We start from the raw sequence: 67,123 nt of genomic DNA, 5'->3' as shown, positions 1-67,123 counted from the left end.
AGATTCTATTTATTCTTAACAAAGGGGATCCGCTTTTCGAAGCATTTTTGTTTCAGAAGCTGTGTGAGGGAGCAATCTCTGGCCTTTTTAGTTCCAAATGGTATCTTAGCAGCTAAATAAGGAAGAAGTTAGAATCCCCTTTCTATAGGATATATCATAGCAATACTACTATTCATTTAGATCACTAGGCTATACATCAAAAGGCGGTACCCTTTCTTTCACCAACATCTGGAATCCGCTTGGCTTGGTCGGGTAACTTGGGCTCGAAGGCCTTTAAGTCGTTCGCTTTGGAACCTTCTTTCCCTTTCCGTTTAGGCGCAAGAAGAATTTAGAATTCAGAAATAGGGACTTGACCGAGTTAGACTCGGCATTTGGCTCATCTGCATTACTTTCAGCAGTTTACACTGGTTCAACTCAAGCTATTTAGGGCAAACCAGCCAGTCCATGCTTGCTTGATCGCTTTGCTCTGGGGTCATCCCTCTACCCTTCCTCCCGGTGCTGGTGATCCCGTTCTTGTCCTTGCTTGAGTGGTACTACTCTTTGTTGGCTCGATTGCATACTTTCTTATTTATTTCAGGAGAGAGTACGTGGTTGATCGATCTCGGGATCGAGGAACTAACAACTAACCCTCGGAGAGAGGGAATAGAGAAAGCGAAACTATCGGCCGGTGACAACAAAGGGAAAGGGTTGGAGATGTAATTGAGCTTTTTCCACTAAGCGCGAGAAGCGTAAGACTTGCTCTTTACTATTGCCATGACTCATATATATGGCTTTATAAGGAACTGGCTAAAGCTCACAAGATTGCTTACTCTAGAGCTAGAGCGCGAAAGCAAGGCGGAGGGACGACCCACAGAGACGGAACAACCTAGTCATTCTAGGACTTGCCCGTTAACCCACTCCTTAAAAAAACCAATGAAAGAATCAGTCGAAAGAGATGGAACGAGAACAGGGTGGATGGAACCTCCCGTTAGACGGTTGGATGCCAGGTAGACGAAAGCTAAGAGGGTTGACCGAAGGGATAGAAAGAGATTATGGGTCGGATCCAAATCCATAACCCGCTTACTTAATTAAAAAGATCGAGGGATTCACCCGCAATCGCCTCTAGTTCTTAAATTGTTCTTAAACGCACCCAGGAGCGCGGACGAAGCAAACAACCCATTCAACGGGCGGTACAACCTACCCACCCACCGGAAGGGGGCAAATGCAACGAATCAATCAAGGTACTTTATAAACAATTACGCCCCTCAAAAGGAGATAAACCGGGATCAAGCAAGCAAGCCATCCAGAGTCGGAGGTTAGAAAGAACTTGGAGGTTTCCCTGTGACTAACTTAGCACACTAAAAGTGGTAGCCATTGGGCTAAGTCTCCATAAAGAGCCACTCACATATTTATTTTATAGTTCGGTGTGAGATTAGCTAAATTAAGCTACGCTCATATAATCCTCAATTAGAGCACTAACTACTTCCTTCAAAGGCCAAAGACGCTTTTTTTAATCGCTCCGCTGGAACGATCTGGTCGAGAGGTTGTCCAGTCATCTCGGTGAGGAATTTCGCTATGCTACCCGCTGACCTTACACTGTGAGTACTGCTGTAGCAAAGCCAATGGGAAGATCAGTCCCAGGGCTCAATCTAGGCTGCCAGCCAAGAGGAAGATGGATTGAAGGGCTTGTCAGGGAGCTAAGCCTATTCCCCAATGCCAGCCCGCTTCTTTATATGGGTTGGCTCCGGGGCAGCCTCCCGCTTACTCTTCTTATAACCGAAGCCAAGATTCTCAATTGACATCTGCCCTTACTTTTCTTTTTCTTTCAATTGAAGGAAAGAACCTTTCGCTTATGACTCTGTCTGGTAGAACGGACAAAGCTCCAACCTCGAGGGAAGGATAGTCAATACCTGCATTCCCTCCCGCCTCTGACTTAGTGAGCTCAATCATGTATCTCCCGGCAACAGACTTTGAAGCTGAAATAGATTTTCAAGAAGTTGATGCCAACTTTTTTATTTTGGTATGGATTTCCCATTCCCAGCTCGAAACTTTATATAAGATAGGATAGACCCGAAAATGCACGTTTAAGCCTAAGAATTGTGTGAAAACACACGACCTCAGACTCTCGAAAGAAGGAAGCTTTCTAGCAGCCCTTATACAATGGATTGGTTATCAATAGAATAGCTTGAAACTAAAGACTCGCCAACATTCTAATTTGTTTCAGGTCCCCTTTTCCGACAATGAGGAGAATTTATGGCGTTGAGGACAACCCGATAGATAAAAATCCAGATCAACTGTAATCCAATTACAGATGCTTTCACACCATATGCAACAAGTTTACAACTCCCAAGAAAAAAAAATGGATTAGCTTAACACGAAAAGATAACGTGCAAAAAGAACACATCTTGTCTATTCGAGAGAAAGCCCAGTGATATCCGAGGCTGACCCTACTTTGAAGATAGAAAGAAAGTAAGAACTCTTTATATTCGCCAGCCAAACTCTTTCCCTATACCATCTAGGCGGATTTATCCCCACTACTCTTCTCAAGTTCCTGGCTAAGTTTACTGAGTCGTAAACTCTAACTGCCAGCGGAACTGGCCGGAGCTAAATCATTTTCAGTAAAGTGGTTTTGTAAAATTTCCAATCTATCTCGACGCTTAGGAGTGGCTGGACTCACCTCACCGCGTTGAACTGCCCGGTTCTGGGCCTCCTGTGGCACCAACTGGTAAACGAAGGAGAGAATCATCCGATGAAGCAAGAGTCCTTTACTTTATTGTATTGAGTTGAGTGAAAAGCCTATTTATTGAACTTTTTTGAAAGCTTTCAAGATTAGTAACCTTCCCAATCCTCTACCGGAACCTCTTTTAGGGAAGGCTTATCGAGTCTGTCAAGCCCGGTTTGAGCATACCCCTTCTATGAGACTTTGAGTTGTGGGTCCTGTGTAGTCAAAATGACCGCCCAGCTATGGGGATTCTTTGCCAGCATTGATTCATAATCAAACCTTTTGTCATCACTCTTTCTGACTAAACTAAAAAGGGAGAAGGGCGTTAATTCATTGACTCAAAGTGCTTATCCAGTGAAGGTTCTCTTAAAAAATTATCTTTGAGGATTTGAAATAGATAGAAATGAGCCCAATCTACGCAAGCATTCCCAACGTAGTCACAAGGTAAACCGAAGCCAAGGAAACCCAAAGCACAGAAAGAGCTAGCAAATGAATTTCCTCAAGAGAGTTCTTTGCTTTGAGCCGGGGCAAGCGAGTTGACAATAGGGGAAATTGAAACCAATAGGGCTTTTTTCAATGAAATGTTCCTGGGCCACTTCTTCCAAGAATTGTGAGTGAATCAAGGGCATCCCTTTGACAAACTATTTCAGGCTTTCAGCGATTCTATTATGGCATGGCTATGCTGTTATTAGGATTACCCGATGCCCATTAACCAATGCCCAAAGGTTCATCACGATCGGGCAATCAGGCAATTCAAAACATTAACATAGAATGACGTATTTATTATTAATGGCTGACAAACTACTTACTTGTGTTTGGTTACTACATTAAGATTGAAATCTCGCCTGCAGGCAAGGCATATCTCATCTCGTGGATCTGGAAAGAAAGTCCTACTTCTCCTCTTACGCTTATGCGTCTATTTCAGCGTATTCAGTCTATGTTTATTCTTCTGCCTTTGACTTCTTTTGATGCTTCATAGGATGATGACTCCTCCTTCGGACCTTTACTTCTCTTAAGGGGAGAAAGCGGCCGTTGCACTGATAGGAGTGTAATAGTTTCTCCCTTTCCTGTCCTTTCCTTGCGGATTAGCTATTCCTGTCCTGTCTTTAAGCCGACCTTGCCTGCTGGAGTTCCGAGTAGTTCGCCTTCGAGTTCTTTTTTTACGTAGGCTTGCCACAAGTCATTCTTTCCCTCAAAAATAGCTGCATTCCGGGTGTCAAACTTAGATTCGAGCTATGCCCTGAGGAAAACCGTTAGCAAGGCTAGGCACCTTCCTTAGAGACCAAGGCAGGACCTAGACGAATCAAGGTACTTAGCCGATCCGATGCCATAAATTGATAAGAATAGGTTATTACAGAATAAGTTGTGCTCGAATCGGTTGTTACAGAATCTGCTTCAACTGTCTCAAATAGGAGAATAGATGACACCCGCTGATTATGTTGTGATGGCAACCGATTCTCCCCAGGTGGTGCGTGCGGTTGGGGAAGAGAACCCGTCTTAGGCAGCTCCTGTAGTTCATTTGATTTGTCCAGAAATATCTTTCTATTTAAAGTAAGGAGATGTAGCAGGTTTACTAAAAAGAAGATCCGGGAGTCCCGCGTGGAAGGGCTCCGCTCTCGCTCAAGGATCTAAGACTAATGTACTGGACTGATAGCGCACTGCTTGGTACCCTAATAGTTGACTAAAAGGATTCCCTACTCTCTGTCCTGTTGGTCTAATCCGACGGATATGTGCTACCATTCATAAAAGGCTATTCGATAGCTGCTGATTCGAGAACAAGGATTCATTGTGCAGCTGAGTCAATAGGAGCCGTGCCGGTTGGGGGAAGCGAGGATGGTATTTGTAATCCCCGAACCTGGGCAAAGGCCCTTTCTTTTTCTACGCAAATACAAGTGTCAACTTGTTCCGAAGGGCTCTGAAGTAAAGATGAATATGCACGAGCTAGCACTCGGATTAGGAAAACTGGAAACCTAAACCTTCTTTTATGTCCGGTCATAACCCGTGAACTTTGGGATGGGTAAGAGCTCCCCGAAGCGCTACCTGCAGGGGCGCTAGTCAACAGCTAACTGACCAAACATACCCACCACTAACGCAATTGTTGCTTCGGAGTTAGCATTCATAGCAGATTCTCCCCTCACAATTGATGAAATTCCTAAAGGCAGTCTCACATCTTTCTTAAGATATTCTCGATTTCTTTTTGTTCTTTGTACAAACCCTCGGTAGGGAGGTTTATTATATTATATATAATCAATCTCGGGTGCTCTTCGACTTACCGGATCTGGAAAGTGCTGGTTCGAGCCCTGCTCGTGCCCTAAGCAAGACATTCTGGTCATAGAGTGAATATCGATGAACTCGTCTATATGCTTAACACTGGCAATTCATCTGCGCCTCCTCCTGTTGACAGTAGTAGTGCAGACCCAGCTTAGACATGCGAGGCTGGTCCACGGCATTCGATTAAATAAAGTAAAATCTATATAGATTATTGTAATAAAAGAAGAACTGCTAGCTACCTACGGAGAAGAAGTGAGAGGTGCCGAAACAACTGCCGCATACCAAAAGACTGAACAACAACCCTGGAAGAGGAGATTTAACCTGAAACTCTGTCTCTCTTCCACTCCTTATGGGCAATAGCGACCCCGTATAGAATAGACGTGCCAACGAACGGGCGATTCTTCTTCAACTATAAATCGAATATGAAAAGGGCGAACTTACTGAAGAATCGGTGACTAAAGCGCTTTTCTGGTAACATATTCCTCCTCATTAAGTGGCTGCACACACCGACTGGTGCCCCATTTACCCAGAGTAATGAGACTATGTATAGCGGTCACTTGACCGCCTATGAATGAGATAGCTTCAAATCCAAGACTTACCTGTCTCCCCTATCCCTCTGAGATTCATCTTGATTGGATTTGTCTTTCTCGGAACCTTCCCTGACCTTTTCTTCTCTAAAAATATTTCGTATTAATTAGTGCAAGGGGGGCCTTCTTTCTTGAAGTTGTAATGGCACAAGAGGACGATTCTAGGATTCAGAGAAGCAAACCAGTGCTCCCTTTTTCCAGTTGTAGCAACTCAAGTCCGTAAGCGGGTTCAATTGAAAATCCAAGGTTTTCTCGAATCAATAAAAATAGAATAATAAGGTCAAATCTTGCTATTCCACCTTTCGCTGCTAGTTAGTGGTCTTGCTGGTGGTAATGAAATTCGAAATTCGTCTTGGTTAATCCTCCCACCGAACCTCTTCTTATATCCTTGCCCAAGCAAGGGCTATGCTATAAGAACAGAAGGAAAGGCTTGGTTTAGCTGAGGACAGGACAGCATACGGCTCAAGAGGAGTGGGAATAACATGTTCTGTGGAGTTGAAAGGGGGTGGCCCGCTTGCAAAATCATCTTCCCGGCTTCGAGGAAAGAAACCTTGAAAGCCTGTCAAAAAGCACTCAAAAGCTAGGGATATTCGATATCGTCAAAGTCAACGAAGCTAGGGATTCGGGTTTTCTTTTCGAAGACTTTTTGGGCAAATATTCGATCAGGCACGCCCGTTGAGATGTGTTTGAAGGAAGAAAACGAGCATAGCCAAACCGCACCAAATGTCCAGATACGGAGTGGGCTTTTAGTCATGAAGATTTGAGGAATGAGTAGTGGTTCTGTAGTCCTTTAAGAGGTCAGATGCGGAGCAGGCCAGAGATGAAGATACCGGAGATGAGGAAAGAGACTTAAACTGAGGCAAGGTGCGTTCTGAAATAACTGAGTTAGGTACCGATCAAAAGAAGCATTATCCATAAGCAGCTGCTGGGAAGAGATTTATATGAGCACCGATTGAAACGAAAATATCAACGATCGCCTCAAAACGAACGAATGGTAGAACCACCAAAAGAAAGGCCTGAATATGCGTTTTACTTGCGAAAGGCATCGGCTACTACAATGACAGGGCCAAGTAATCGGGCCGGAATAGCAGCTCTTTCGAAGGAAGACGTTTCAGTGACAAGATCATGATTAGACTCTTGCGGAGGTGATCGAGTGGAGGAAGGTTCAAACAACAGATCGGAAACTCTACTCGCAAGAGAAAGGCCATTAACGAAACACTCACCCAATCTTACTTAAAAAAAAGGAGATAAACAACGACACCTGTGAACTCAGATAGCCTTGTGGCTTTCATCCGCTACTTTCTTCTCTTATGATATTGAAACTGCTTTTGTTTCGAACCCGGCTACTCTTACTAGCCTGAAAGCTCGCCCCCAGAATTTCGTCAAGATATCTGCCAAGATTATCCTTTATCCTTTGCCGATGAGAGCACGACAAGGATAGGATAGAGTTAGCAACTTCATCGGATTAAGGTAAGATAGACTATCTACTAATAAACTACCTGCAAAGACCGAATACTGACCCAGGATTCCTTCCATCCGACCCTGGGAGTCAAGTTCCTTTGCTGTTTGGATACTGAACGCTTTCCTGCAACGGAATCTAGTTCTTCCTCCCCGATTTTAAATTAAACTCTTGCTTTCGAACCGGCAACGATCAACAGCAGTCCTTACAGTCACTTAGTACTGACTGTCCTTGCCAAACCCCATCTTTTCATTCTTCCTGAATATGTATATAGAGAAGAGACCCTGTCTTCTTTCCTTCGTAACCAGAGTCTAGTAACTTTCTTTTCTTCTCTTAACAGATAAATAGAAAAGAAAGAGGAAAACTAGAATCGATAGAGAAAGCAGCTAGTACGGTACGCTAAAGAAGACAAATAGACACTTCCGGTAACCTTGATCTTCCTGGATAAAGAGAATGACTTTCTGTTCTTTATCCGCTAAAACTAAAACCCTTCGATCGAATTAAAAGACGACAAGAATCGCTTTGCGGGAAATCCTATCAATGGTATCCCGGATTGTTAGACGCTAACTTCCTTCCGAGAAAGTGAATCCGGAATTGAGTACTCCCCCTTGGAAAGGGAAATACTAATCTGACGTAATAGATTTTTCCAAGAACCTAGATAGAGTACGAAATATGGTTAGTGCTCTTAGTGCCCCTGTAGCCAGTTGCTTTCGAACTGCTTACTACCCATAAAGCTAGCCCTAGATACTAAAAATTCTTCATAGTCCTTTGCTTTACTTCGAATTCTACCCAGCATCGGCCTACCTATCTAAAAGCACAAGACAAGTAAGGCATTCAATTCAGAAAGAAGTGCCACCCTGTTCTAACAGTGATATCCATAGGTTCGAATCCTGTATCCCTGGATGTGGCGAGGGTTCAACTAAGAATAAGAAGTAGAACGGTCACTCTAATTCTCGATAGGCTAGGCTTAGCTCGAGATGCCCTTGTCAGGTAGCGCCCTCAACAAAGGAAGGTAAGAAAAGAATGTAAGGTACGAAATATGCTAACTTCACGTGCACAAGAGAAAGTTGAGCTAGTGAAAAGTAGACCAGTCACAAAGCCCTGAAGAAGTTATTGGGCAGAACCGGGGCAGTGCCATACAAGGTATCTTGAAATGAAATTTTTAGGATGGATGGGGAGAAAGATTCACCAGAGGTAGGTTGTAGGCGAAATTCCACTTCTTACTTACAAAAAAGAAAACCACAAAGGAAAGGCTGAGTTGCTAGACTCTTGAAAGCTTGCTTGCTGTAGCCCTCTTTTAGTAGACTAGGCTGGGTAAGCATAAGCTATTGTTGTAGGTTCAAGAAGGGTTTGTACATAAGGAAAGGTGAGTGAGGCCAAGGGGAAGCGAATGTGACATCCCTAGTGGGATTAGGTTTTTCTTCTTTTGCCAGGGATTTGGTTAAGGATTCCTCAATTTATTTCCGATGGAATATGAGTCAAATTGTTCACTAAATCTCTAGATGTCTAAATCCCAATTTCTTGTGATTCATTCCTAGGAAATGCTTTCGGCTCTTTGTCACAGCCAAGGATGAAGTTAGAGTTCCAGGAAAGGAATATGAGGAAGATTTGAAATTCCCCTCGAAGATCAAGGGAGTTTTTGACGAGGTTGTTGGTAGATGAGGGGAATTGAACGGGGATGGGAATTGCTAGGGCAAGGCCGAACAGCACAACCGCAAGCCAACACAAGCAAAACGCTTCTTCGCCACAGAGCGAGATCAGAAGGAGAAAGCAACGCCATCCGGAGCCTCGTTACACTCCCTAGCTCCTTCTCCTGTTAAGAATGCATAGCTCTTTTGGTTCCGAGAAACCTTGAATGGACAGGATTCCCCGGGCGCACTCATCCATCGTAAAGCGAGGGTTCCTAATCCTAGGAAGAGCCCATAGCCCATAAGTTTTCTCCTCTACTAGAAGCTCCAGGGAAGCTAGTTCACCCTATCCACAAGTCAAATCAAAGGGCACAGTTGCTAGAAGAGAGCGTTCAATATCAGAAGTTGTAAGGGTTTCTAATTGAATTCTACCTGCCCTATCCCTATTGAAACCAGATTCGAATTCGGAATGAAAGAAGAGCTCGAGCGCTTGAGAAAAGGAAGACGCCTTGCCCGTCATGTAAGAAAGCCAACCAATTCATCAATGGGACCTTCAGGCTTCAGTCAAAGAGACTTGGGAACAGCCGCACCCTTTTATCCTTCTTATGCATCGCATCAAAAAGTTAAAGTAATGAAAAGGGGTCGGATTCTTTAGTTGATATTTATACTGATTTTCTTTTTCTTCCCAGGGATGATATATGCTTACTCTCAGGGAACTCTCCCTACTTTACCTTTCCTTGTTTGCTACCCTTCCAGTCTCTTTCCGGAAGTACCACATCTCTTTAATGACTGGTAGGAACTAGGGAACTAAGACTGTGCCCTTTTTCTACGTTAGACTTTCCAACATTCCGGAGCAATAGAAAATCGGATTCTTTTTGATCTTCATTTGAATTGACCAGAAGAAAAGTCCCCGGTCTTGGTATCATGGATAGAATGGATGGAAATTCACGAATCCACAGGCAGGGTAGGTGCCATTCCTTGGTGTGCAGACTAAGTCGGACGATGGAAGCAACTTGCCAGAAGCCCTCTCCCCTCTGGATCAATTCAGAAAGGTGAACGGTTCATTCTAAATGGTTTGGCACTCTCTGGTCAAGGCAACCATAGCCAAAGAAAGAAATAAAAATAAAAAAACAGCCGACCTTGAGGTCTATTCTCGTCTTTCCCCTTATGTACCGCCAAGCGGGATACAAGGAAGCTCCTTACTTTGAACATAAATAATATCTATCACTCTGAACCTTCCGACCGATCGATGGTCATGAACCTTTTTCTATTTTTACGCTTGTCTATCGAATACTCTCGCGGAGAAGCGCTGGCGCTATTCAGGTTCGTTCGCATAGGATAGGCTGGCTACACAAACTAGGAGGTGGAGATAGCTCTTTCGTAGGGAAAGATTATTTGATGAATCACTTTCTACGCTATTACACTTTGACACCAGTCGCCCTCCTCGCTTTTGACGTCGGCCTCGCCAAAGAGATAATTTCTTAAGTCTATTCGAACCAATAACACTGGCCAACTCATAGCCCGGTACCAACGACTATAACGGCGATACTAGCCACTGCTCGGCTCTCGCCTCATACTATTCTGAGCAGGTTACTCCTGCTTCCGAACTATTCAACATGCGAATGCCATTTTCATATTCCTATATCCCGGCTGCAAGGGGACTTACAAGAGAATATTAGACTTTCCTCTCTTCTACGATAATAGTTCACTTGTACAATACAACGACATTCCCAGAACTATACTCCAAAGTCCATAAGGAGTAGAGAAATACAGAATATGGCGGGAAGTAGAGCAAGCGATGCGAAGCTCGAGGAGTAAAGAAAGGACTAAACTTACACTAAATATCTTTTAAACTCTATTGGCTGGACCGACATCAAAGGAAACTGGCTAAAGGAAGGGGAGGATAGCCCCACTGTTTCTTTATGCCCTTGCCCTAAACTTCTTCGTGTGGAGGTCCTGTTCCACTCTTAGGGAACTCCATTTTGGTATCTATATACGTATAATACAATTTTGTTCCAGGGATCGGTCGATTGCCCCTTCCTTTTCAGGTTCTGGTTTGACTATCTGTGTCCTAGGTCCCCCGCTTCAATTGCTTAAGGTCCTTGCTGAATGGAGAGTCATAGCAGAGGAGAGACCAGATCCTATCAGGGCTTCTCTATTCACTCTGGGACATAGCTAGGTTCACTTGAACTACTTACTTACCTTACATTAGAGCTTGTTGTAATGTAATATGAAAATTTCGTATTATGTAAACAAATGAGATAGGGAAACAGAAAACAAATATCTTTCAGATATCTGTTTATCTGTTAGGTAGATTGAAACTAATATTGGTATCTTACATTTCCTTAGTTTAGAAGTGTCTTTTTGGTAAGAAGTAACTGGTGTTAACAACTCTCCCTTGCTCTATTCTCTTCACGTAAGGAATCGGCTCTCCATTACATGAAAGGAATAGAATTGAGAGACTATCTTTCGAAGGCAATATTATAGCGGGTTCAAGGAAAGGAGTAAGTCCGAGAGAACGTCTCTGAAAAGAACGTGATCTAACCCATTTAATTTAGGGAAAATCGCCTGTAAAGAGGAAAGCGTGGGCATTTTGGAAAAGAGCTCTGTCCTTTCGTAAGAGGTAGGTAGTAGATGTTCCTTTCCTGCTTGCTCCGCGTTGTTTGAGTGATTTTCTGGCTTCAGTTGTCTGATTTTCCGCTCATCGGGGTAGTACCTCGAGGGTGTGTATATTTCAACCGAAGTATGCACCTTAGTCATCATCTTACGCCATATCGAGAATAACTGGTACCTAGAGACTGAACTAATTAAATCCTAGTTGGATATTCCTAATTTTACACTCTTTTTCTACTTTATGATTGTAGCCAGATGGGTTGTACGCAGCCTTGTGTCCATTCATATCGAAGAGAGCTTGTATAATCTCCACATTTTCTATGGTCCTCTCCCGAAAGTTTTCTGAACCGACAATCCCAATCAGGTCTGATCTGACCCACTGCCCTTGTTGCTTCAAGTGAGCTTGAGCAGTTTCCTTCCTCTAGCCTCCTTGGTAGGTTCCCTTCGTTTTTCCCATCTGGAGTCTGCTAACCCGACCTAAGACCAGATTTCTTTGCTTGGCTCCTACGCTTGCTCACTACCCTAACAGGTCACGAGCGCGGGACTGAAATTCTTCTTCTTCCCTGACCCTTACTTATTCTTCTTCTGCTGAAACTTAGAATCTCCCTTCCCTTATCGCGTAGGCAGGATACAAGACAGGGTATACTCTGGATTATAGGGTTCTCCCACAGCGCTGGATACAAGAACCTTACTTACTCAAAACTGTCTTCAACTTCAAGGCCGAGCCGAAACTTACTTAAAAGATTCTGCTGATTCTGATCCTGCTTTCCCATACTTCCTAAAAAGAGCTCGGGCACCTTTTTCTGAGTCTTCCCTTACGCTCTATCACCTTATTCTATCCCTGGGGAATCATTCTTCTTCTTCTTTCGAACCTGATTCCCCCCTGGTGACTGTGACTTACTAGCTTACGGGTTAGCTCTTTTGCCTTATACAAGGTAGGCCCGACACAAGGGATTGGCGGGTTTAACTTAAGATCCCCTTCCCGCTGACTCTAATTCCTTCTTTCCTTCTCTTCTATCACCAACACCCTTTGAAAGTCGCCTTACAATCCTTCCTCTAGCAAAATATCACCTGTGGGTTTGACTCTCTAACTTTCTTCACCAGAGAGTAAGAAACTGAATTAGGCTATCCCCTTGCTTTATGCCTATCCTGATGTCCTTTACCCTACTGATGTAAAGTAAAAGCTTTAAAAAGAATTTGCTTAATCTGGAAATATTCCTGCTTCTCCCCTAGAGTATTTTGACCTTTAAACTACCCAATCAACGGCAACTGTCCACTCTAGATAACTGAGAGCTTAATGGAACTACATCGGTTTACCCCCTTCCCTCAGGACTGCAACTGGAAGAGAAGAACTGGATAAGCTTACCCTGAGGCAGGCCTTAGCGATCTGTATGGTATTCCCTAGCAAGCCTTTCAGTACTCTGGCACGTCTTGGCTTGGTGGGATTGGGTATCGATACACATTGGTTCGAATCCAATAGTAGGTAAACCCGGCCGAAACCCCTGCTTTTGCCAGCATGACAGCAAGCACGGACTGGCAGCAAGGAGTCAACTGAATGACCAAAGCATCGGTTGACCTGCCAGGGATAGATAACAAAAGAACTCTCCATGGTGTGTTCATCATATTAGCAAATAAACGTATTTTTCCTTTTAATTTTAAATAGGGTCGACCTCAAACAAAGATCTTTTTCCAAAGGCAATCTGCTCTTCTACGGGGGAAGGGGAAGAAGCGATGGTGGACCTATTTCCTTACTTGCCCCAAGACAATTTACGAATTCGTAGCGTATTCTGTCTTTAACTAGTACCTCCTACTGACTGTACTGGCCTACTCAGTAGTGGACATTAGAGCTGGAACAGTAAGAGGAAATTCAATAGCAGTTCTTGCATAAACCACATTAGCTACAGGAAGAGGAAATAAAAAAGCACCACTTCTCTTATCCTTATCTTAGCAACGCCAAAGACCTTACCAAATCTTAATCTTACGCGGTCGCCCACTCTATTAAAAATTAGTCAGGAAAAGGAAGAAAGTCTCTTTCTGATCTTGAAGAGAATAGAATAGCCGTAGTCGTAGTCAAGTACCCTTGCAGGGGAATCCACTTGAGAATCCCGGGTTGAATGAATAAGTAAGCGCAGCTATTAGACTTCTTTGTGGTATGGTATGGCAGCAAAGGAAGAAGCTGCTCACAAGGAGGCAGTTATAGCCGGATAAGCTTAACAATGCTTTTTTCTCTCAGTGCTCGAGAAACTTGACTTTAGAGAGGCGAGAAGGAGAGGAATTGATAAGTGGATAATATAGAGTTCCAATCATAAGTAGAGCTAGTACTGCCTGGCTGGCTTCTAGACCAGTAGACTTGTACGGTTCTTTGTCTTTTCCAAAAGCAAATACCGGACTATCTGTGATTGAGACTGGCTATTGAATCAGCTGCTACCGTTGTCGTATCCCCTTTTCTCTTCCCCGGTCTTGGTCAACGGGCAAGCCACTCAGTTCTTTAAACCGTCCAGAGCACTTAGACAAGGGGATCCCCTTTCGCCCTCTCTGTTCATTCTCTGTACTGAGGCCCTTTCTCGACAACTGGAAGCGGAAACTGAGGTGGCTAAGGTCTTGGGAATCAAAGCGGATTCCAGAATCGAAACCTTCCTCAAGCAATTGCCTCTTTATCTTTCTTTCCCCACGCCTTCTGCCTTTGCTCTTCTTGTCTCTCAAAAAGGGGAGTCCACTTCCCGATTCGACCAATTCCTCTAAGTTGGATCAGGCGCTGCAGACCTTTCAGACTCGAATCCAAAGTCAGCTGGATGCCTACCTTCCTAGACTTCGAACCCCTGTCTTCTTTTTCAAGAATAGCTTCAATGGCCAGTTTCTTTACTGAAACCCTCGATTTGCACCCGGGCATCCGGGGATTTCAAAGCTCAAAACCCGCCCAGGAACAACCTCATCCCAATAGATCTTAGGAACCTTCATCCCTATCATGATGAAAGGAGTAGATGCCTGTGCTTTCGTTCTGCCACTCTTTATAGCTATTTTAGTAGCCGGTTTGAAACCTCATCAAGAAATTTTTATTCAGCCTCATACCTTAATGGCACTTGTAGCTCTCTAAGGCAGGCAGCTTGCCCTTCCCTCCATTCCAAAGTAATGGGAAAGAGTCCAGCCTTTCCTTTCTAATCGCGAGTTTCCTGTATGGTTCTAAAAGCTAGGACAGCTACTAAGATAGCTAGGTTTAGGATGTTTAAGAATTCCTCTATTAGCTAGTAGGAAGCTATGCAGCTGATAAGATGAGATAAGACTGTGCGCATTAGATAGAAGCCGCAGCTCTTGGTTCTTGGCAGTAGGAAGCTGGAGCTGTCTTCTCTTTGGCAGTCGGATAGCACCCCGGGCAAGTGATTCAATGTATTTCCCGCTCTTAGGTCTTGGTAGCTCGTGGGAATACCTGAGGCATGTAGCTCCTTTCCAGTAGGGTTTAGAACACAACATACTGATTTCGAACGAATTAGATCGAGCTAGTGGCATGTGGCTTTTGGGGTTCCCCCCAGGGAGCAAGCAAGGAGAAGATAGCTGTCTTTGCAGCCTTACTAAACTAAATAGTAGCTTGCGCGTCCCACTAACAGAAAGAGAACTAGACGACTCAAACTCACTAGCTCACTAACGCAATCTCTGAACAGGAATTTTGTAAGAAATCTTATTCGCTCTGCTGAACGAAGGGAACGAGCCTAAGTGGCCAAACGAAAGGAGAGCGGACGGCTAAGCAAACCCTAGTTAGTGCGTAGAGAATGGGTGTGGTCTTGAAGTTGTTGAAAGCAAAATGAAATAGATAAGAGTGGGGCGAGAGGGAAAGAACGTTACTAGAGCAGTTGTGCAGTTCAAGCAGTTTTTCCTGATGTGTCTTGCAAAGGTGCTGGCACTCATGCAGGAGCCTCTACAACAGGTGGCATACAATAACTACAACAAGTGGCAAACTTCTATAACTGGCTGCATTTTGTAAGCAGATGTCAATGTTTGTAAGCCTATTTAAGGGCAACCTCAGGCCATACAGTCAGGCATGAGACCTTGGGCAAGTGTACTTGTAATTGCTAAGTATACGTACAGCAATTCAATTTTGGCTTCCGCCCTTTTTTCCCATCTCTTGCATTCAATCCTCTGATCATCGCTCGCACCCTTGCAACCTCCTCTGCTAATTCGAAAAAATACCCGGACACGCCCGAGCCAAACCAAAGAAAAAGCCAATGAGGCGACTAATTCCATGATTGCCCAAATCCAAACTCAAGGAGGGGAACTGTCTTCAAGTGGCAGGCAGCAGGGGAACTCATGAATACAGAAATCGCTGTGAAAGAGATCCCCCCAGAGATTGGCTTTGAAGTGAAAGCCTGGGCGAGAGATTGGCATCCAGAGATTTATTTGACTTCTAAAGGAGAGAAAGTTGACAAAGAGAAGGAAAAGAAAAAGACGGATTCCAGGCTGCAAGGAAAGAGTGACTGACTAATGCTTCTATTCTCTTCCTTGGGAAAGGTTGGCATTTGAGTTTACTTACTGACTTCCGGGAAGAAAGAGAACAAGCCTGAGCTGCCTTATAGTGGTGCCTTGCACGCAGGAAGACTGAACTAATCAAGGGTTCAATGGTTTTGAGTGCTGAGTCTGAGACTCCATTCAGTTTTAACATGCTGACGTCTCTGGCCAAGATCCAGAATCCTTGCACTCTTAAAGACCTAACTATGGCTCTTCTCTTGAAGATGTCGCGTGGTCAAGTGACTTTTCAAAATCAAAAGCCAGGCTGAAGCAACCTAAGAATTTTTTGTGGATAGAAGACAAAGAGACTTATCAAGATTCCAACTCTCTTCTCGTCAGTAATGACTCAGAAACCGATGAAGATGAAACTACCAGTAAGAGAAGAGCTCCGGTTCGCACCCCTTTGCCTCCAATATCTGGAGATGTGGAAAGAAGAGCCAAAGACAGAAGATTCGACCAAGCCTGTGTTGTGCTTCGCCTAGGGAAGGCAGGTAGGGTGTAAATCAGGGGCTTAAGTAAACTCCACGCAAGAGCCTGCTTCCCATTCATTCAAACTCAAAGCCCTATTCCGATATATCCACGCCATAGGTTATAACCTATGGGAGAAAGAAAATATTCCTTCGCCCTAATTTCATCCCTTGGACTATCACTGAAAAAAGCGCTCCTATCAAAGACCTAGAAAAGATCTATCCCTAACTTTCTATAGGGTATGGAAGTGGAATTGAAACCGGCCAAGGAGGTGCCTCCGGCTTGCTCACAGGCTCTCGCTCTAACCGCTAGTAAACACTTTTTTTATAGTACTCCCTTATCCTTAACAAAGCCATTAACAACAAAAAAGATTTATTGCCTTCCTTACCTGAGTAACTGGAATGAAGATCTCCTTCGTTTGATAGAGAAGGCATAAAGACTAGATGCGCTTACCACTCAAACGTCAATTGGATGATTGGGAACTGCTACTCTCGAACTAGCTGCGCTTACTGATGGCTGGAACTTAAAATGTATTCAATATGCCACTCGTACAGCTGAAAAGGCTTAAGAATGGCTCGTCGCAGGGAACTACTTCAAGACTGGATAATTCTTAGTAAAGTCCACCTTCCACTAGATCTCAGACTGCCCGGAATAAAATAGGATGAAAGAAAGTAGGATTAAAAATCCTACCCGGAAACTAACACTGGATGTAAAGAAACTAACCTTAAACCTATTCTATATACATCCCTTCTACTTTACTTTCTTAGTTATAATGTTGATAAAAAAACTTTGGTCGTACACCTGATTTTGATAGTGAATAACCCAAGCATTTGCACACTGGCACGAAGTATTGGCCTTGAGCACTCTTCACTCAACTAAGCCTTTCCCTTTTTAAGGTGGTATGGGTAGGATTTTTGGACTTGGCCAACTCAGAATAGGTCAAATGGCTGGTATCTTTACCACGAGGGAGAATTTTTCGTATCAATAAGGGGGGATTGGGGAGAGGGAAACACCATAGATAAGAGCAGATGTCCAACCATTTTCGATAACTAGTGGAATGGTTTCCAACTATAGATCTTCTTGTATTGCCCATTCCAAAAGCAAGGGATGCGAAAGACGGGAATGAAGGGGACACCCCGTCGGGGGTAATAAAAAGCACTGTTGGGGTTCCGGTCAAGCGAGCATACAATACCTAACTTCCTGTTCAAGCCCACTTCATTGACTGATGATAGTTTATCTTCCGAACCGGTTAAAGACCTAGCCACGAGACAAACTCCGATTCCGGGCAGTCGTGAAAGATCAATTCCCAGATGCTCATTCTACGTTACACTTGACTTTTCTTTCTGGCAACCTGCTCGTGCCCCATACGATGTGTCCCAAAAACGGAATCTCTGTCTGAGCGAAGCTGCATTTTTTCCTGCTTCAAATACAATTCATGCTCACGGCACGGAGCTTAGCCAGGACTAATCTTAAAATTTCTTTCCGCATGCTCTGATCTCCGGCCATGTAATCCTCCTGGTGAGCGGGGCCCTGCCTTGTCCACTGAGGCCCCTACGTTTGCTGTCTTTCTATACGAAGAAGGACCTGTCTATTTATTGACGATTCAACTCTGATTAGGATGAAAGTAGGCTCGATGAGCAGACCCATTAGTGAAGGTTCCAGCGGAAAGGAGAGCCGCCCCCCGCCTTTTTCTCAGCCCATGCAGCGACCTCTATCCCCTTTCCTCCCATGACAAGATCTTAGCATTGCCGAAGTCCTATTCAGAGGGCTCACCCCAAAAGAAAGAGATCGGCATCCTTCTTTAATAGAATAGCTTAGTTCCAAGGCTTGTTGAAGGAAGAAGCGCCATGAAATTCAATTCAATAGAGTCCCGGCAAAGGCCGAGAAGAGTGATCAGGAGCACGTCTGGTGGGATCCTATATAAATTAAGTAGTTGATCCCGCCTGCTTTTAGCTTATCTTACTTTATCGTTTGGGGGAGTCTTCTCGAAAGGTAGTTCCACAAGCCCTTTCTCTTTCCGCTTCTTTCTCGGTGAAAGAAAGCGACTTCTGTGGAAGGAATAGGAGCTGAACTACTAAGATCAAATGGAGACCTATCCGCTCTTGGTGGTATGGCATCAGTAGCCAAGGAAGAAGGACTGGGCTAAACTTCCTCACCTGGGATGAAAGAGTCTGGTTGGCCTGGAAGAGAAGGTTGTCTGGCTTACTCTAAGCTAGTAGAGTGTCGTTTTTTCGTTAGAATAGTAAGAGAACATCCAATCCGAATAAGAGCAGAGGTGGATGACGGCATTCTTTCACGAGAAAGTAAGCTCTATTATACATAGAAAAACAAAACCCACGAGTTGGATAGAAATTCTCCACCGATGGAATAATAACTTATTAAATCAGATCCTAGCTACAGCCCTTATATCGGCTAAAGGCTTGCAAATTAACTTGCCTGAATAGCTTTCCCGAGCCCGAGAAGAGAAGCACTTAGTAAAGACTCCAACTTGATAATGGTGTCAAGGGACGGACTAAACTGTATCGTAAGAAAGAGGGACAGAGTCACCTTATAGTAATGGTTCGATCACCAGGGACTGAACCTAATGATCTGTGGCCCTAGAGCCTGAGCCTGCTTGCCCACTAGTATAGGTCTAGTCTATAATCCCAGGGAGAAACCTTTTTACACTCAAGTAATCCAACCTGTTTGACTTTTCCTTATTCGGTGTTAACAAACTAATTATCTTGGCGCCTAAAGTAGGTGCCTACCTAAGACTCTAACTAAGCTGCTTTTTCTTTACCGATCCGAGAAGGCTCAGAGGACAGAGGCATATGCCAATGTAATTTAAAGAGAAAAGTAGGGTTGATGGAAAGGTATGTATCAGATTTCCGGCTCATCCCTTTCCTTTGGTTAAGGGTATGGTTTGGAAATCTCTTTCAGAGCCTTCTGTTCCGCAGGTAAGAAGAAACTATGTGGTCCATCAGCAGTTTACTCATTTCAACATGAGTTGTTGGTTTATCGCGTTATGGAGGAAATGATGGTGCCGCTTATGAGATGATTGGCTCATCTTTAATGTTTTCGCCTAGGATCATGTATCCTGGTGAGTCTTTCACCTCTAAAGAAAAGGTATGAGGCTAACCTTTCCCTTTCCGATTATGATCGGTGGATTCGTAATTTCGTTGCGTAAGTGAGGATGCCAGTCATCATAGTCTGAACTTTCAATCTTTCGTAGGCTCATCTCGTCGATTGGCATTCCGATCCTGGTCATTCATAGATAGTCGGCACTTTTAGTCATAGGCTATCGCCCATTCCTGATAGCCGCTGCTCTGCCCGTTTCCTATTCCATTAAAGAATGAATGGGAATTGATCTGACAACGGCTGGGCAAAATCCATCTCTATTTTCGCGAAACTTGCTTGCTTTCTTGCTTTCATGAAGCCGACCTTAACAGACATCTCTTCCATTTTCGTAGATGGAAGATCCGGTGAATCAATTAAATTAGATGCCGCTTACCTAGATGCGGTGCTTGTCCCTCGAAGCGAAGGTCAAGACCAAGACATTTTTTATTCTGAATCTGACCGCACTTCCCTCAGGTCGAACGGCTATCGATCCTGGCCAGATGAGAAAAGGGTTGAACTCATGCTTGCCTTAACTTAACCTAATCTACTTGGATCCCGGATTCCATTCCATTAAGGCATTCATTCCCTTCATGTATAAGGAAGAGTTCAACAGAAGTCATCTCTCTGACACTGGCTGTTCTTTCTACCTAAACTTGCTTTTTGGCTTATTTCATCAAAGATAGGTGTGAGCTAAAGACTTTTCTCGCTAAACCCGTCTCTGATCTTCTCTACTGTTTTGGCTGCTTTCTTTCATATGGGTGTAAGGTTCCTAATGTTCTAACTCTGAAAGTAGAGTCGTTATCTCTTCCTGACCCTTCGGCTAAGCCGCTTTGTCTGTTCATTGGATTGATGTCTGATAGCTTTTCCCTCTCCCCAACCGCCCCGCTACGCTAGTTCTACTGTGCTGTGCTTTCCTTCCTTGGCCTAAGAAAGAAGGCTAGTCACTTCCCTTATTCATAGGGTCCTTTTCTATCGAGTAGTCACTCTTGGCCTCTTTCTGTCCTGACTCGGAAATGAACCCGATGGTCAATTTTTCCCTGGCTTGAGAGGTTTCAGGTTAAGCAGGGGATCAAGACTCTAATGCTTTCATTCCTCCAGCTTCAGATAGGTGAATCAATGGGCTCATTTCCTTTCTTTCTCTCGTCAACTGGGGAAAGCGGCTCCGTTCCTCTTTGCTTTGATTCGATAGTTTGGAACTCTTTGTCTATTGGTTATGCCTAGGGCAAGACCCTTAGGAGACCATGAGGACAAGTCCCTGTATTCTCTTTTTCTCTTCCTTTTCTTTTTCCTTATAGTGTGGTGCTTTTCCCTCTAAGCTGGAACAAGGGCTTTCAGAGTACATTCCCTCTTGTCGAGTGGGATTCCGCTCCCCTTTCTTCTTTCTTTTCCGTTGTCGGTCCTCTTCCTTACCATCAAGCAAGGGTCAAGCTGATCGTGGGAATTTGATTCATTCAATGACCAAGTTTCTCTAACGAAAAGAGCTTTTGAAACTTCTTTGAATGCCCCATGTAATTTCCAGGATCTCAAGTTCTGAGGCTCTCTAGTAGGGGCTTTCTACTGAGGAAGACCTTTCTGATTATGCAAAATAGCCCCTATCAATACGAAGCTGCGAGGAAGCCTTCTGAAAACTCTGTCTCGGTTGATGCGCCTGCTAATAAGAAAGAAGATTTCCTTTAGACATTCTCTTTTTTTTTATATTTAAAGTCTTATCTCCTCTACCATTGAATGGAATTCGTCTTAAGACAGATTAACTAAATGGTCGTGAAAGATTTGCGTTTATACCTTATATTTTCTTAAAAAAGAAGAAAAAGAGCAGAAAATGATTGCTGTCAGCATCTCTTATTGGATTCTACTTCTTTGCCAGGAGAAAAGTCTTCTTTAGTCATCTGGAAGCTGATTTGAATGAAAAGTCAACATAGGATTAGGTCTCACCTGCGCTAGGGACTTTCATTGAATCAATCTCGGTATGTCAATCGGAAGCTCAAGAAGAGAGAGTATCTTCCTTTCAGTAGCCTCTGGTCTTGCAGTTGGGTTGCCCCGCCCAAAGCCTTCTAATGATTCCGTTAAGGCAAATATCCCATAATAAGATATACGAATAAGACGGATCAGACCGAACTACCAATGCATTTATTCCATCTCCACCGGAATCACCCCTATGCATAGCTCCTTCCCTCTTCTATGAAGTTGAAGTGAAGCAAGCGAGCCTCTCGATTGAGGGAGACCGATCTGAGTCAGTTTATCCAGTATTTTAGGAAATGTTCGGGATATTTTAACGTTTTCCCGGTCTTTTTTAACGTTTTTGCTGTCTTTTTGATATAAATTAGCGCTTTTGTGGGCTACGGGTGGAGGGCTATGAGCTCGTTCACTCAATCCCGGGGAAAACAACTCCCTTAGCCAACGTTGGAAGCTAAACCAAAGTGAAGCTTGTAGGCTCGTATAGAAAGCTATTTTGCAGGTATACCCACAGATCCATGTTCCTGAACAGTCTCGGAGAAGGCCACCAGCACCCGACTTACCAGAATGTCCCGTTGCAGCACCATGCAAGAAAAGGTTCCTCTTGGAAGCACCATCCGTATTGAATTTGAACCAGCCAATGGAAGGTAATTCCCAAGCAATCCACTTGCTTACCTTCATACTTGGCTCAGTTTTCTTCGAATAGAAAGCATAGACAGACATCCATCTTTATTCCTTATTATTACATAGGTCGCGAATTGAAAGCTGAAGTGTGGAAGGAGACCCTGTCATTCAGTGAAAATCTAGTGAGTAAGGTAAGGGGAAGTCCTGTGGCTGAAGTTAAGTAAAAGAAAGAAAGGATGGCTGAGTGGCTTAAGTAAGGCATTGGTTTGCTAAATTGACATACAATATTACATATTCCCTCTTGGTGAGGTAGGCTCTCTCTCTTGATTAAGGGCTGATAGTAGGTTCATTAGGAAATCTTTCTAAAAGACGGATATTTTTCTATCAAGGAGAGATTTATATATTAAATGATTAGAATGATAATTATTCCAGTTACTCACAGCGGTGCTACGATCAGGTCTTGTCTCTCCTCTCGCATCTGTGTCAACTGTCCGTTGCTTGCTTCTGGAGTGCAGGAACTGTTATCAGTAGCGTTTTGAAGGAAAGCTTTACATTGAACCAGAGGAAAGAAGCCTCCTCCGACTCAAGCATTGGATTAGCTTCAGGCATTTCAGGATATTCTCGAGAAGACCAAGTTTAGTAAAGAGAATTTGATTGTAGAACCTGTTTCTGGGTCCCTCCCGTTAGATCGAAAAAATGTATTACAAGCTATGAGAAGGCCCATGGAAAGCGTTTTGATCAATTAATTCCACCAGCACCTTCTCTGCTCTTCAAACAGCCCCTAGGCAAGGTCCTGATTGTGTTCCAATAGGGGAGTAGGGCGGAGTGCTCAACGAGTTCGGATACTCTAGCGGCGAAGTCAGCAGCTAAGGCTAGGTAAGGATCACCAAGATGCGAGACCCTCCCTTTTATAACTCTCTAGTAGCTCAGTTACGAATAAACATCCTCTTATTAATGCTTGCATGAGCGGATAGATCAGATATTGATGTAAGTAGTGAAAGAGGCGCGGGCACCGCCAACAAATAGGCTTGTTTTTGTTTATTTTCCCGCAGAATCCTATGTGAGGAAAATCGAAATCAATCGCTCACGGGATATTCAATGTTCTAGTCGCGGACAGTCTCCGTAGGTTCCGTAAAGCAGTGCAGCGAAGCGGGTAGTTGAGTTCCTACTAAGCGCAGTCAAAGGGGGAAAGTTCTTCTTCTAGGTAGCGGTACGCTTTCTAGTGTAATAAGTAATGAAAGGCAGTCGAAGTGTTCATCGATAGCACTGAAGAAGAAGGAATTGAAGGGGCTGGCCGGAAGAATACGAGGTGGAATTCCTTTTAGAGCATTATGTCCTTCTACGAACGAGGGAACCTATTAATTATATAGCCACCGCTACGAGATCGTCCGGTAAATACATAAAAAAATCACCCACAAATGGTGTCGAAATGGCGATTGAAGCGTCGGAAATAGCCAATGCGCTCATATCTCGAATTGCACCACTACCTTTTCGATAACAAAGCCCTCGACCAAGGGATTAACCCGAAATGAGTGATTCATGTAGCAGGCTGCCCACCTCTTTCGAGTTTCAGGGGTGAATCCTCATATAAAGGATTCCCATCCCCGGGAAAGTCCCCAACAGAAACTGGATCAATCTTTGTTGGCAGTCTTGTAGCGAGGGTAAGAGGTTGCCTACTTTCTATGTCCGGAGACGCTTACTGCACTCCTTCATCTGTCAAGGCAGGCAGGCGGTTATCAGGATGTAGTCAAGGAGGTAGGCTTAGAGCCAGCAATAAAGCTAGCAAAGAAGCTCTACCGCGAGCGAGTAGCTTTTGCCAAAGAAGCGCTAAGAGCTTACTTCTTTCTTGCACAGTCAAAGTTAGGGGAGGATGTCTAATTGGCGACTATTCCTAGTGCTAATCTAATGGTTGAAGGTAAGAAGTGCAATCAGCTAATCGAGCAAGTAATCCACATAGATGCATTCCTGCCTTAGTTATCCCCCGGCATTGGCATTGAAGGCTAAGGAAGAGTGACGGCTAGAGAAGAAGGGAGGAATGGAATCAACATGAAGCCAACTCAATCAGATTCAGGGATGAGTTTTTTAGAACATTCGATGCTTAGTTTCGCGGCTAAGAAAGAGGACCAAGCCACTCTCACGCCATCGGGAGTGGATCGAAAGGAAGCGCTTCAAGCAGCTTGACCGTACCGAGTTTAAGAGCCGAAAGAAGCTTTCAATCGCCAATCGGGGACGGAGTTCCTATCTATTCATAATAGGACCGAAAAAGCACATCATCAAAGGCCAATGGCCCTGAACAGATGGGTTGAATCCATGCAACAGGAATCTCTCTGGGAATCCCAGCCCATAGAAAGGGCTAACCCCCTTGTTAGCCTATGAATACGAGAATCTTAGTTATGTTCAAACACTCTTTCGGGCGAGTGAGTCACGTGCGTTCAAGTCAAAGCAAAAGAAGAAAAAGTAACTCGACCTTAGGCAGAGGTTTTCAAACCATTCCATTGGGAGTCCCATCATTCAGACGGACAAGACAGATGCCGAGGCAAGAAGCCCCGCAAACGCAATTCAAGAGGGAAGTGCGCCTTCCACCTTATTCGAGTTTCAGATCTTGATGTTACCGCCAGTGCCACGAGAGTTGAGTTGAGAAAGGCAATGAAGCGGAAAGGGACCGAACGTGTCCTATTGAGAAATGAAAGAATATGAGCTCAAACCCGCACTAGAACGACAAGGAGAAGTCGGAGCTCCCTAAACCCAAACTCGGTCGGTAGGTATAAGATGAGCTGGTAGACTGAAAATCTTACCCGACATCAGCTATTTTCAGATTTGTTTGTTAAACTCTTGAGGGAAGGTCTGATGCAACGAGTGAACCAGATCGACCTGAGAGGGAGTCCCAGGAAAGGGTAGACGAAAGAAGGTCTCCGATACGGGGATGGAGTGTGAAGACATCGGTTGAAGCGCTTAGTTTCCAGACTCAGTTAGTTAAAATAATCTGGGACTAAGATAAGAAGATCAGTTTCTCTTAATCATATCACGGGGCGCATTCGTCTCGTCTATCGGTCCTTAGTCTTAGATAAATTGGTGGTAGCCACTACGTCAAGAGCAAATAGAATCGAAAGAGAAGATTTTCCTCGATGAGTTGAAGGTTTGTGACTCCTTCGCTTCGACCGTACCTTCTTTCTTTAGTAGCGAGTATAACTTTACAGATATCATTGATTTTAACCATGACCAGCCCTGACTTGACTGGTGGGAGAGAAAGTCTCAGCGCTAACTCACTAGACGGACAATCGACCCTAGGGAGAGACCCGATTCCGCCTGGGAACATCACTTCCTATATCCTATAGTGGCAGGTAATTATGGGTTCTGCCGCACCTGATTCCCCAGAAACGAGAAAGCATCACATCAATGAAGGAATGCAAGTGTAGTTTTCACCAGATCTAATGTCTGATTTCGACCTTGATCTATTTGAAACGAACTGCCCTACGTTCAATAAAAAGAAAGACTGTCCGGCTGTAGCCATGCCGAATGGAGAAGGAGGGGCAAGGGCAGACCGCTGCTGGTAGCCGTAATTGGGTGGCGCGCTATAGATCGGATCCTAAGTAGCTATAGGATGAACCCTGGAAGACGGCCCTACCGGAGGAAGCGGGTAGGGTGAATCTCCGTAACGATTCTAACGACCTAGCTAACCGTTGATTCAATGTCCTCAACATCGGGGCACCGGTTTTTTTTTCTTGTTCTTCTTTTTCGGTCTTGATTACCTTTTCAATGCGTTCGCTCATTTGTTCTTTAGGTATTTCCTTTGGGATCCCCTTTGAAGTTTCCTCAACCTGCTCCTAAGGAAACTGCCCCCAGAATGGGTCTTCTCCTGTTACCATCTGAATGGCATTGCTTTGTTCTGTTGGGGGAGGGTCCGCCAAAACTGACTTAGAGAGAGTGATGTTCCCTTCCTTAAACTTTTTTTCCATCCAAGAAGATGAAGCAATCTTCTATTCTAATATCATACTAAGTTCCGGTTGGTATGGCCCAATACCTTCATTCTCTTTCGTCTTTCGTCTCTCGAAATGACATAGATAAATGAGAGTGGATCGAGGGAATGGAATCTAGACTATAGATTGCACGAGCCTATCAATTCAATCTATCCCTTTCTTCCGTCTTTCTCCCTTGCCTAAACTTAAGGTGACCGTCATATCTGTGATCAGGCCTTAGGACACGGATTCCTCTTTTCTTTTCATTCTCTTTCAATACTGAGCTCGCCTATCATTCTAATACCACTGAAACAATCAGATTCTACCAAACAAAAAGATGGAAGAGAAAGATTTTGACAGAGAGGAAGCAGGATTTGAAGAAGACTTGGCAATGGGGCTGTGGTTGGTTCGATTCTCATTGATGGCACCGCAGGGGAGGTGTTAATTTCATACGTATGCTGTATGCAATTCGATGCATTTTCCAATCAGAGAAAAAAAATAGAAAGTTGTGGCCTGGTCCTTAGACATTTTCTTACGTATGCAGTCATCGAGTACTCTAAGCCGTTGACAGAGAATATTTTTGATCTCAGTCCACCTGTGGCACATAAATGCTAAAGTAGATTAGTCGGTTTCCGGCTGGCTTACGTCCTAGCCGTAGGGCTTCGACTCTCCCATGATCTGAGACAGCCTCTTCTTCGTAATCAAGCCAGGGCAAGGGATATCTATTCTTAGAGGAAGCGATCTTTAGAGGCATGCACCGGCTCCGGAATTGCGTCCGGTGCCTTTCCCCTTTTTATTTTATCGATAGGGGGCTTGAGGGACTCTGAAAATAAAGGTCAGGCAATCGCTTAGATTGTGTTGGCTTCAATTCAATAAGCAAGGCCTCGCTATGAGAACTGACGAGCGTTTAGCCTAGCCCTATCCAAAGATTTTTTTTAATATTACAAGTGCTGCCTTTCCTGCTCTCATTCCCGCTTTCTACTAAGGAAAGAGACAACAACTCGAAAGGCGAATGCCTATGCCTATTAGATTAGGTAGGGCACCAGCCTTTATTCCGCAAAAGCAAAAGAGTAAGACAATGCAGTCCAGACCAGGAGGCAAGTCGAAGTTCAGTTCCGAGCCTTAGGTCAATCCCTTCTTGAGCAACCGATTCAATACCAGCTTATTCGAGAACAGCTTCTTCTATAGATGATAAAACAGCCAAAGACCCTATCTATTGGGCTGGGCATTCTCTGCCTATTCCTATTGATTCACCCTCCTCGGACAGTAAGGCAGTTCAGCTTGCATTCGAAGCCATTTATTCTGTTGGAGGGCAGGAGAGAGAATTGCTTTTGTTGAAGAAGCTTAAATAAAATAAGCTCTTGCTCACGAATCCCTTTCAGGTGCAGATGAATATGCTGTTTAGCTTGGGACTAGGGCTTGTGATCCTTCTCTTAACGGTAGAACAAAAATAACAAAGGAGCTCTCCTAAGCAAGCTGCGGAGTCGTAGACCATTGCTTTAAAGACGGGATGGGATCTTTCCTTCTGATCCTAAGCTGTGAACTCATGGTCAAATGGCTTCCGAGGCCCTTCTCTATGGTAGTATGGTCTTCTCCTAGGCTTTCTCTTGGTGGAGGAAGGGCTACTAGAAGCCTAGAAGGAAAAGTGGGGAACGAAGTGACTTACGGGATTAAATGTTGCGAGGGAAGGAACCCCGGGGAAAGAGAAAAGAAAGGCTCTCTAGCCGGGATATCAAGATTCACGTGCGAAGGGACGAGCGAAAGGCTTCCTAGTAAGCTAGGGTTCCTGGTATATAGAAAGTAGAGCTAGGCAAGGTCTTCTGTGAGGAGATGAGGATCGAGGCAGTTCAGTTCCCCCAGGGTAGGTGCTTTCTTCGCGAGTATGTCTGTTGATGGCGCTGTGTCCTATCTGCTCAAGGAAAGCTGTCCAACTCAATGTGTTACGCATCAGCGGCATTTGCTACATAATCCGCATCTGTTGTCAGAATTGCTACTATAAAGGAGGAGTTCAAGTCTGCTTAGTATTCTCGGACCCGGGGGTGATTCAATTCACTTCTTCAACTGCTAAGAAGAATAGCTTTTCTTCCGGATTCCTATAATAAGAAAATAAGGCTCAGGACAGCGATGAGGATTAGTGGGCAATTGCCTTATTAAAGGAGGAGATGCGAGGCTAATTCATAGAATTAGATCCATTCCACTTCGAACTCCAAGTCTTAAGCAAACTGGCATCTACCTTGCCTTGCTCTGTAGCCGGAATAGATAGATTCAAGGGGCGAAGGAAAGATAGTTCTTTGAGTGACAGAGATTCCGATTCAACTTCTCCCACGGGGAAATCAAGCCTTTATAGTGAAGCTAGCCTATTAGGTAGGCGCTGAGCTCTATGCTATCTATGGAATAGCGGTCAGTGCTGCTTGATTGACTGCTTGAAAGTTTGAACCGATTCGGAAGAGAAGTAGGCGTAGAGGATATTGGGAAAGATCCCACATCTGGTTAACTGCTTGTTAACTGCTTTAGGAGAGAAACTCCAGGCTAGAGAAAAGATAGGCTATTACTGAAGCTGTGAAAAAGAATTGCTAGCGAAAGTTTTCTTTTCTTAGTTTAGTCACCGATAAAGCCTCACGGCCTGGTGTGGTGGTATGAAAGAAATAGATCAACGTGCCTTAGACGACCTAGAAGGAGGATTGCTTCTCTCACCCGTAGGCGCAAGGAGCGTAGCCCAAGATTCTTTTGAGACGAATGAATGCCGAAGAAAGGAAGGCCGTCGTGAGAGCTTACTCCGCTGTTCGTGGTGGAGTAAGGGCTTAGGAGTAGGGGTAAAGGCATGCCTTAAGACAGCTCGTGACCCAGGGTAGGCGCATTAGACTGAATTAGTGTTTGTTTTGGCATTTGTAGCAGGAGAATAGGAAGAATTGAATGACAAAGCGAGATTTTTATATTTTTTTTTAATATAAAAGCGGACTAGGGGCGGAAGGCGAAAGGGAATTTCTTTAGTTAGGAAGGAAAGCAAGTGACATCTGAAAGTCTGATTCGGATTCTGCTCTCGCTGTTCTCAAAGTAGCGAAGTGACCAGAGGGAGAAGCTCTGATTCCTCTTGTTGAATCGACTCTTCACAACGTATCGTATTACTAAAAAGCACTCAAATACGTTGTATGTAAGGGCGAGAGGGTATCAAAGAGACAATCACTGTTTACTAGCAAGCATTGAAAGCAGATGCCAGAATGACTCTTTGAACTGAACGACGTAATAAAGGAACTGGCTGCCATCAAGACTGAACGAGATGAGGCTCCTCATCTCTAAAGAGTCCACCGGCGCTGGCAAGACGTGCACAAAATCTTGCCACAACCATTGCCCATCTTCATCCACATACTCGGCTACCTTGCGAAGAAAATGAACATCAGAGACTACGGCTGTAGCTTTATTGATTGTTGGTCCCTCATTTTCGACCCTGCTATCTAACCAAAATAGAACTGATTCGCCATTACCAATAACCCATGTTAATCCTCTGAGTAGGTTAGACCAAACGCCACAAATGCCTTTCCATAGTGCCGACGAATCCCTCGTAGCTTTCATCTCAGGAATCGGTTCACTGGATTTCAGATATTTGCTTCGCAGCACCGAAGCCTATAAACTATCCTGATTATTCATCAAAGCCCAACCAAGAGGAAAGCGTCATTCATCGCTGGCATTCACCTGTCAACTACTATTCCCTGTCTTCGTCACCTCCCTCCCGGCCCGAAAACGAAAATCTATCCTTTTTTTTTTCTTCCAGTCCTTCCAGCTTCACTTCAGGAGAAGTCCCGAAACTGAACTAGTCAATTGATAGGATCATTGCTACCCCTTTCTTATAGGCTTTTCATCGAGATCGGATAGCGCGTAAGAGGGCATTTTATGAATGAGAAGATTCTCTTTCTCCCCTATTACTGTTACTGATAGGCGACCTGCCTCTTCCTTGCCCGCCTATCGTATAAACTGTAAAGTCAATCTGTTGAAGATTTTCTCTGTCTCAAGGGGCTGTGTTTATGTTTATAAAGATTTAGAAACAACTCTTTGAGTCGAGATCTATCTCCGCTTGATCGTTGACTGACTTCTCTTCATCACGAGACTGATCAGATCTGCTACCCCCGCTGCTCTAACTGCTGCTTTCATTAGTGACTTCATCATCCCAGACTCTGCACTTTGACCGGGGAATACTTTAAAAAAGAAACACAGCTTCTGCCCAAACGAGGTAAGGTACATTCATCCGCTGGCGCACCTCTCCTAACCATCTTTCTAGCTTTTGGTCAATGATCACCCCTTCTGTGTACCACTAGTGCCTGGATTACAGGTAATTTTGGTCGCTGATCCAGCAATGGCTCTAAACTATCTTGCCCTTCTTTATTTAAGAAATTCTTTCAATTCAAAGAGGGCATTCGAGAACAGTAACATCGGTAATCAAGTCAAAAAGTCGACGCAGGATCGGTAAAGCAGTCCCAGAACCTATGATTGCAAACGAAGACTTCCTTCTTATGTCCATTGGCTTTACAAAGGGAAAGAAAGGTAAACTAGGTCCTGCTCTAGATGCTTCGGATTCTGTATAGTAGATGCGAAGAATAGAACTAGTTGAAGTGCGTAGCGCTTTTAATAACACTTCAATCCGGAATTTCACTTTCCCTAAAAGTCTGCTGCTAGCTCCGCCACTGGGGCGACTTAAACGACTGCCATAGGTCTCTCTATCCGGGTCCTCACCTTCCGCCGGAACTCCTGCGGGCTAGAGAGGTAGAACTACTGAAGCTGCTCCCTCTGCTTCTGGAACTGTATGTAAAAGGGTTGGGGGCAATCACTTTTTAGATCATGGCTTGTAATCCCGTGATCTACGACCACCCTTGACAACCGAGCTTGCCTAAGGACGGCGTAGAAGAGAAAAAGTCTAGGATTGAGATCTGAGCAGGAATTTATCCCAGGTGAGTGGCTACGTTTTAGGGTGGTAATTGGTTGCTTGGTCGAGCAGCTGCCCAGAGCGGTTTTCCATAGCATCTGGGGCCGAGGCATCCGCTTTATGGTGCTGGCGGATCGACAACAGGGTATGGGGGTTCCGTATCAATATGTGCAGTGTGGTGCTTTTGGTAAATCTGTTCAACACGCTCTTCGGGATTGCAGGATGGCAAAGCAGGTATGGAAAAGATGTTCTTTTCAGATATCCTTTCCTAGTTGTCCAGAGGTATCTATGCTGGAATGGATTGAGCATATGTTCCAAGTTCTACAGTTGAATGAAAGAGCCTTGGTAGCCATGATCATGTGGCTATTATGGTGTAGAAGGAATTTCTTAGTGCATGAGGGTACAGGTTGGGGTAGTGAGGAGTTGCTTCAGAAGACACATGATTTGGCTAATGAATATTAGCAAGTCATCTCTCACAGCGATGAAACTTGCTACCAGGCAACTGACGAACCTGTTAGATGGAATCCCCCAACAGGTGAATGCATTAAGGTGAATGTAGATGCTGCTGAATTACATAATGTATATGTGGCTGGGTTTGGTCTGATTGCTCGAGATAGTGCAGGTTTTGTATTAGGGGTAAAGTGGATGAGGAGTTTTAGGCAACATGATAGTCCTTCAATGGGCGGTGAGATTTGGAGTTTGATTTGCATTGGAGATGGGATTCCTAGATGTAGGAAAGTGATTCCGCTAATGTGGTAAGAGCTCTGCATAGGAAGGAAGGATCTTTTTTTTTTCTCCGTTTGGCCTTATCTTGTAGGATATTTTGAACCTAACACGCCAGTTCAGGTCATGTTCTTTTAATCATGTGAGACGGGAAGGTAATAGAGCGGCTCATAGTTTAGCTAAGTTTGCTGTAAATGTAGATAATGAATTGGTGTGGGTCGAAGAGTGTCTGTCATGGCTGGAGCCTGCGGTTCTCAACGATGTATGTACTCTTGTCTCATTTTGATTCAAAATAGATGCTACCCCCTATAAAAAAAAAGGAAAGGAGAAGTGTTAGTTGGTCGTTGTTCGTTCCAAAATAGAAAATGGATTCGATACAATTATTTTTACTATTTCTTTAAAAAAGAGTTGTCATATCTCGGTAATGGGGTCTGTTGATTCGGAATCACGCCCTGTAGGATTTGAACCTACGACATCGGGTTTTGGAGACCCACGTTCTACCGAACTGAACTAAGAGCGCTTTCTTATCATAAAAAATAAGACTGTAAAAAAGAGGATTCTTTTATTTTATAACCCCAATACATCGTGCACACCTATACTATCATATATCATATAGTTTATGAGAAAATGATAGATTATGTATGCAACATTTGTTTCAATCTAAAACTAAACCCTCCTTACTGCTCAAAGGAGAAGTAATAGGTAGGGATGACAGGATTTGAACCCGTGACATTTTGTACCCAAAACAAACGCGCTACCAAGCTGCGCTACATCCCTTTCAATTGGCCTACGATGTTATTGTAGAGAATCCCGGTCTTGTTTTCCACACCCTTATTTCATCTATTGATATACAAAAATTCTCTTTCCATTTCCTCTTTTTGGTCTCATATCATATAACAACCATATAATGAATAATAAATGAATCTTTTTGGCGGGAATTCTCAGGGACCTATTTTGCTGTTTTAAGAAAAGGAAAATCTTATCTATCGAATCATTGTACATTTCAATTTGAATTTTGAATTAGGAATTCCGGGTACAAATATACAAATACAAGTGGTCTTTAACCACACATACATGTTCTTATATATGTATTACCATAATGTATGTAATACGATAAAGAAGGAGGATTTGAAATGCGAGATCTAAAAACATATCTTTCCGTAGCACCGGTACTAAGTACTCTCTGGTTCGGTTCTTTAGCGGGTTTATTGATAGAGATCAATCGTTTCTTCCCGGATGCGTTAACATTCCCTTTTTTTTAATTCTAGTTATTGTCGCGGGACGGGGTGAAAAAGATTAGATCGAGATACAATCAAATATCTGTGACTAATCTCTCGCCCCCCTTTTTTTAGTTTTTTTTTAGAATTATATAAGAATTAGATAAAATAAATAAGGAAGGTAGAACGAAAAAAGTGGATTCAACCTCACGGGTTCAAGCTCCAATTAAATTACTAGTAGAGCGAAAAGAGAAATGTGGCTGGAACAACAGTATCCTACAAGATACTTAAAGAAAATACCGTACTGTGATTCTAAATCGAGTTAGAAATCATTGTATTACTTATTCTTATTATTTACTATTACTATAATCTATATTGATTTACTATATTGATTGCAATTGATTGCAACGAAATCTTTCAGGATTTGGTTTTGAGTTAGCAACTTTTATTTATTTATTTATTTTCATTCCTTTCTTCTTCACTTTTGATCGGAAAATAGAAGAGTTGGGTGAATTAAAAACTCAAAGGGGGTTCATGGCCAAGAGTAAAGATGTCCGAGTAACGATTATTTTGGAATGTACCAGTTGTGTTCGAAACGGCGTTAATAAGGAATCAACGGGCATTTCCAGGTATATTACTCAAAAAAATCGACACAATACGCCTAGTCGATTGGAATTGAAGAAATTCTGTTCCTATTGTTACAAACATACAATTCACGGGGAGATAAAGAAATAAATCGAATCAAGTGCTCGTATGTCAACCCTTCCAGAAAATATGAGAAAATAGGACATTAGGTATTTAGGTATATAATCTATTAAGTAACTAATTAGTTAGATATAGAACGCATATTTTATTTATATATTATTCTATATTATGATATTCTTAATATTATTACATCTATTTATTAAACCATTTCTATATATTGAAATAAGAAATAAAGAAAGAATGGAGAAATCCAAGCTCAACAATCCAAGCGATCTTTTCGTAGGCGTTTGCCCCCGGGGAATCGAATTGATTATAGAAAGATGAGTTTAATTAGTCGATTTATTAGTGAACAAGGAAAAATCTTATCTAGGCGAGTAAATAGATTGACTTTAAAACAACAACGATTAATTACTATTGCTATAAAACAAGCTCGTATTTTATCTTCGTTACCCTTTCAACATAATGAGAAAGAATTTGAAAGAAGGGAGTCGACCGCTAGAACTACTGTTCTTAGAACCAGAAAGAAATAGGCTTACCCTTCAACGACAACAGCTAAATCGATGGTAGTTTGGATCTTTGCTAAAGCAAGCATTTACCTTGCGCCTGGTCCTTATTGAGGATGGGACTTGGGATCCTAAATCAATTTCCCCTTCACCGGGTCTTCCTGATTCAAGATTGGCAGAGGAGAGAGAAAAAAAAAGGGTAAGGAAGGACTTACAATCCCAGGAGCGAAGAGTGAAAACATTACGAGAGAAACTAGTTCAGTAGACAGGGGCGACCAACTACATCTGCGTTCAATTCAAGAGTCCTAAGTAAAGAGATCTTTCCTAGGGGTAAGTAAAGGATTCCTTCTGGCCTTCTGCTCTGGTAGCTAAGTCACTCTTCTCTTTCAAATAGTAGGAATAGACAAGTCTCACTCTTGCCCAACATAGGAATCCAAATGCAGAGGTTAGCTTGTTTTAGGTCATAAAGGGAATAGGTTTCTATCTCACTTGAAGACAGGGAATTGATATCTCACTTAATGCCCCTACTAATAATCGAACTAAAAAGGCTAATAGGGCTAACAAAGGATGGATGTCTTCCGTGTTTGAGGAAGCGGGATAGAAAGGGCTTCCCTTTAAAGAAGCTTTGTTGAGAGAATAGGAGTGCGCTGCGAACGAGCCCTAAGAAAGAAAAGTCAAACGGTGGTATCTTTCTGTGGCCAATATTCCGGCCGGCTTTCGATCGATGATGGATAGGAGTTTCAAAGTGCCGGTAGAGGTCTAGGCCTTTAACCACTGTTGTTGAGCCCTGTTGGTGTATTGGGAATCGTACTTTCCGCGTTTATACGCGTCAGCATATCAATTTGATAAAGGGCGTGAACACTCCACTCAAGTATATGGAAGTGGGATATCGCGACGAGATGCATTGTAGCATTTTGAAGTAAAGGCAAAGCGAATCCGAGAATTTGGCGACACGAGATCATGGAAACTCATTAGGCGGGTAGTTCGATATGGCCACGGTGCCTAGCCTTTAGCTTCTTTCTTTGTCAGTGCAGTGCCATATCAGGAAGGGAATAATCCCAGTCAATCAGCAGCTTATTCGATTCCTATTCTTTATATGTCATGTCACTTCCTCGTCCATTAACAAGGCAAGAGCAAGACAGTCATAAAGGCAAGTCTGATCTTAGATTCTCGGACATAGCATCGTATATAAGAGAAAGGCTGCTCTTATAAGAGCTAGTTTCCCACAAGCTAAGCAAGGAGAGCAGCAATCGTCTTCATGCCATCTTCATTCAGTTGAATGCCGCAGATCGTCTTCTGGGATTACTACTAAGAGTCTTCCTTCAAAGAGCCTTTATCCCGCTAAGCATCCGATGTGAACGAATCAAACAATTCCTCTTCTCAACAGCAGTCGTTAGGTCTCCCACCAATAGTTCAGTCGGGAGAGAGCGGCGTAGAGGAGAGATCTTTACTATTGGAATATCAATAAGATTCCGATTTGGCGTATGACTATTACTGTTACTGTATTGCTAAGAGTTGCCGGCGAAGGGGAGAGTGATTTAACTTTGAATGAGCTCCAGACCTAGCTTTGTTTTACCATTATCAAATGATCGATGCCCTGCTCAGCAGGGTCCTCTCCGTACGATGAGATGCGGCTGTCACGTCAATATCACACACAGGCTTTTAGTAAAGCAATGCACCTGGCTCATACAGATAACGAATAGAAAGACTTAAGCAGAATCTCACTTACGGCTATGGCACGGCACGAAAACAAGTCGATAGGCAAGAGCTCGCTTCCCTTTCTTTCCCTAGCTATCCGAGTCAGGCAAGTCAAAGCAGATATTCCCCATTCCTTTCAACACTCTCTTATTTATCAGGCCTGGCTTTCTATGGTTGAGTTTTCACAGGCGGAGGATACGAATACTTTTTCATCTTTTTCCCTGATTAGACCGAACCTTATTTTCTTTTTCAGACTGCCTACATACCCCCGGCTAGTAAAGAGTCGCCCCTTTAAGGGGGTATGGATCCCTCGTCTGGGGGAAATGTCTGGATACTCGCTGCAACAGAGCTCTACACGAAATGGGTGGAAGCGGTACCACTGAAGAAAGCCACTGCCTCGTCTGTTGCAAACTTCATCAAGGAAAATGAAATTTCTCATTTTTGCTTTCTTAAAGTTATATTGTCTGACAATGGAACACCTTTTGGGAATAAACAAGTTAAAGAACTGCGCAGATGATATCTGATCACCCATCACAAATCCTCCCCGTACTACCCTAAGGGTAATGGGCAAGTCCAGGCTACGAATAAGACTCTGATTTTGATCTTCAGTAGAACCTTTCAAGACCATCCGGGCCGAGGAGCTAGCCTTTGCCTTATGGGCCTATAGAACTTCTAAAAGAGGATCCAACCAGTTTTCTCCCTACAGCTTGGTTGATGGGGAGGAAGCATTCTTGCCCGATGAGATAGCTGAACCATCAAAACAAAGTAGAACTCCTTCATCTGTCCCTCTTTTTCTTTTCTCTTCTTTGTCTCGCACTCTATTAGAGTTGGCTTATTTATTGTAGGCAGAGTCGATCGAAGTGGCTCCTGCGAGCCCGTAGCCCGTACAGGGAGAATGAGGGCTCTGTAAACCAGACCGATTGGACAGCTTTCAAAAGCTAGAAAATAGACAGCGGCTAGAATCGCTCGCGCCAGAGATAAATAAGAGGTGGACCAGCTCGAGGGCCAACTATGTATCAAAATGGAAGTGGTCCAAGATTCATTACAAGCAGGGCCTAGCCGGGTGCCGAAAGAGCAACTGCACCACAAGGAAAGGAAGCAATCTACACCGGCCCTTCCTTTACCTTATTTCGAAAGCCAAGCAAGCCAGCATTCGTCAGTTTATTCATGGTTCCGGAAGCAATATAGGAATATTAGCCCGAACCTCCTATTCGTATTAATTCTCGAAAGCCATCTCCCAATCTCCGATTGCCCCCGCTCTCGATCGTATGTATTTGCATTTTTTTCGTAACCAACGAGCGAGCAAACTGAGACTATATCAACCACTCGTACTCTTGAAATTGGCATTACTTTTCTTCACCTTCCCTTTCCCCTCGCCTTGACCAAACAACGGGAACAGGCATATTAGCCACAGCAACCGCCACAACAGGAAAGCTCTTTTCGACCCTCTCCCGTTGACAAAGTAAATCCTTCGTACTATCGTATCGGTCGAGTCAAAGACCCTTCCCTCTGCTCGTTAGCAAGCAAGCCCCACTCGTATAACCGAAACAAAAGGCACAAGGAATAGGAATCGGAGCTGGAGTAGCAGCTGCTGGTGTAGGAGCAGAAATTGCAGTCAAAGGAGAAGGAATAGGCACTCGCAAGCAATCGATATCGAAATCGGAACTTGCACACTAAACTAAAATAGTATTTGTCTTCTCTTCATAAGTCATTCAATGCTTGGCTTCCTTAAAAAAAAAAGACTTCATTGGATGGGTGAACCAATCTTCGACTAGCTAATAAAGGAGAATCCGTTCTAACACTCGATATTACGTAAAATAAGATAGCAGTCTGACTCGCCAAGCGGACTTAGAGGCATAGCTTCACGCTCTACTTTAGACTTTCCTTTCCCATAACGGATCACTTCACCGGCTCCTATACTTCGACTGAGACTGGGACCGGCCTTATACTTCATACTTCATACTTTTTAATTTCCCATCCTCTTCTCTTCCTAAGTCAGTTTTGGCAAGTCCCCAGACAGAGATTCCTTTATGCCAAACTCTGATTCCCCACTTGAATGAATAACTTTTAAAGATTGACTTTACTTTTACTGGATTCCGCCTTGACTGACAAAGATCTCGATTGGCTAAAGACCCTGCCTTGCCCGCTCCGAAGAACCTTTCTTCAGACTGGAATGTCCCATGACTCAGGCATTCGCTTTCAGCGGATTCGGAAAATGTTCGGAAGAAGTTTTGACCTTTCCTTTCTTCTCGCCATCTAGGAATAAAGGATTTCCGGTCTGGGATCGAGCCAGTCTAGTAGCCCTTCTGAAACAAGATTCAATAGCTTCTCCTTCTGTTGACTTCACTCCTTTTGAGCTAACAGCTGCGGATGACATAGCAATAGCAGCTCCCATTTCGATTCTATATACGAGAATATCTCTGTGTGATGAAATCGACTCTCACTTCTCACCCGAGGGTTGCCCCAGACAGACTCTTTTCTTACTAGCCTTCTTCCTTCACGCCCGAAAAAAGCTAAGCCCTTTTCTTAAGAAACCTCTCCCGGTCAAATCCCGTCAAGCAAGTTTTTTAACACCTTCCTGAAAGCAGAAACAAAATAGAAATAAGAAAATGGGATTTCCCGAAATGACAATACTCGAGAGTCGCGTGCTGGTAATAGAATGTTATATAGAGATAGAACGTTATATAGAGTATTATGCCCAAGTGTCAATGCTCTCCTCTGAGCTGTTGTACCTAAGTACCTCAACCTTCTTCGGGCGGTAGGATCTCTTCTATTGCTAGAAGCGGGAGTCCCTCAAATCTTTTAGCCATGCTCTCGGATCAGCAAAGGTGAGACGAGGGATCTCCTCTTTATGTGTGCTCGAGCTTGAAGCTAGTAGTGTGGTCTTTCTTATTATTTCGATCTACCCTTTCTCCTGTCGGGATTCCCCATCACCCGAGAAAACACTATGAAAGAGACCCGCCCCCTTTTCTAATTACTCACTTGAGCCTTCTGATTCACTTTCCTGCTCTCTATTAGCGTTCTCCGGGATTGAAAGTGAAAGGCTGCGACCTCGCGTTTAGAGACCTCGTTCTTATTACTGTCTGATAGGCCTGGCAACAATCAAAAGAAACCGAATACAGACATTCCACACACGAGGAAAAGAGGTCAATAGCACCTAAAAGGTACAACCTGGGCTGATCAACGCAAAACAATAAAGGGTCAGACTCTGCAGTGAAAGAATTCGTTCCAATGGTTGTAACGAGAAGAAAAATCAAAGAAGGGGCGGTAACTACACTCTTTTCCAGGGCAGTCAAAATAGGGCTTGGCTTTTTTCTGGGTTTGGTTTTTTGCTCAATGATCGGTAGCCTGCCATCCTCCCTCCATCTCAAGCTCGGCAATATCCCTCACGGCACCTTTTCGATATCGGCTATCTACTGCACTAGCTGTTCTACCATGTTATTACATAGAATAATAGATGTCTGATAGGGCATGCCGGCTGAGAGAGCAGTTTTGTACCATATTCTTATGACCTACACAGAAAGCGAATGAATGTCAGACTTGGTTACCTAACCCGCCTTCTACTTTCCTTCCCCATCTCTCATTCTTGTGAACCTTATTTGCTTAGCCAGGTCTTCCCGCACTAGAAAACTTCTGCTTCCAGCATCTCCAGGACCCAGCCTTCTTTCTATTCAAATAGAAAAATAGACTGTGTATCACCTCTATACGATAGGGCGGACTTGCCATCCAACTGGTCTCCCGAAGAGGATGGTGATTGGGGAAGAGGTAGTGCTAGACCCCTCTTATCTGTCTGATGTCTATTCGAACCTTGTGGAGTGTGGATTTTCTAGTTGTTATTGGGAACAAGCTTTGGATTATTTAGCTTTACTATATGGTATAGTAGTATAGTTTAAATAAAGTGGATGCGATCGGTCGAGTGGGTGGAAGGATATAGTCTTCACCGCTTTCTTTACTTACTTAACTCTCATAACGGGGGGCCCACGTTAAAGAGATTGGGCTCACAGAATACTTCAGGGCTGGAGTGAAGAGCCACAAAAGCACCTGCGAGGAACTGTATAAAAAGGACCGAGAACCACATAAGGTCTGAGACTCACTTCCTTGAAAAGAGGGAGACAGAGTAATGTAGGCAGCGACCGTTCAAGAAATTTAGCAGTTGACCGACCTTTTAGGGTAAATGAAAGAAGTGAAGCAATGCAGCGAAGGGGATCCCCATACGTGACAGGGGAGGCCCGAGCGGGCTAGCATAGTTTGAAATAGTCTGACCCGCGAGTCAAAGACCCTTTTTCATTGCCTTCCTTCTTCTTCGATAGCATCAATTAAATGGCACTATTGGAAGGTCGAATAATCGGCTTCTTGCAAACCCCGTCAAAGAGGGCATTCGATGCATCAATGCCATTCGTACCAGTTCTTGCAAGCAAGGTGCGAAGCCTTGTTCCGTAACATTGGGGCGTAGCTGCTATTTCACCGGGAGTGAATCTAGCTAGGGCTATTTTCCACTAATAAGAATCTCCTGACCCGATTGTCTAAATGGTAATAAGGAAGTGGCAGCAGTCCTCTCATATCATATAAAAGAGAGAACAAGCAGAACTTCTTTCTCTTATCTATGTTATTTCTTTCTCGTTGCTAGGTAAGAGCTAGAAGCCGAAGGAGAAGAGGTTCGACTCCTACCTGTGAGAAATTGGCTAACCTAGGAGAAAAAATAGGAAAGAATAAGCACGAGAATCCGTCCTGGCAACGAAGTTCCAATTCCTCTTCTCAAAGCGAGCAAGGGCTTGTTGCACGGTAAGAGAGATAGGTTGAGTCAAGCCGAGAAAGAGTCTAAACTAAAGATAGGTTTCGGAAAGTGGATAGCACTTCTCAATGGCAATCATACTGCGGTTACGTTATTTATTGATTGAGTCAGGCATGTTAGATCGAGGATGGCGAGATCACAAGGAAATTCAGTAGGCTCGGGACTCTATTAAGGAAGAGTTCCTTCACTTCAGCTAAAAAACCGACTCGGGATGCGCTAAGGCTGAAGTCCACTTTGGAAAGTCTTCGTTCTGACTTATGAATGCAAAGACCCCGTCTTGAACACCTGGAAAGGGAGTCTTTCGATCGGAGAAAGAGACTGAACGTCACTCACATTCGTTCATGATAGGAAGATCTGCTCGAACCTTGGGGAAGAAGGCATTCCTGAATGATAGTCCTACCTGCCCCTGCACGATAGCTCTAGCAGATTCAGAACTTTGTGAGCAAGGCCATTGAGTCCTACGGTGCGGACTGATCCTCATGGAGTCCCCCGGATCCTGAACTCCCTTTGTCTTCACGTTTTTGGCTGTGCTTCAACCATATCTAGGTCTCAATCCACCACTTCCGGGTCTCAATCAATCACATACATGGAGTCGGACCTTCGCTTCGCTCAAGCCGGGTGTGCTACTGTTGAATCAGTCCGCTCTTCCCTAGAGAGGTTCTTTCGCCTACTCTGCTTCTGCTACCAATCTTTCTTGCCTCACTATTTCCCTTTCACTAGTTACAGGAACTACTAACTTACTACGCTAGAAAGCATACTGCTATCTTACGCTAGAACCCATACCGCTCTTCCTACTTATACTTATGAAACTACTGACTTTCACCGCTTTCTGTTTATCCTTTCGCTTTCACCACTACCTGAAGTTCGCTACTTACGTACTCTATTTACTGGGTCGTGAGCTAATACCTTGCTATTATCAGTTTCTCACTGACTCTTCTTGAGGAGTAGAAATGGAATCCTTGTATTCTTGGCTCACTCTTTTCCTTTCTTGGTGAGCTACTTCTAGTTATAGATAGCACTTCTCAATGGAAACTGTCAATTCATTCTTTCTCTTATACTTTAAATTCTTTCTCTCTATACTTATATATGACATTTCTGGCGTTGTTAGGCTCGGGTAAGAGCCAGGAAGAAATCGAAAGCTAGAACGGAAAGCCTTTCCACGAATAAGATCAAATAAAGCAACTGACATAGACGAAGAACAGGCATGTGTGGATCAATTGCTATTGAATCGGATTTCGATCGATTGCCTTCTTTTGATCTCATTGCCAGTTGAGATTGTGGGAATAGTGCCTCACGTCGACTTGCCTTCTTTCTTTGTGCCCCATGAGCAGACGATTTTGGGCATTCAACTTCATGCCATCAAAAAAAAGGAGGACTCAGAAGCCGATTCGACAACAAGGACTGCTAATCAAGCCGATAATAGATTAGAAGAAGATCTGCGGGATGGGACGGATGACTTTATCTGAGTAGAAGTCAATAAGTGCCTAAATTTCCTCCCCCTGAGCTTGAAAACCCGATGGGGGACTCATAAAAACCTATTTGTGGAGGTCTTCATGAAGAAAGGCCTTTTTGACATCGAGCTGCTGCAGTGGCAGTGGCCAAGATCGGTTAGCTGCAACTGACAGAATGACCCTATGAAGCTTCACTGTTCCCTGGGATTGGCTTTGGTTGGAGAAGATAGTGTTTAAGTTCTGCTTCAGCACTAAACCAGAACTTTCAATTTCGTATGATAAAGAGACACAGATTCATCAATTTCTAAAAAAGAAAATAAAAAGCAAGGTGCCGCTTATTCCTCTCAAGCGCCGAGGGCTGTGAGTCCGTTCTTCTTCATTACTGGCCGGCAAGCTCAGTTCTGTTCTAATCACTTTGATTCCCGTACACGAATACCTTACTTCAATCAATCTCAGTTCCCTCTATCTCTTTACAGACTTTATTCCTCTTTCATTCAAGCGAACGTACTTTGATTTAAGAAGTGAGATTCATTTCGTGTTACATGAACCGGTAGAAACCGAAAGGACATCTCGCTCGGCCGTCTCCTTAGTGCGAATTCCAAACCTACAAAACCCAAAGTATGTGTATGTGCCCGCTTCTCCTATTTCATTAGTTGCTGGAAAGTGTTTTTGAAGTGAGAATTCTTGTTCTCGAATCTGCTTCTTAGCGACCAAGGACTGAGACTTTAGACAAGATAGAAAGCTACATGTTTCGCCCCGGTGGTTCTTAAAACAAGTTACGAAGGTCAGACAAAACACTGCTTATCATCGCCTATTGCCCCTCCAGTCAAGTCCAATCGATGGTGTAAGACTAATACTAATGGTGGCCCTGCATCTCCTTCAAAAGCTTATGGGTGGATCGAAGCTACTATTCAGTTCTCAATTGGCTTATCGCGTACAAGGTTCTTGCTTGGCCGTGGGTGCTACTCTCATCTACGACATAAAAAAAGAAGGGCCAGCGATTTTACTTGGAGATTTTGATATCGACAAAAGCGCTTTCCTCACAGGTTCAGAGTCACTTTCCGGTTCAGCTCTACCCCCATTTCGAGCAAAGAGGAGCGCTAGATTAAGAGCGAGTACCGATCTGAGACGATAGCTCTTTAAACACGGCGTGGAAAGAGTGGCCGCTTAAGCCCCAATACAGGGCTTTGGTCCCAATTTGAGGTGTACCACTAGATTTCAAGAAAAAGGCTTATATCGCTCCAAAAAGACAGGCTAGCAACCCGGGTAAAATGAACACTCGCCCAATCTCGATGAAGAAAGAATATCAAAAAGGAAAAAGGCATACCCTCGAAAACTAAGCCACACACAACAACATTGAAGACACAAGTAGTTTTGTTAGGGACCAGATCCACGTAACTAGAGAAGTGGGCGCTCCCCCGCGCCGCCGCAATTCCCCGCGCGTAACAAAGTCCGTCCTTCGCGCAACTGCTCGCACTCTTGCTTACCTCTCTTCTGCTCTCTCCACGCGCTATAAAACAGCGAATGAAGGAAAAGCGCTATAAAGGGTTTGCTCGGGTAGGGAATGAGTCAATAGAAAAGAAAAGGCCTGCCTAGGAAGCGAAACCTTGTTGATCCGGTAGAACGAAAGCTATTTTAGCTCTAGCTTGTTTAAAAGCTATAAAGCAAAGCACGGTTCTGGAAAGAAGCACAAAGCTAAAGAAGCAAAGGTAAGGGAACAAGCCGTTAAAGATAAAGAGGGCTGAGGCTGTTCCAGGTCTAGAAACCAAGGTCGGTGTGAAAGGCTTTAGTGCCTCTTAGAAGAGTACTCTATTTCATAAGATAAAGAAGGGCATTTGTTACCAACAGATCATCCAGTTATCAAGCAATAGCATACGCAGAAAAATAAATGAGCTTCAGGATTAGCCTCAGCTGAATCTAGGGCTAGAGCTACTTAGACTAGAGCTGAGTTTGAATAGAGGACTTTGGCGGCTCGGAAACAGGGTTTAGTTCTAACGAGGACGTGGAAAAGGAAGTCTCATAATAACATAGATGGAGGAGATGCGCCCGATAGACGAGAAGGCTCGGTTTCCGCTCCGAAACGAAAGAAAGGCATCGGTAAGCCCCCAGACTAGGGTGTGGTCTCAATTCCAAACCCCAATAAGCCAAAGAAAAGAAAGGTACGCAGAAAGACAAAAGTATCAGACGCAACCGGAGAATCTGTTGTATCAGACGCTATTTCAGAAGTAGAATTGGAGCTATTTCATCTCAGAATTGGAGAGGAGTTGGGCCCTGAAGAAGATGATATAAAGAGTCATCCGAAGCGGAATCCGCTGATCCAAGGCTAGGTAACGGAGCTAAGCTCAACTCAATTGTTAAGGGCATTAGAAGCGCTTTGTTTGCGCTCGTCTCAATTGGCTGCTTGCTGTTCGCGGTATCGCCGGATCGATCAGTTCTCCTTCGCGTTGTTCGTGAAATTTCTTTTTTGCTTTCCTTGCTTAGCTTGCTCCTTTGTTCTTGGCTACTGCTTTGATTCGGTTAACTATTGCGAATTTCTTCATAGAATGAAATTGAAATCCTTCTTCCTTCCCGCATCGCATGGAGATCCATTGTAGCCTCCTTTCGTCGGGAAGGACGGTCCGTCCCAGAACCAATAGGATCATAAGGCCAATTTCCATTCAACCGGGCAAGGAAGATTGTTGAAGAAAATCAGTTTGAGCCCGCTAAGGAATCAACAAGTTTCAAGAGAATGCTGAAAGAGGCCGCCCTGAAGCTGGTGAAAATTGGGCCGTAGATCATATGACCATAGCTTTCCTCACAGCACCGAACTCTAAGCGAGTAGTTCTTCACGAAGAATTGTTGGCATGCCTCCAGCGGGACTATAGGACAGTAACAGTCGAAGCAGTTCGATTTCAGAATCCATACCCTTTTACCCTTTAGTGGCTTGTGATTTCCCTTCCACATCTAGGTCGTCTGACCTTGCCCAAATGAACGATCTTGATCCTCAAAAGAGTCTTTTTTTTTCGATCCTCGTAGAAGGAAAAAGGCATGTAGGACAAAAATACCGGTGTTTTATAAAGTTGCACGATGTCAATGTCCTTATATGAAGGATAAAGTCCTTGATGCCCAAAATCACGGTCTTTCCTCAAAAGGAGTGATAGAGAGAAGTCCCCTCCTAGATCGGGTAATCGTTAAATCGTTTATTGTAATAGTTAGCTAATTCCTTCAAAGGGGCTCGTCCTTAAAGGCTTATAGAAGGAGGTTTAAGGATAGCGCTAGGCACCTTGGTCTTATAGCCTTCGTGTCCCTCACACGAGAGTCACTCGCTTAGAAGAATCGCTTCGCACCTTCCTTCTTTACTGCTCTCTTAGATGCAACCATAGGATAAAGGATGCTTTAAGCTCTACTCCTTCTCTTCTGTTTTGCGTGCCATCGACTTCAGCAGATCTTTCTTCTCTTTGTCGCTTAGCTTTCTTAGTTATCAAAAGAATTGGATAAAAAAGCTTTCTCTCCTCTTCACCCGGGATTCCTTCCTCAGAACTCAGAAAGAGTCTCCGATCGCCTCCTGCCTGAACGTAGGCTTGCTACAATCTTTCCCTCACCCTCAGAAATAGCTGCATTCCCTTATCGCCTTCTTGACGATCGTACAAAAAAACTAGAACTATATAGAATGATGACCTAGCTCGGATAATGCCTTGGTTTCCCCTTGCTTGGCTGGCCGGGCTTATTTTTCAACATCCCCTGGTTAAAAGAGCTAGCTTGCCTTAGCGCCTATTATACGTTAATGTCCGAGTTCGTAACTCCTTGATGACTTTTTTACCTGAATTAACAGGTAGCTGTAGTAAGAAGGCTTCTTCAACTCAAAGATCCGCTTCCCTAGGAGCCTGGATAGGTACCTGAAACTCCGGAGTTCTAAGACCGACAAGGTCGAAGATCTTCCATAGTAGTCCAAAACGGACCCAATTAGGATCCTCCCTCGTCACCCTCCTGTTGCGAACAGGGTGAAATACCAATGAACTGAACGAAGTCACTGACTCATCCAATTGCGCTTACACTGAGAGCTAGCTTCAACAATTTTCTTCAAGGAAAAGATTCCGAACCTTTCTTTTCTTTCTCCCAGAGCTGCTGGATCAGACTTCACTCTCCTTCTATCTGACGACAGAGAAAGCTAAACCGGGCTTCAAAACGATCTAGCAGGAGAGGCTCGAGCAGTTCAGGATTCTCAGGATGGAAGGGTTCGGGAACATCGTCCCTACCCAAGTACCGCCTATGGTTCTTGATTCTTTCTCGGTCCTTTGTCTTGTTGACAAACGGTTTATTTTCTAGAGCTATTTCGCTGCTTTGAAAGAGAACCTGGCTAGCATGCTCGTTAGGAAGAAAAAAGCAAGGCATCCCTGCTTTCAAGGCCAAAAGTAGACAGATGAGGAGAAAGTAGATAGCAAGAAGGGGGAGTGATGTAGACAGAGACTCATTCCAAAAACATTCATAGAGGCGTAGACTCTAACCCAGCCTACGAGATATGGACCCGGTCAGGAGCCTACCCACAAGTCCTAAAGGGTAGAGTAATAAGACAAGGTACACGGAGGAGGGGGAAGTTTACTTCTTTGACTGTCTAGGGACCACTTCCTGTTGTCTGCAAGCTGGCTTGCATAGACATCTGGCCTTCGTTCCAGCTATCCTTTCAAAACTACGTTCCTCTCGATCGAAACAGACAGCCTGCCCATTATAAGAGCCAGTGTCTTTTCACGCAGACAGGACATTGAGCCAGACAGGTCTGAGTAACGAGGGTACATTCTCATTCTTTTGCGGTGTTAAGGACCGGACCTTTCAAACAAGAACCTAGGCCTTTAGATACCTAGCTTCTATGTCCAGAGAGCTATACGGAGGTTTCGGAGCATTCAATGAGGAAAACCGATAGAGTATAAGGTTCACAGGAGACAGAACAAGGCAAGGTAGAGGCAAGGGGCAGAAGATGCAAAACAGAATGACCCTTTTCAACAAAAAACTCACGAAAGATGCTTGGTGGCTAGGAATCGAACAAAGAGGAACGAACCCCCTATCCCAAGGCCACCTATCGCAGGGTAGACGAGAAACTCTGCCTTGCATGATGAATGAGGGTGAATAAGAATATATAGTATCTCAAGTAATTAGGCGAGGACAGGATTCGAACCTAATGTGGAATTTCATCCATTCGCTTGTCGGTGAGCCTATTGATTGAGCGCCTACTGGTATGGACCGCTTGCTTAGCGCTCCTTTCTTTGGTCATCAGCAGCTGGATCAGCAAAAGCTCGCATAAATGATCGATCTTAAAGAGAATATAAATAGAATTCCCTTGTTCTCGGAAAGAAAGTATGCATTCATTTGGATCGATGAACAGGCATTGGACGTTTTCAAAGGACACAAGTAAATCAACCATTAGCTGTAGTTCGATAGGTCTCCTTTCAGCCGCCTTAATGTCTAGAGCGAAACGGATGATGGAAAACCCACTTACTTGATTTTTAGATTCCTTTATCTTCAATGAAAAGGAAGACCCGTCCAAAGAGAAGGCCCTCTATCTTCCTTACCAGATTCTTCTGAGTAAAACGTCGAATGAAGAGAGCTCCTTCCCTTGCCTAGTAGTACCGCACCCACGTATGTGGCAAAAAGAAAAGTCCAAGCCTTCTTTTTAGCTGATCGGAGGACAAGAGAGGCTCCTAGCTAAAAATAGAATGTCAAACCCGTGATCCTGAGGAGAATGAGCCCGCGTAGTCTTGGTTAGGTCTCTCCTTTCGCTCAGAGTGAAGTGAAATCCATGGGAAGATGCAACAAAGAAAATCGGCAGAGAAGAACTTCGCCCATTCCGCATAAAGGTTCAGAAAGATGTCTGGGTTGATTCACTGGAATGATCAATAAGAAGTAAGTATCCGATATCTCTTTTTTCGGCCCTCTTCGATCGCTTGGCGAAGACCACTGACTTCATTGGTCTTACGCTCTTTCTCTTGCTCGACCTTAGTGAACGAAAAAGAAGGGACACTGGTGTGTGGTACGGTCAGTTAGCAGGCCTAAACATTTCGTGTCTCATGAATAGAAAGATCTCCAGCGGCAGTTTCTGGTTGGATTGAATTCCTATTACTCTCAGTCTTAGAGGATTCATCTGGTCCGGTTTACGGCATCTCAGTAGCCGAGGGAAACTTCTATAAAAAATCCCTAACTTTTTATTCCCATTTTCAATTCTAAGCTCAAAACTTTCCTTTTGCGTATCCAGCCAAAGATTTTTTCCTGTTGACAAAGAGGTTAGATTTCAAAGTGGGAAAACAAAACCCTCAGTCTCGTCTAGCGCAGGAACGGAAAAAGAAAGAGATCTAAGGCAACAAGCTCTAGCGTAAACCAAAGCTCATAGCTGCTACAAGGAGATAGTTACGACTCGTGCATTCTCGGTCCAATCGCAGACAGGACCTATGTGTATAGGTGAATTAGTCCCTTGTTAGTCCAATGCTCATGCCCTTATCTTTTTTACTTTCTTTTGTATTGTGCTTTCCCAAGACGGAAAAGTGGAGATGATATTGGGTCGGGTGGTTCCTGGGTGTCGTGGCCCCTTTCCGAAGAGATTCTTGCCAACACCATTGATCTCCCTTCAGCGCATGCCATATGAACATATCTGAGGAATGCCTTTTTGGAGGGTGAAGTGGAGCAACAACTAAAAGAAAAGTCGAATTACTTAATGTGCAAGAGCAAACCTCTTCTTCTTATGTGCGCGTGTGGAAAGCTCTTTCCACGTTGAAAGGGAACTCTTCCTTCGCCTTCGAAGGGTAGGAGCATTTCTTTTAATTTCCCTTTACCTGAAAAAAAAATGGAAAACTGTGCTTAGAACTTAGCCAACGAATCGATATTGAATTTCGTGTACCTATACAAAACGGGAATTGATGTAAAGAAAAAGGGTCTCTAAGGCGGGTTCAACCCCCTATCCCCGGCCTATTGGAAAGTTATCCAATCGATTTCGTAGAAAAGGCTTTCTAGGAAAATGAACCACTTCCCGAGCAACAACTACTGAGATTTCTTACTTGGCTGGATCGTGAGCTACGGGCCTTGCTTTCTTCTTCTCTCTGAGATGGCTCCTTTCTCCGCTTCTCAGATGGATGGCTTTGTTGAGCTTGGATTGGATTTAGCATGAAGGGAAGGGGGCTAAGGAGCTACTTCCCGTTCAAGTCAGCTAGCGGCTCAGGGGGTTTGGTACCCTGGGCACAGTTTTGAAGGTGTAGCTCTTTTTCGGTCTTCCTGTATAAATAGTAGGAATAATTCGAATCTCCACAATTCCTTTTATAGATGGCAATTCGCGGGCAAGAACCCTTCCGCTCAGTCGATCAATACCTCAACATTGAGCCAAGAGGTAAACTAACTCGACTACTAATAGAGGACTTCGGTTGTGATCCTTACTATAGCCTATAGCTTTTCTAGCTCCATTTTTCTTACGGTGTTTTGGCAAAAAGACTCTCGATGGTACGATTCAAGATAGTCAGTCGTGAGCTTCAGGCGCCGCAACGTAGCAGATCTCTATCTTTCTCTTTCAAGAGACCAGGGGTTCTTTCTGAATGGTTCGCTTAAGGAGAAGGTTCTTTCTGAGGTATGGACATTTTTACCGAGATCAGACCGCTTGGTCGAGAAAATATGGTTGTAATATTGGCCTAAGCCTAAGATGCGACGGGATGGGTCAGAGAAGAGTTCCATGTTCAACACGGTAATTGAATTGGTACTTTTTTTCTTTTAATAGGAGATGGGGCTTTCCTTGCCCGGGATTCATTTAGTGTAGGTAGCTCAATTCCGTGGGGTCAATGGTTTATGAAGAGAAGGAGCTGCTAAGGCGTACATGGAATATTCGAGGGCAAAGAATTAGAAAAAGTACTTGCTGGCAGTTCTGGAGAATCAGAAGTGGACCGTCTTTGGTCTCAGGGCATCATCGGCATGCTACTCCCTCACTGAGCAATTTCGATATCTCTGGATCAATACATCGAGTCTAGCGGGGGTAAATCAAGAGAGACGTCTCCCCTCTTATCACGGGATTAGTTTCAGTTTAGTGGGCATCCTCTGCTTGAAAGCTTCAGGCAGAAAGCAGACGGGCACTAAAACGTTTTTGGGGTAGAAACCTCCTCTTCTGTCTAGTAATAGGCTTTCACCCCGAAACTGAGAATAGAAGGATTTCTCGTGAGCAAATCAACTCATTGGAGAACTTGTTATAGGCGCAATCCGTGGGCCAGAACCCTGAAGTCGACCAATACCTTACCTTAAAATGCATTTCATAACCTTTCTTCTTGTCCCTCGAGTGATCGGGAGCTTTCAGCAGCAAAACAAAAAGGGGTTCAAGCGGGGCTCCTCTTAGGCGCACTTCTCATATGGATTAGTGGGAAGGTTTCAGCCAGTTAGCTCATCATTCGTTTCGGGCCTAGCCACTCCTGCCCTTGTTCTTTATATTCCACTTCTCCTGTTGCTTCTTTAGATTGATTCGAGTGAACGTTCAGTGTAGCCCTACTCCGAATCACTTTCTTCAGAAAGAGTATTCTTACGCCAAACTGGGCAATAGGAGCTCCTTTGGATGAGTCTAATTACCAGCTTTAGAGTACATCTCCCCTCTAGTGGGACGAGCGATGCGAAGGGCTTCCCCGAGACTTTCTAGTTGAATCAGGAGCTTCCTCGTTCTTCTTTCTCTGGTTTTCTTTGTTCTTTTGACAGGCATCCGGGGACTTCTTCCTCAGATCTCTTTGTTGAGAAAGAATTCTCTATGCGTAGCAGGGAATTGGAACTAGCAGTTCCGATGTCTTCTTTGTCTGGCTTGCTCTTGCTTCAAACGAGTAGAGAAACCTTACTTTCAAGTCAAGAGTCCCCCTCTTTCCGAGACTTCCAAGTCTCAAGCTAAAGCAGCTGATATTATATCTATGCCAAAACACGGGGTTTCATCGACTTCCAATATTGGGCAAGATCGGAAGAGAACTTCTTTAGGCCATGTGAGACCAGTCGCTTATTCGGGATATGCTCTGTCACCACTAGCCCTTGCATTCCCTTAATAAGCTGTCTACGGCAATCTCTCTGTAGCAAGAAGCCCTGTGAAAGCCATCTCATAGGTGATTACGTCCTGGGAAAAACGATAGAAAAAGCCTTTCCCGTAGCTTTTTTGAAAGTCAAATGGAACTCAACTTTAAAAAACTATAGTAAGGTAGCGAAGTTCAGAGCAGCAGGCAGGCAAAGCAAGGGAAGAGATATGGATTGCACCGAAAGCAATGCCCTTCGAATGGATTGGATCCGCTGCCCCTCCAATAGAAGCTGAAGATGCGGGCTTAGAGCTTTCACCCCGCTTTCCCTATAATAAAGTGCAGGCCCCCGTAGATAGATGTCCCATATAGCCCCTCTTCTCATCATATTAAAGGTGCGCGGTAAACGAGTGGCTCTCGCCCTGCCGGTATCGTCATCGGGGACTGCGACATCGATCGAGTCCTCTCCTCTGGGCTCAATGGAATCCCAGCCCCAGTGTGATCAGGCGTAGACTACAGACGCATACCGGAGTAGGCACCTGAATGACAGCGAAGCGAAACGATTGCCTTGACGAGTGGGAGAAGTAGCCACCAACTTAGGAGATCACTATTGGCCCCTTCAAAAGGAAATGCGGAGCAGGGAATAGCGATCCAAAATACAACACAACTCGTGAATATCTATCTTTAAAACGAGAATCATGAATATCCTTCGCAAGTTAGCTTCTGACTTGAGTGCCCATACCCGCCTTCCTTTTCTCGAAGGAGTGAGAGAAAAGCACCGATCCGTTTTATGGCCCGGACCTTGATGGAATTCACAATGAGCGTTAGGGTTATAAAACTTGGTAAGAGGATTTGGTGGTGGTCTGGGTGCTAACAGTGTTATTAATAACCCCCTTTCGACCAACACTTTGAAACCCTGTTTGCAAGGTTATCCCAATGGCGTCAAATTCCTAGGAGGCCTTATAGGTCGCCCAGGTGATGAAACAGCTGGCTGCCGAGTAGCAGGAGGGAGACTTTGTTGGGAAACCACGGGGGTGGGTTTAGTGACAGAAAAGGTCGGGACAGTGGCTGCTACCGCATTGACTTCGGAAGATTTGGATGTGTTAAGGCTAACCTGGACTTCTCCCTTCTCAAGCTTGGCCTTTCGCGAACTTTGAGCCCTAAAGACTGATAAAAAGTTGGGGGACACTGGGTAAGGCCAGGGTTTCAACCCTTGCATATATCCGACGATTTCTTTCGAATCGATCTGGACGATGCCGGCCCTTCTCTAATAGGGTACAGGACTACCCTTCGAATGGGATCAAGTATGTCAGAACGCTTTTGAAGACATCAAGGCTCGAGAGACCTCTAGTCAAAGGACATCCTCTGATCCTTTACACAGCAGCTCGCCCTGGTTCGCTAGGAGCTCTTCTTGCACAACAAAATGATGAAGGAAAGGAAGTTGCTCTTTACTATCTAAGTTGTACCCTGGTGGGCGCAGAGTCAAATTACTAAAACATGGAAAAGATATACCTGGCATTTGTGTTTGCAGTACAAAAGCTCAGACACTATCTCCTGGAACATCCCGTTCGGCTCATATCGAAAGCAGATCCGCTCAAGTATTTGCTCTCGAGCCTTTCTTATTCTTATTCTTAAAGGATAAGTACCAAGAAGTTTTGGATTATCCAAATGGTCCATGATGTTTTCCTAATGTTGTAAGGCAAAGGACAAGCGTTGGCTGATTTCTTGGCAGCTCATCCAGCCTCAGATGACACTCCTTTGTCAGATGATCTACCTGATGAAGAAGTTTTATATTTAAAGTTCAGTTCCCATGGGAGATGTACTTCGATGGTTCATCCAGGAGCGGGGGCAGGGATTGTCTTCATGACCCCAGAAAGGTCAATGGTTCACACTGACTTCAGCAGCTTCAAACAACGCTGCTGAATAGTAAGCCCTAATCATAGGATTGGGTATAGCTTTGGAGATGAAGATTGATCCTCTTCCTCTTACGGTGTATGGTATGGCGATTCTCAACTGATCGTTAATCAACTGAAAGGGATCTACACTATTAAGAAAGAGGTCTCTCGAGCCTTAATGTCTTCAAGGCACGCAGGCTCCTAAGTAAATTCCTCGAAGTAAATGTCGAGCATGTTCCACGGTTACAGAATCATTATGCCGATGCGCTGGCAAGTTTAGCGGCAGCCTTGGCTCTTGGTCTAAACCAATCCATGCAAATAAGAGTAGAAGAATGCAGGTTGTTACCGTCAGTATTCGAAAACGTTACTGCCCTACCTTCACTCTCTGTTTCCGTCTTTTGAAACAAGTAAGGTGTTCTTCCTTCATCTTCCATCCCCATGGCCTTTTCCTCCATAACTTTGGCTGTTCAATAGCCAATTCTCTTTCGTTGGGTATGCTGGGAAGATGAAGAGATGCACTTTGGAATTCAGTTAAAGAAAAATTAAGCAAGAAGCTTTCGGGTGGCGTCATGGGAGAGTAATCTCCCTGGCGGAGCTGGGCACATCCCAACTCGCTCCCTGATCGTCAGATCTGTGAGTCCATTAGGCACTCTTAGTGGTTTCTAAGTTCGTTAAAATGAAAACTTAGTTATATACTAAGAAGAACCTAACCCATATCAGGATTGGTTAATCCTTTTATGGTTCCTCAGAGTAAGGTCCTGAGGTGCTCCCCCTCTCTTCCAACAAGTATGGGAGAGATTCGGTGAGTTCGTAGAATGTCCTCCTGTGATTTTAAAATGAAGTAATCACGGTGTGGTTAATGTGAATTTTGAAAGTGGTCTTGGACATGACTCCAAGAGTATGCGATTGAACCCATCGCGGATCAAAGGCTACTCTATGAGTCCGGATGCGACTGAAAAATGTTAGTGGTGGAATTTATGATAATCCACTCTAACCTGGTTGCCTCTTGTATGCCTGAGATAATAATCGGGGGATAAACAGAAATACATGCGAAGTCTGTTTAACGCCACTTTTAGAATCCCAGTTTTACGATGGCAGAGAATCTGATAAGATTTTCAGGTAAAGAAATCATTCTTGCAAAAGGTGATTTTAGTTACCTCCGATGGTCTAACCAAGGAAAATTGTGTTGCTGCCCATCTGTTTGGTAAACAGGTATGTCAGCTCGGTAAGAAGTCTGGATGGTTATTTGCTGCGCTTTATTTAAAACAATGCGCAAGTAGCCTTCAGAAGGCTTATGGGGGAGATAAAGCCCCTCACGAGTTACTACCTGTTCAGGTTTCTTTAACAAGATCAGGATATCCTCGTATTATCCCGTCTTTTCATCGTAAAATGATGTATAGAAGAGACGCGAAAGCTGATGCTCTTATTCAACTATATCTTTCTTTCTTTTCTTTGGCCAAAATTATAGTATTGGCCAAGAAAGTTAGTAAGAAGACTTTTGAAAGTATCACGACAATATCGAGGTTTGATACCGCTTTATTCTTTATCTCTATCTTCTCATCGAAGATGGTAGAGTTATTGACTAGGTATATTCCTGATATCTCGACGATTCCCCTTAACCAAGGGATGACTTGGGAGCCTACGTGGAAGGCGTTACCTACTTTTGAAGATACAAGGCGTTATTTAGCGCCCCTTTTAGGATGGGAACGAGTTCGGAAACTCCGTTCTTCATTTGTATCTTACCCTTTTGAATTCGCTGGTTTCTATCGATTGAGGTCCTTCTTCTCTGATGGAGGACTTCACCATGAATTAACTGGCGATCTCAATCATCTTGGAGTTCTTTGGCCCACTTGGACCAGATTCGCTTTAGATAGCAATAATCCTGAAATTTCAGAATATTGCCTTATAGAGTCTGATTCATTGATGGATCCTTCCACACCTCTTGCTCCAGAGCGGCCAGACCCGCAAGGGTATGCGCCTGCAACGGGCAGATTAGGCTTTACTTTAGAAGGAGCCGGCAAAAAGGAGAATATTCGCCATAGGGAACTATGTTAATCAAAGACTTCTATATCCTATCCATGAGTGGGCTGCTAAATTATTGAGCCTACTTCCTATGGATGGGACTTTTAATCAAACAAAGCTCCTGGATTACTTAGTTGGTCGAAGCGTGTTCTATTCATTTGACCTCTCATCTGCCACAGATAGGTGGCCAGTGAGTTTAATGGTTGAGATAATTAGGCTACTCTTTGGAGAGGCCCTTGCTCAAGGTGCAATTGCCGATGCACTCGCATCGCCAATCTTTCAGATACCCTTTTGTTCCAAATTACGGAACAGGTATAGAGAGTTGGTGTTTGCCGCGGGGCAACCTCTTGGATATTATGCCTCTTGGCCTTTGTTCGCGCTTTCTCACCATCTTGTTGTATGGTATGCAGCGGAACAGATTTACCCAGGCGAAAAGTTTACATCTTATGCAGTTTTAGGTGATGATGTTGTCATCTCTGATGAGAGGGTAGCTATAATGTATGAGGACTTTATTCATGAATTGGGTGTATCAATATCATACCAAAGAAGCTTTCGGGTTGAAAAGGTGCCCGCCCTATTAGGTTAGGTCAAGCTGGTAAGGTCTTGTTTTTAATGAAATCCACTCTTCCCTGCCTTTATTCCCTCCTTGTTCGGGGTCCCGAAAGGAATGGCTGGTAGGATTGAAGGAATTCGGACGAGATGTCCATGGTCTGGTGTTGGAGTGGAGGGAGAGACAGAATGAATCTCATCGCATGGGAGAAGGCTCTCCTTTGCTTCGATTTTGAGGCTTGGGCTGGAGCTCAAGCTAGTTGGACTAGAAGCTAGTTATTTCGGTCTACTTGTTGGGCAGGCTGGCCTTCCTTCATCCCATTCATCGCGATGACAGTGAGAAATCCAAAAGAAAGGAGTGAGAGGGAAATAATCCACCATCTCAGCCGTCCGCTTCTCCTGCTTTTCAAGTCCGGCAAGATGAAAGTGTGGGTGCCCACAGCACAGTGGCGACTCCACTGGGGATAGAAAAGGTAGACTCCAATGTGTCCATGGCTATTTCCAAACAAAAGGAGTTGCTGGAAAGCTGGAACCGAACCGGACTTCCTTATGTATGTTGCCCATCGTTGACGCGATGGTTGAATTCCCCCTATCTCTGACGGATTGCCCGGGGAAGTCATAAAGGAATGGACACCCGGAACCATGTTACGTGCCCACCAAGTTTGGAGTGGATGCCCGACCTCCTCTACCCCCGAATCCCTTGACCACGCCCCGCTCCGGGGATCACTGAACGAGAGGGACACCCGGCACCACCTATCCCATCGGATCAATCATCCTACCCTGCTGCAGTTACGGAAATGAATGGAAGTGAGGAAAATAGATATATAGTTACTTAAAGTTGAGAGAGGGTTCTCTCCTATCGATATACGCTTTCCATTCCGGGACCGAACCAAGCCACTTTTCTCTTTTGCCTATCCCAGAGATGTTTTACCCGATGACCCACTCGCACCAGAACCGATAGTCAGGAATTCTATCTCACCCCCTTTCTTATTATTAGTAAGACAAGGGAGTATTTGATTCATTGGATTGTTTTTAAGTAAAAAGAAAGATAATAGACTTTCCAGATGTCAATACCCCACCAGGGAAGGAACCATTCCCGATCGGATGCTTTCCTTCTAAAGATATCCGCAGCTTTTGGTCTTCGTAGATAGCACCTGAAAGAGTTTACTCAATTATCACGGATTAAAAAGTTAGCGAGCACAGGAAAGAGTGCTAGGGCGCGAGAAGAGGCCTAAAGATCAGAGAGAATAGTAAGTAAAGTAGGCAGAATGCCCACTTGGGGATCAGTCTTTCACCGGGGAGGACAAAGAGCTATTGTTTCAATAATAAGGAAGCTTCCCGTGCTCATTTCAAAGCTTTGCTCGTCCCCCTTCCGTACCTAACTTTCATTCCTTTCTGTAGAGTCTGGGCTTAGAATAGAGGCTTATGCCTCGCAATCAAATCTTAGTCTTTTTGCCCATCAAAGAACCTCGAGATGCTAATCCACGAAAAAGAGCTCACCCTTTTTCTATTGGTTTGGTGGTAGCTACCAAGACGATGTCTTAGTCTTGCCGGACCAGTTGGTATTGCGGGAGACCCGGGAATAGGGAGAAGGCCGAGAAAGAAAATCAAAAACTTGATCCTGATTTTGAAAGGTGTATTCCGCTCTAGTACAAGACATTTTTTAGTGGAAAGTTGGCGAATAAGAAAGGTCGACTGAAGAGAACGATCGGTCTAGACGAACCGAAGGAGGAGAGAAATCCACTTTCAGAAACTACTGGGAAAGACGAAGAGCGAAAGGCTTTCTTCGTATTGAAGGTTTTTCCCTTTTCAAATGGGAAGCGGCATGGGACTCATTCCTTTTGAGTTTGCCGATAAAGAAAGATATAATTAGATAATAAGGCTTGCTGCTTAATTACCTGCTTTTATTGGATAGTATGATGTCTCCTAGTCATACGATGTTCCAAATCGGTAATCTATTAGATAAATTACCACAGCTTGGGGTAGATTTCAGTTGAACTGAACCCCGGGATTTTGAATGAAAATCTGGATTCGGTGCCCCCTCATCGTCTGATTTTAGTATCGAGGAAGCACCCTTGACGATTTATGCCGCTGCATCTTCTGGTGAAAGAAGGTGTCTGCTATCACGGGATCCGAATGTGTTCTCCCAATCTTCTGCTATCGCTTAATATCCATTACTATCAGAGGTTTCATTTCCCCTTCTTGGCTTATTCTGACTCTTCTTTAGTTCGCCAGTCTGGCTATTCTAGTATAACCCAGGGTAAGCTCGTCAACCCGATCAAGGGAAGCACTTTACGATTAAAGAAGCGGCACCTGTATTGACTTTCCTTCTTTCGAGTAAGAGTGTGTTCCCACGGTTGAAGTTCAATAAAGGGCTCCCTTTTGATCAGAGGAAGACGGTATGGGTCTTTCCTTTAGGACTTTTATCCTTTCTATTTCTATAAGGTGTGCTTCTGCTAGAAGAATGGCTGGACTCACCATTTGAATGAAAGTCGGCCAAGGCAAAAAATGGACTCCATCGGATGTTGCCACGGAATCGGGTTCTGTTTTCGAATCACTTTCTGCTGCTCAGTCAGAAGATGCTTTGGTAACCGATGTAGCTTCATCGGATGATGTTCTAGTAGAGTCTGATACCGGGGAATCCTCTTCCGTTAGAAGATCATTTATTCTGAGTTTCTAACTATCCTCTAGCACCTTGCTTTCTCCGACTCCGACGATCTAGACAAAATCTCGCTTAAACCTCATTAATAGAGTCTTCCTTTTTTATTATTTTTTCTATATTCTATATAATAATAGATCTTAACTTCAGTCGAAGTGCCGCAGAGCTTTGAACATACCTTCAAAACTTCCTTCACTTTCTTAGCAAGACAAGACCAGTAGATCAAAGGCTATCAGCTTATTTCTCTTTATTTCCCAGCGAGGACTTCTTTATTTCGTCTTGAACGATGAAAAGTATCCCCCGCTCGCATAGTTTCTACGGTCATCTACGCAACCCAACTTAGAACATTTTCGGTGTAAGTCGCTACTCTCTTGTCTTTTCAGCTAACCCGTAAAAACGAAACTTCTTCCCCGATCGGATAATCACCCGTTGGTTGCTTTGAAGAGTCTGAGTGAGAAAGCTACTATGGCCACGTCTTTGTTTTGTTCTTGATCGCATTCCCCACTCAAGCCCTTTCTCCAATGCCCGACAACTCATTTGTCGCACACCGTCTGGGTAAATGGATCTTTCACATACTCCCTCTTATGTTTCCCTATTGGTCTCACTACCCCGGTAACTAGATTGCTTATCAAGAGAGTCAATCTAGTGAATCTAGTCCGAGGTGGAAGTCGTATTAACCCGCAGGATCTCTAAAGATGAGTACGCCCAGATCTGATTCACTTGCAGGTATTCTAGAACAAGCCCCTCTAGAGATGAATGTGCAGCTGAGTCAATCACTGTGGATTCTGTGGCATCAATCCCAGTTGCCTTTCTTCGGCCGTATTCTTCCACTCTTCCTAAGACCGGTAATTCCTTTAGGCCACTCACTGGAACCCCAAGAATTTGTCCTAAATCGTATTTGCTTTCCTATTCATTATTCATTGCCTTTCCTTCCCCCGGTTGGTTTCGCTCTCTTGGAACGTTCATTCCTTGTAAGAACAATCCTACATCTAAACCTTGTTCTTGCTACTTAGGGACTATAACTCCTAGAAGTCGAACTCGCGAGCATAAATGAAGATCCCTTATTCGGAAATTTACTGCGCTTTGTATCACAAAGGCCATAATATCTTTCTTTCTATACGACCAAAGCCAGCCTGGTAGACTACGAAATCCATATACCATATTTTTTGAATCGTTCTGGAGAGTTTGTGTGAGCCGAGTGGCACATCACTACGGGAAAAGAAAGGGGCTCCATCGAGCTCTTTGGAGAGCGCCCCGGAATAACAACAACTCTATTATTGTACTGCAATTGGTGCGCTTTGCCACCTTAACGCTCTTGGGGTGCGAAATCCCATTCCTTCTTTTCTCCCCACTTGCATTAGTAGAGGTGAAAAAAGACCATTCTACTGAGCTGGTTCTATCTAGTGCCATGGATAATTATTTCCCTTGGCCTTTATGAATTTAGTCCGCGTCGTGTAAGACATTGGGAAGTGGTCACCATATCAATTTGACTATCTATATAGGGTTTGAGCCGATACTCCACTTGAAAGGGTGGTTTATTCTTCGCATAGTCTGAAAAATGCTAAGGCAATTACAATGACTTGCCTGCAGGCCGGTCTGATTTATTCTTATCTTTATTCCTCAACTGGTACTTGATCGTCATTATGTGAGAATCCCCTTTCTTTTGAAACGGAGTCTAACTCTCCTTCGAGTTCACTTCCATTAAAGAGACCTCTCTACTAAAGTGAAATCCGCCCCTTTTAATTCATAAGGATAAGGATGAGCAGAGCGAAGTCGTGTTGTCAATGGATTTCCTTTCGCTAGAAAAGCAGGATGGGGGGGCTGTAGAATGACTTTTCCCTGGCTGAGGCACTCCTCGATGAGTGAATTGAGTGAGTTGGTTTGCCTGTGCTTCAATCAGATCTGAACCAATGGCAACGGCAAGCGCTAGCCTAAATCAAGATTATGTTTTTCTTTCGGCTCGATCAGGGTTTCAAAGAAAGAAGATTACTACTTAGTTAGATATAGAAGAACCAATCGAATGCTACTCGGTAACTCACTTGTATCCTTTTGTATCAATGAATGAAAAGATTGGAAATGCAATGGAAACTGTAGAATACCTGCATTTATCTCATCAAGCAATTTCTTTCCGCGGAACTAACTGAAGAAGAGCTTCTTGGCGTAAAAGACTTGTTTGTTGGCAGATGCCGTTGACTAAGATCTTGCTGACGAGGCCTTTCTTTCAGAACCTCTCCCAACGGTTGAGCTAGGCTCACTAACTTCGGAAAGGGCAACTATACAAGGGAAACTAAACTGCCTAGGCCTATATATAGTTTACCATTCGGAATACTCCCGCATGCAACTATTCCCTAAGAGATTATGGCATGCTTTTCTCGCGAATAAAGAGAAAGTCTTACGTACAAGGTAGCCAGAGTTCCTACCCTTCCAGGAGCATATATATTATTTAGTAGACGACGAAATGGGCGGTGCAAAAGGAGAAGAGGAGAAGTCTTTCCGACGAACAGCTGCTTTCGCTCGTTGCTTAAAATCATATGTAATGTATCTCACTCAAACCTGTGAATAACCCTGTAACTCAAACTCATCTTGAGGCTCCGACCTAAATGGGAAGAGAGGTTGCTTCTCAACTACTAAAAAAGAGGGACGAAGTGACTCGACCAACGGGAGAGGGACGAAGGGGAAGGGGCCAAGCCAACAGAACAGGTTACTATCCAAGAAATAGCCTTTCTGAAGATCGTATGATACCTCGACATCTTGAAACGGATGTTTTTCGGTAATGAAGCCGTTTTCCCTTCCTAGAGGTGCCTAAAATATATACCTTTCTGGGTCAACTCAACCTACAAGGGCTAGAAATGGAGAGGATGAAGCAAAGCAGCGGCAAGAGCTATAATACATCTATATGCTATTCCCAATCTAATGGTGCTATAAACCAAGATCTCTTCGTCAGGATCGCCTGAAGAAAGCCAAGAGGAAGCCTAAGCAAGTGAAACTCTCGCGAATAGGAGAAGAAGGCTCCTGGCGAGTGTACCCGATTATTAGACGCAGAAGCTGAATCCTAGAATCCGCATGGTATCCGCCAACTTCAAACAAGAAGGAAAGCCAAGGGCAAGGGAGTTCGCTCCGCTCCGTCCCATGGTTCAATACCCAGAACTACCAAATGAAAGAGACAGCCTGGCATGCGCCACTAAAAAGAGAAGCATCTCGGCGGAAAAAGGAGGTGCTTTACGAGTGGAATCTGCGGGAAGAAGCGTAAGAAAAGGTATCTAACCTCCAGGGTTGTTATCAACGGATTTATTCTTCCCCTCGCTAGCCGATCCCAGGACTCCCTTAAATGAGTGTTGACTACTCTCTTCTTTCGCCAACGGGCTACAAGAAGAATTTGATTTGATTGAATGGTTTTCATGGGATTTGATCCGGAATTGGATAAGTCCGACAAAAGCTCATCTATAGAAGTAGGTAGGCCAGAGCGTTCAGTCAAGTAAAGAAGTGAGTTCACTCACTTCTCCCCCGAGTCCGTCGTCAGCTCGTTAAGGCTTCTGACCTACAAAGCAGTGGTAGACTAGATCATAGGGATGAGATACGACTGGAATTCCCATAGGAGAAGAAGTCTAGCAGCTCAAACTGAGAAAGAGGGGTGCCGGTGATCTGTTCGGCGTAAGATCCTCTCTCTCACTTGACGAAGCGCGCAAGCAATTTATCTTCTCTTTCTAGTAGGGGTAGGAGTTACTGAAAACACACCCTGGTCAGTGTGTGGAAATGGCTTAAGGCTTAAGAAAATTCCCTTTAGCTCTACGGATGACTCACAAGGCAGGATAAAAGCAGGTGACTACCGAGCAAGAGCACTGCTCGCCCTGGCATAGCCGTATGATTTCGTCACAGATTGTATTGGCTCGACTGTTTCATCCCGGCTCGTAATGGCGAAGGCTAGATTTCATAGACCAGGTTGCCGTCCGTCGCACTCACGGTCATTAGTCTGGTTAAGCGTGCTCTTCCTTTTAGGCTGAAAAGGATGAAAGCCCGGGTCAGGAAAGCGACCTTAAGGAGTCAATTTCCTTTCCTTAGTCTTTTTTAACGGAAGACCCATTTCATCAGTAAATGATCAATCAATATTGAGTTGATGAGTCGACTCTTTCTACTGATTCGACAGATTCTACTGATGCAACAGTTTCGACTGATGCGACTTAGGGGACTGATCCTGGTCAAATCCCTAATCGTTTAGCTGCTAAGCTGAGTGAAGGATTCGTCCAGTGAAGCTTCAATGGCATCAGTAGCATCGGTACACGATAGCTACCGCTTGCCTAACCGTAGCTCGGTAGCTACTGTGCTTATAGAGTCTACTTCTTCCATTAGCGGCACAGTGCAGTACCAAAGCAAATCTTTCAAGTAACTAAGTTGATCGATGATCGGTAAACAATAATCGGTAATTCGTCACTCGGTAATGATCGGCCCGGTATTTATGGTGCGGTATATGGTACGGTAGTCTTCTATGGTGCGGTAGGAATAGGAAAAAATAGGTGTAAGGAATAGGTATACTAAGGCTAGACTAAGCACACAAGCGGTATCCCATAGGTTTCATTCTTGTGGAGTGAAGTTCCGCCCTTTGCGTTAGCGCGTCTAGTGCCAGAAAAGGCTGAACTGAACGGCGTAGGGCGGCGAGCATTGGTTCAAGCACCGATCCTATTTCTGGTCAATCAATTCCAGGGGTGCATCTATCCCATGGTCATAGTTCAATTCGTTAGCTTTCTAAACTCCTGGGATATCTACTAGTCATCGCCTTGAGTCTGCCCTTCCTAGTTAGGCCATTTCCTATTGCCCGTACTAAAGCACCAACAGCGGGAGACTCATTCAAAGAACACCAAGGCAATCTCGATTAAAAAAAGATAAGGCTTTGTTGTTTCCTTCTCATTTGACCGACGCGGGTTTGATATAAAAAATTCTCCACGCTATTCCCCCGCCGGGTAGGCACAAACCATCGGTAGGTTCACATGAACAATTGGTAGTTGACGCTTAAAATCAAATTATGACCATACAGAACGTTTATCGATTTGATTGGATTGCTTTCGACGCTTCGAATATCGAATAAACATGCTCTATTCAAAAAATGAATTCCACCCCTGGACGCTTTCCAATTCAATCTCACCGGTAGGCTAACTCGGATGGGTATGGTATATGCTTTCGCGCCCTACGACTAGTAGGTCACTCACTAACTCCCTTTCGAGTAGGATTAAGACGGAATAGCTTTTAGAAATAGAAAGATTATTTGATAGGAAGGCTCTGACAAGACCTATACTATGCCCCCAAAAGCTGAAGCATGCATAGCCTGAAGCTGAGCTTCCTGAGATCAGCGGTTTGCCCAATTTAGAGCTTAGCCTTCTATCTCAACAGCCCTTGAGAGTAAGAGTGTGCTGCAGGATTGAATAAGACTGCTGCAATTAGCTCCTTCAGCCTGGTATTAGATTCATATCTATCTACTCTCAGAAACCCAAGCTGGAGTGAGAGAAGTGATGGCATTATTAAAGGCTACCTCTTCCCTTAAGTAGGCTCTGCAAGACCTTTAGTTTTGCCCCAACCAAGCTCTCTTCTATGGCATCGTAGAACGAAGAAAGTGAACGCTCTTCGAACTATGGAATGTGAGAATTAGCATAAGTGGTTTGGGCGGATTCCTTCCCCCCTTACTTGGCGGATTCACATTCGTAGGAAAGGTCTGTTCTTTTGTCTCTTTCCCCCAATCGGTGGTACATCTCCTTTTCCGTCTAATCCCTATTCCGTAAGCCGGCCAGAGTTTGGTCTCAGGTCTTTATCTTTAGCCAATTCCAGTTCAATCGGGACAACAGTTCCTATCGGCATTGTCAGAAGATCACTTCGGATTCTCTTATCCTTTTAGGGTTTCATTCCAAGTCTTCTCCCCTTTCCATGCAAAACAGCTTTGCGGACTGCTATTGCTCTTAGGCTGGATGCTGCGAGAAAGCAAGCCTACTCGTTCCCCAGACTCTATCAGTCTCTTCATATAACGCTCGTTCCAGGTATGTAACTCGTTCTCCTTGAGAATAGGGGAAATCACAGATCCTGAAAAGGTATTGGAAGGCAAGGCTAAGGGAGCCAAAAATGTTAGCGATTATATTATATATATTGAATTGATATATTGAAAAGCGAAAGCCGTAGCTTTTTGGGGTTCCCTTTTGAACGAACTATCCAATGTTTTCCCTTTCTTTAGATTGAAGATATTCCAACCATCATCATATCTTATTTCTAACAAACCCGGCTTAACTTATAAGAGAGGATTCTTACTCCAGGAGCAGAACGGTAGTTCTTTGTCTTTTTTTTATTCTATTTTAGATTTTGAGGCCTTTCGCTCTATGATCAAGCTCTAGGGCCGGTTGAAAGCAAAGCGTCATTGATCTTCTTTTTCGGTTCATCAGTCTCAGTCTCAGAGGAGTGCTTTCCTACGTTCCGGGAAGAAATCTATACTACAAAAGCCTGCCCTTAGAGTATGAAATGGAGAGTGGGACCCTCAAGGCCAAGAAATTCATATATATAGATTCGAAAGAGAAACTGGTACTCTACCCGGAAAAGAGAGAGGGGGAGTGAGAGAGAGACTAGACAGAGCCCTTTGTACTACGGAATGGAGACTGGGATTGACCCTGCCTGCTATTGATCCTATTTAGAGCTTATCTTTCTCCTTAGAAAAGTCTTCGTCCCTAGCTACTAGAATTATAGGACTAAAGATGTTGGTCGTAGGTCAACCTGTATGGAGTTGTGCCTGTGCCATCACTAAGGGTGGCCTTCCAACATCAATTGACCCCACCCGAGTTTACTGAAGCTATGTTAGTTGAATTGGACGGTCTAGAGGAGGAAAGGCTGAAATGGCGCAACCAAAGGAGTCCGTTCAGAAAGACTGAACACTAACGCCACCTCCGGGAGAGAAGAGAAGACTAACGTCATTTCCTTATAGAAGATCTGGCAGGGTCCCTCGCCTCTATGCCGTTTCCTTCATGGGATCGCCCGATTTCAATTGAGGATGTTCCCCACCAAACAGGGTAAAGTACCGCTTTCTATACAGAGATATGCCCATCAGATGAAAGTCTTTCACGGTCTCAAGGAACCTTGTTTGACTATTTTAATAGGCAAGACTAACTACTAGTTCCAAAGAAAGGAGCATCTGGCATAGGCAGCAAGCCTTGGGAAGGCTTTCTCCGTATGATCGGGTTCTTTTTTCACATGTAGGTACCTCCGCAGCAAAGATGGTATGGTCGGTCGGCTTGCGCTCTTACTTGGAAGTGGTCTCAGTAGCGAAGTCAATAAGGAGGGTAGTCCTCCTAGCTAGGAAGTATAATATTCATCTTACGATTTGTTTTTACTACGTATCATTAAAAACTAGAAAACTAGGGCAAGCCCCGTTCCTCAATCGAAAGTCAAATCACCAAGCAAAAGGTAGGAATTGGGCACCGAAGAATGAAACTTTTACAATCCATCTGGATGTACTTCTGCTGTAAAAATGAGAGTTTCAGGCACCTTGTGGGGAATCATTCGATGTCGGAACCATGTTCTATAAAGATCCCACTACGCGCTAACTAAATAGAATCTTATCATCGTCTCGTGATAAGTAGCAGTCTCAGAGCCTCAATTTTTCGGGAATGGATTTCTGCTTGAAACCTATTTTCCGGGACCATTGAATTTTTTTTCGGAAAGGCATGTGCAACGAAAAAGATCGGGAATTAAAAAATAGATGTCTCAGGAAGTGATCCTAACAGTCTAGCCAACCGGTCAACTTGTGGCTGATTCAAGAAGTTAGATCCCTAAGCCGCCTCTCGCCCTTGAATCGTTCCAGGATGGACGTAGTTCAACTCTCCCTATAGGTCGAGTAAGCTCGGAGAAAAGGGTTAATAGGAGAGGTGATAGAAAGTAGAGAGGAATATAGGCAAAAGGCGACTCGAGAACAGTGCTAGCTTCGATAGGGTAGGCCAGCCCCTTCTTTTTTATCAAAGTTCGATGCAGGAGCTCATCTATAGCACATCAACCCGCCCGTAAAAAGGTCCGGTGTGGAGAAAATTGAAGTGAAAAAAGGCTTCTCTTTGCTCTCGAAAGAGAAAAATTGACTCTCTTTTTTAGGGAAAATCCTCTCTCCCGCCCGCCTCCTCTTTTGAATAGGAAGAGCAGCTGCTTATGGAAGAAAGTGATTCGGTAATGGTATCTATCGCAAGATAAAAAAACCTCAATTGCATTGACCCTAGTTAAAGAGGCCTATCAGTAAAAAGTCTTCTTCTTCCGAACCTGCCATAGGTTCTTTTTCACTGATCCCACTCCAGATCCGTATACGAGGCTATAAGCACCAGAGCAAGGACCAATAGCAGTTGATCGGGAAGTCTCTCCAATAGTAGAGCCGAATGTATCTTTTTTTAGGTTTGTTTAGTAGCTAAAGCTACCCTTCCCTTTTCTTCTTTGACTTAACTCTTGTTGAGGGAGAGCTCTTAGTAATGTCATTTCATTGATGGACATCTTCAAGGAAGTTCTCGAAGTCAAGGTTTTCTTCTTCACTTTGATGATTGATTAGTTCCGGGGCGAATGGAATGGGCAGACGAGTTGGTTCGGTTCTTTCGAGACCAAAGACAGGGCATAGTGACCCCTTACCTCAGCGGAAGAGGAAATTCTATTATGAATCATACATTCTAATTCTCATTCTTGTAGCGAGGTCTTGCTTGTCTAGTCCCATTCGCGGTCTTGGTGAGGCGGAATGCTTTCGATTCCTTGCAAGCCTTGGATTCTCTGTCCAAGCCCTCCAAAGGTGGCAGTGAATGCTTTTTCTTTTTCCTTTTTTAGAAGTTATAAGTAGGGGCATCAGATGGAGTGCCAGCGATTGAAGTTGCTGCCCTTCTTGAGGCACGAGCGATGTAAACAACCTCTTGTCTTCTTTTCGTTCCTGCTTGAACTGGCCCCTAAGGAAATCCATTCTCCTTGAGCTTTTAGCGATTGAATTCCGTCTCTCGGTCTGTCCTCCTATTCGAGCAAGCCTAAGGCTTTCTTTTGTATCAGCATTGGCTTTTTTTTTGTTTTAGCCAGTGTACCAGCTTTCCCGCCTTCAGTCCTTCTTTTTCATTCTCTTTTTATTGGAAGCATTCTTAGTGTGTTAAGGGTCAATGGCTTTTGAGAATGTCTACCTCCTGCAAGT

General features: G+C 44.1%; 2 protein-coding genes and 1 non-coding gene across 3 annotated transcripts; 2 read left to right on the top strand and 1 right to left on the bottom strand.

The window, feature by feature from the left end:
* Positions 1 to 30,915: 30,915 nt before the first annotated feature.
* LOC149510539 (uncharacterized) lies at positions 30,916 to 31,777 on the top strand. Its single transcript, XM_089757555.1, has 3 exons — positions 30,916 to 31,002; positions 31,231 to 31,523; positions 31,615 to 31,777. Exons 1-3 carry the CDS (start codon positions 30,916 to 30,918, stop codon positions 31,775 to 31,777), a joined length of 543 nt encoding a protein of 180 aa, XP_089613681.1.
* A 417-nt stretch (positions 31,778 to 32,194) lies between these two features.
* TRNAP-UGG (transfer RNA proline (anticodon UGG)) lies at positions 32,195 to 32,268 on the bottom strand. Its single transcript has one exon. It is a non-coding gene; the product is annotated as a tRNA-Pro (tRNA).
* A 3,647-nt stretch (positions 32,269 to 35,915) lies between these two features.
* LOC149510537 (uncharacterized) lies at positions 35,916 to 36,459 on the top strand. Its single transcript, XM_089757554.1, has 2 exons — positions 35,916 to 36,123; positions 36,224 to 36,459. The coding sequence occupies exons 1-2, from the start codon at positions 35,916 to 35,918 to the stop codon at positions 36,457 to 36,459; spliced, it is 444 nt and encodes a 147-aa protein (XP_089613680.1).
* The last annotated feature ends 30,664 nt before the right edge of the window (positions 36,460 to 67,123 follow it).

Source organism: Durio zibethinus, unplaced genomic scaffold (assembly GCF_047325235.1).
Source record: "Durio zibethinus cultivar Kanyao isolate XHJ-2024 unplaced genomic scaffold, ASM4732523v1 HiC_scaffold_30, whole genome shotgun sequence".
Lineage (NCBI taxonomy): Eukaryota > Viridiplantae > Streptophyta > Magnoliopsida > Malvales > Malvaceae > Durio > Durio zibethinus.
Note: the sequence above shows the minus strand (reverse complement) of the source record. Positions and strands in the feature narration are given on the sequence as shown.

What these genes read in the sequence shown, in the direction of transcription:
- LOC149510539 (XM_089757555.1), top strand. Translation starts at nt 30,916, where the DNA reads ATGGGGGTTCCGTATCAATATGTGCAGTGTGGTGCTTTTGGTAAATCT. An exon ending in ATTGCAGGATGGCAAAGCAG is followed by an intron (nt 31,003 to 31,230) that starts GTATGGAAAAGA and finishes AATGAATATTAG; the next exon opens with CAAGTCATCTCTCACAGCGA. An exon ending in AAAGTGATTCCGCTAATGTG is followed by an intron (nt 31,524 to 31,614) that starts GTAAGAGCTCTG and finishes ACGCCAGTTCAG; the next exon opens with GTCATGTTCTTTTAATCATG.
- LOC149510537 (XM_089757554.1), top strand. Translation starts at nt 35,916, where the DNA reads ATGGATCCCTCGTCTGGGGGAAATGTCTGGATACTCGCTGCAACAGAG. An exon ending in TAAACAAGTTAAAGAACTGC is followed by an intron (nt 36,124 to 36,223) that starts GCAGATGATATC and finishes TTTGATCTTCAG; the next exon opens with TAGAACCTTTCAAGACCATC.